At 37.7% G+C, this 71,282-nt stretch overlaps 6 protein-coding genes and 1 pseudogene across 8 annotated transcripts in view; 4 read left to right on the top strand and 3 right to left on the bottom strand.

Annotated features, from left to right (window-relative positions):
• Positions 1-15,271: 15,271 nt before the first annotated feature.
• Positions 15,272-15,739, top strand: LOC122019642 (CST complex subunit STN1-like). The gene has a single exon (XM_042577096.1). It carries the CDS (start codon positions 15,272-15,274, stop codon positions 15,737-15,739), a length of 468 nt encoding a protein of 155 aa, XP_042433030.1.
• A 1,932-nt stretch (positions 15,740-17,671) lies between these two features.
• On the top strand, positions 17,672-29,048 carry LOC122021903. 2 transcript variants are annotated; one of them, XM_042580080.1, is made up of 8 exons: positions 17,672-20,905; positions 21,016-21,320; positions 25,692-26,827; positions 26,903-27,055; positions 27,129-27,447; positions 27,537-27,607; positions 27,693-27,815; positions 28,366-29,048. In XM_042580080.1, the coding sequence occupies exons 1-3, from the start codon at positions 20,008-20,010 to the stop codon at positions 26,313-26,315; spliced, it is 1,827 nt and encodes a 608-aa protein (XP_042436014.1). In that variant the 5' UTR covers positions 17,672-20,007; the 3' UTR covers positions 26,316-26,827; positions 26,903-27,055; positions 27,129-27,447; positions 27,537-27,607; positions 27,693-27,815; positions 28,366-29,048. The 2 variants fall into 2 exon arrangements, with proteins under 2 accessions (XP_042436014.1, XP_042436015.1); XM_042580081.1 differs by lacking the exons at positions 25,692-26,827; positions 26,903-27,055; positions 27,129-27,447; ... (1 more) ...; positions 27,693-27,815; positions 28,366-29,048 and adding an exon at positions 22,691-23,056.
• Positions 26,618-28,728, top strand: LOC122019641. The gene is made up of 6 exons (XM_042577095.1): positions 26,618-26,827; positions 26,903-27,055; positions 27,129-27,447; positions 27,537-27,607; positions 27,693-27,815; positions 28,366-28,728. The coding sequence occupies exons 1-6, from the start codon at positions 26,618-26,620 to the stop codon at positions 28,726-28,728; spliced, it is 1,239 nt and encodes a 412-aa protein (XP_042433029.1).
• Positions 29,049-30,013: 965 nt separating the features above from the next.
• Positions 30,014-32,506, bottom strand: LOC122021705 (pto-interacting protein 1-like). The gene is made up of 8 exons (XM_042579859.1): positions 32,123-32,506; positions 31,857-32,027; positions 31,620-31,697; positions 31,270-31,427; positions 31,126-31,205; positions 30,902-31,049; positions 30,514-30,663; positions 30,014-30,427 (listed from the first exon to the last, which is right to left on the bottom strand). Exons 1-8 carry the CDS (start codon positions 32,268-32,270, stop codon positions 30,191-30,193), a joined length of 1,170 nt encoding a protein of 389 aa, XP_042435793.1. The 5' UTR covers positions 32,271-32,506; the 3' UTR covers positions 30,014-30,190.
• Positions 32,507-46,525: 14,019 nt separating this feature from the next.
• Positions 46,526-47,290, bottom strand: LOC122019640. The gene is made up of 2 exons (XM_042577094.1): positions 47,046-47,290; positions 46,526-46,937 (listed from the first exon to the last, which is right to left on the bottom strand). Exons 1-2 carry the CDS (start codon positions 47,288-47,290, stop codon positions 46,526-46,528), a joined length of 657 nt encoding a protein of 218 aa, XP_042433028.1.
• An 11,921-nt stretch (positions 47,291-59,211) lies between these two features.
• On the top strand, positions 59,212-68,682 carry LOC122019974 (annotated as a pseudogene).
• Positions 68,683-69,705: 1,023 nt separating this feature from the next.
• LOC122020257 (receptor-like cytosolic serine/threonine-protein kinase RBK1) overlaps positions 69,706-71,282 on the bottom strand; it is a 3,770-nt gene continuing 2,193 nt past the window's right edge. For both annotated transcript variants that reach the window (XM_042578106.1, XM_042578105.1), the window contains 5 exons: positions 70,965-71,122; positions 70,821-70,900; positions 70,597-70,744; positions 70,208-70,357; positions 69,706-70,121 (listed from right to left, as the gene is read on the bottom strand). In XM_042578106.1, coding sequence (XP_042434040.1) covers positions 69,885-70,121; positions 70,208-70,357; positions 70,597-70,744; positions 70,821-70,900; positions 70,965-71,122 — 773 coding nt within the window. In that variant the 3' untranslated portion in view covers positions 69,706-69,884. The remainder of the gene's footprint in view (positions 70,122-70,207; positions 70,358-70,596; positions 70,745-70,820; positions 70,901-70,964; positions 71,123-71,282) is intronic.

Raw genomic sequence — 71,282 nt, 5'->3', positions numbered from 1 at the left:
ACTCCATTTTGTTGAGGTGTTCTAGGGGTTGAAAACTCATGTTTGTAGCCTTTTTCCATACAAAATCTTGTGAATCTATCATTTTCAAACTCACCTCCATGATCACTTCTTATTTTGTTTATCTTATGAGCCTTTTCATTTTCTACTCTATTACAAAAAGCAATCAAGGTATCTAGAGTTTGATCCTTATGTTTCAAGAAAAACACCCATGTATATCTAGTGTAATCATCCACAATTACAAAGCAATATCTACTACCGTTTAAAGAACTATATTTGCTACTATCAAATAAATCCATGTGAATGAGCTCTAAAGCATTTGAAGTACTTACAACATTTTTACCTTTATGAGTAGCTTTGGTTTGCTTACCCATTTGACATGCATCACATATTTTGTCCTTTTGAAACTTCAACTTTGGCAATCCGTGCACCAACTCCTTTCTTGAGAGATTTTTGATATTCTTCATGTTGGTGTGAGCGAGTCTTCGGTGCCAAAGCCACGTCTCCTCTTCTTTGGACATGAGACACTTAGCAAACACATTAGTAGCACCAAATAGTTCAACTTGATAAATATTTTCTTTTCTATGGCCTATGAGAACATTGGTGTTTAGTTCACTATGTTTGACTAAGCATTGAGATGAGTTGAACTCAACTCTATACCCCGAGTCACATAGTTGACTAACACTCAAGAGATTAAAAGCCATGCCTCTTACTAGTAACACATTTTTTATTACAAATTTCTCGGAAATTCTAATATCTCCAATTCCTATAACTTTTAGCTCACCACTATTACCAAAAGAAACGGTACCTTTACTTTTGTGTCTAAATGATGAAAATTTTGATGAGTCTCCCGTCATATGCTTAGAGCATCCACTATCTACGAACCATGTTGTTGGATGCTCCCCCTTTGCGCATGCCTGTTTAAACACGATGAACCAAATGTTTTGGTACCCACACTTTGGGTCCGGTAGCATCAATAACAAATTGCTTGGGTACCCAAGCTTGAACAACCTTAACCCTTGAAGCATGGTTTCTACTAATTAGGGACATGAATTTAACTTCCTTATCTTGAGATTTGAAACCTAGTCCCGCTTTATTGTACACGCCTCTTTGAGCTCCTAGAATCATGTCTAAGTATTTTGAGTTTGAAGTAAATTTTACTAGAGCACATCTAAGATCATCAACTTGTGATTTCAATGATACATTTTCTTTTTCAAGATCATCAACATCATTTTTGTCATTTTCATGAAGCATGCAACTTTCACATGGCACAATTTCATTTTTGAGTGATTTCAATTCATTTTGCAATCTTTTGACCTTCCCTTTTGATTTAGATAGTGCATTGGTTAAGCATGCAATGGTGGCATACATCTTATCAAGCTTGGGAGAAATTACCTCATCATCACTAGAAGATGACTCACTTGAAGACTCCACATCTTCTTCATGACTATCTTCATCTTCACTATCTTCTACATGACTTAAGGCCATGAGAGCCATGTGCTTTGAGCTCTTCCTTTCATCTTCTTCCGATGAGCTTGATGATGAGTCATCCCATGTGGCTTTCAACGCCTTCTTCTTTTTCTTGATCTTTTCCTCTTGCTTCTTCAACTTTGGACACTCCGTTTTGTAGTGCCCCTTTTTCTTACATTCATAGCAAATTACATCAGTTTTATTCTTAGAATCCACAAGAGATTTACCTTTTCTTTTCTCATCATTGAAGATTTTTTTAACATCCTTTTTGTCAAACTTCCTTGAATGTCTCATCATTCTTCGAACGAAGTTTGCCATTTCACTTGATGATAGCTCTTCATCACTATCACTATCACTATCTTGTTCGAATTCTGAAGATGACTCCTTCTTCTCCTTTTTCTTTTCCTTGTGCTTCTTTTTGCTCTTTTCACCTGCAACCAATGCTATACCTTTCTCCTTATGGCTTGTGTTAGCTTGCTCATGCAATTCAAGTTCACAAAATAATTCATCCAATTTCACTATTGACAAATCCCTTGAAACCTTATAAGCATCCACCATGGATGACCATAAAGAGTTTCTTGGGAAAGATTTTAAAGCATACCTTATGAGATCTCGGTTCTCCACACTCTCTCCAACTGAATGAAGACCATTTAGGAGTTCCTTGAATCTCCCATGTAGTGAGCTTACCGTTTCTCCATTCTTCATGGTGAAGTTTTGAAGTTGATTTATCAACAAATCCCTCTTTGCAATTCTTGAATCCTTGGTGCCTTCATTTAGTTCAATAAGCTTATCCCACAAATCCTTGACACTCTTAAAGGGTCCAACTTTGTTGAGTTGTTCCGAGCTTAATCCACATTGAAGAGTCACAATCGCCTTTGCATTTGCTTGAACCTTCATTTTTTGTTCAACAGTCCACTTGGATGACTCAAGCATTTTTCCATTTTCAGTTGGCGCCATGAATCCCTCCGTGATTGAGAACCACATATCAATTTCGGTCATGAGATAGTGTTCCATGCGGCTCTTCCAATAAGCAAAATTGCTGCCTTCATAGAATGGTGGTCGTGAAGTACTATGTCCCTCCTTCATTGACATCTTGTAGCTCTTTAACTTGTGCTTTCTTGACGATGAATCCTCAAAAGCAAACCAATGCTCTGATACCACTTGTTAGGATCGGTTGAGCTAGAGGGGGGTGAATGGCTCACTTCTTTTGCTGACCAACTTTGTTTTGCACAGCGGAAATCTGAAGGCAATGCTAACACCGGTATTTACTTGGTATCCACCTCCTCAAGGAGGTGACTAATCCAAGGATCCACACCACTCACACTCTTTCACTATCGAAAACCCTCCTTCTCGGAATCACACCGAAGGTGGAGAAACCTTAACAGAAATACACCTCTCCCTTTTCTTCAAAATAAATATCACAAACGCTACAAAGAAGAAGTAGAGAAGGATTACAAGATTTAACCAGCTTCTTCTTTGCAGGTGAGATTTCAGTACGTAGTAGAGAGGAGCTTGAACCCTTTGCTTTGAATCTTTATCACTTGAGAGCTTTCAAAAGGCTTGGAGAGCAATGGAACAGTATATGTTTCGTTGTGTTTGTTTTCCCGTTTCTTTCCGTGCTTTATACGTTGAGAAAACTAGCCGTTTCTCACGCCGCCGTCGCCGTGGATCGATTGAGGTCATATTCCAATCGATTCACAACTATCCGTTGGAAGCCATCGCGTCAAGATCAACGGTGCAGATTCTCTTATTTGACTTGGATCGATTGGGGCAGCGTTTGAATCGATTCAAGCGCTTGCTCATGAAATTAGCAGCTGCGTGAATCGATCGGCCGATCGATTCAATACCTTGAATCGATCGGCTGATCGATTCAGAGTAATTCTGTGCTTCGCACAGAATGTTCACGGATCGATCGGCCGATCGATTCAATACCTTGAATCGATCGGCTGATCGATCCAGACGCATTCTGTGCTGCGCAGAACTTTACCAATCGATCAGCGAATCGATTGTCTTACCTTCAATCGATCGGCTGATCGATTCAGAGGCAATTTGCCGCACAGCCATGTCTGAATCGATTTTCCAGTCGATCTCTGACAGTGAGCCTATCACACACATAATCTTGTGACTTGCAGGAGGTTCTCTTGCCAAGAATCCGGTCCCCGACCTTCTTGGACTTCTCTTGCCTTGCATCTGGTCTTCTGACCTGCAAGAACTCTTTTTGCCAAGAATCCAGTCCTCGACCTTCTTGGTCTTCTCTTGCATCTGGTCTTTTGACCTGCAAGAAACTCCTCCTGCAAACTCACAATGCATGTTAGTTCCACCGTATTAACCTAAACTTAAATAAATGTCAACACATTGAAACTTCCAGGCATGATTGCACCAACAGTAGGCAGTTAGCAGTAGGCAGCACCAGACAGTTAGCAGTAGGCAGCAGCAGACAGTTAGCAGTAGGCAGCAGGAGGCAGGCAGCAGTAGGAAGCAACAGGCAGTCAGAAGTCAGCAGGAGGCAGCAGTAGGTAGTAGACAACAGTAGGCAGCAGTCGGCAATCAGCAGTAGAGAGTTAGCAGTCAGCAGTAGGGAGTTAGTAGGCATTAGTAGGCAGCGGAACTCATCAGTCATGTCTGTCTCTAATTCATTGGCAAAGAATCTTTCCCGCTCACATCTCTCTATATATTTTTCCCTCATAACATCTCAATCATTGGCAATGATTGTTTACCATTCACACCTCTCCCTCACACTTATCTTCTCAATCATTGGCAATTATTATTTCCCGCTCACATCTCATCTCTCTATATATCTTTCTGTCACACTCTCTCAATACAATAATTGGCAATGATTGTTTCCCGCTCACACCTCTCTCTCACACTCTCTCTCACACTTATCTTCATAATGATTGGCAATCATTATTTCCCGCTCATATCTCTCTAATTCAATCATTGGCAATGATTGTTTCCCGCTCACAACTCTATCTCACACTTCTCTCACTCCCTCTCAATAATTGGCAGTCATTATTTCCCGCTCACATCTCTCTATATATCTTTCTATAAAAAAAAATAATAAATAAATAGATAAATAAATAAAATAAAATAAATTTCCGTAAATTTACATCACTAAATAAAATTTCCCGCTAATTTAAATATGAGATGATATAATTTGGTAGTAGGTTAGGAACGAAACCTCCCTCTTTTTTTTAAGAATGTGAATTACCCCGACGACTTGACATGACATCACATGGGTAACGAATAGCCCTCGGTCTCCTCTACGCGTTGGCGGAGAGGGATCTACGTTATGAGTTCCGGGGCAAAAGTTAGGAAAGTAGAAAGAAAATAAAAGATATATAACTAGATTTAATGTTCAACTATGCGATTTGCCGCTCCTCCTTTTATATTTCATTTTTAAATAATTGTTTCAATCTTTATTTATAATTAGATTATAAAAATATAAATATATATATATATATATATATAGGATTAATCTTCTTATGGCGCTTGGGAAGCAGTCGAGACGACGGAATTTGACGGACACGGGGAAGGGAGAAGTCCAAAATTTATTATGGGGGGTAGTGCCGAACGGTAAATATGGGGTACGAAGTTTGATTGGGGAGAGGAGGATATGACGGGGGGCCTGCATGTAGGAGTTGGGGTCCGATCAGGCTGCGGGCGAAAAACGAGGGCCATATTTCACATCCAGGCAGGCCCTTTTCGGAGGACCAAACGGTTATTTTTGACGTCGAATTTTGGCTGCATAGGATGAAATGTAGGTCTCTAAATTCCGGAACAAACATATCTTGTTGCGTTCGATTCCGACTTCAAACGCCTGAGTTATGGGCGTTTGAAGTTGCACTATTATACGTTACGGCACGCAAGACGGCTGAATAGCTCCGACCCCAGAACGACCGCACTGTGTTAACGCCTCGACCTCCTTCACGCACCGCCGCTGATGGATCCTGATTCCGGTACCCCGTCAAAACTATACGCAATTAAACGTACAACCACTCTCCTCCATTTCTCTCTCCCACTCCCACTCACCCAAAATTAGCTAGGTTAATGATGAGCAATGAAGTAAATGGTGCATAAGTAGGAGGTATAAACAGATGGTAAAAGAACGCCACTCGACAGCATTTTTTCTTTGCAAACATAAGCGACATCATTGCATTGCATTGCATGCTTATTATCTTTAATCGATAAATGAACATCTCCAAACTAAACCCTATATTGTGTAGGCTATGTTATCCCATCCCATCGCATACCATACCATAGGCTTCTTGCCTGGTGCATGGGAAAAATGGGATTATTTACCTCTTTAACCCACCGACAAATGTGATGACAGTGATTGCAACGATTGATGATGTATGTATGTATGTATGCATGTTCAAGAAATTCCATTATGCCATCGAATGTCGAAGTTGAAATCATCGTAATGCCACAAATACGCTGTCAGCAAAGCAAATTGTCAAAAAGTATTTAGTTAGAACTATTCTATGTAACAATATTTAGTAGCATGCAGGGAGAATGCAACATCGAGGAGCAGGTAGATAGGCAGATAAACAGATAGACAGATAAATAGGCAGGCAGATAGGCAGATAGGCAGATAAACAGGCAGTCAGATAAACAGGTAGGCAGATAAACAGATAGGGAGATAAACAGGCAGGCAGATAGGGAGATAAACAGGTAGGCAGATAGGCAGATAAAAATACAGATAGACAGATAAAAATACAGATAGGGAGATAAACAGGCAGGCAGATAGGCAAATAAAACTGCAGATAGGCAGATAAACAGGATGATAGGCAGATAAACAGGCAGGCAGATAGGCAGATAAAAATGCAGATAGTCAGATAAAAATGCAGATAGGCAGATAGGCAGATGAACAGGCTGATAGGCAGATGAACAGGCTGATAGGCAGATAAACAGGCAGGCAGATAGGCAGATAAAAATGCAGATATGCAGATAAACAGGCTGATAGGCAGATAAACAGGCAGGTAGATAGGCAGATAAAAATGCAGATAGGCAGATAAATAGGCAGGCAGGCAGACAGGCAGGCAGGCAGATAGATAGATAGATAGGCAAGGAGGAAGATAGATATATAGGCAGACATGTAGGCAGACAGATAAATAGGCATTAAGCAAGCAGCAGCAGCAGCAAGCGGTGGGAAGTAGCAGTGAGTAACCATTGGGCAGTAGTAAAGAAGTAGCAGCATACAGTAGGCAGCACGAAGCAGTAGGCAATAGGAGGTAGGTAGTACGAAGTAGTAGGGATTAGGATAGTAGTATGCGTTAGGTAGTAGGGAGTAGGAATAAGGCGGCGGTAATTTGAAATCAATGACAAAGATTGTTTGCATAATAAATAAATAAATAAATAAAATTTTCTCTATCTCTCTTAATGAGTTTCTCTCTATTCATCCAATCATCGGCAATAAGGGGTTCCCGCTCACACATACATAAAGTTTTCTCTATCTCAATCATTGACAATAAGTTTTTCCCGCCCACAACAAACCCCACCCCACTCACTCATTCACTATCTCCTTCTCTCTCTCAATAAGAGACAATGATTGCCTGATGAATTAAAGATCCCGCTCAAATCCATCTTTCTCACACATCCTTTTATATATATATATATATCTTTCTAAAAAATTGGGAATAAGTCTTTCCCGCGCACACCTCCTCTCTCTTGATCTCGGCCACTCTTTGGCGTGTACATGTACAGGAATCCCGCTCAAATGTTTTTTAATAGGAGAGAGAGAATGATTGAGAGAGAGAGAATATTGATGTATATATAATAGGAGGATGTTTAATTTATTCAGCTTTGGAGATTGGGAATTTACACGAAAGGGGTTTTGTAGCCCTCCGAAATCCTCTACGCGGTGGCGCAGACGCATATACATTATGAGTTCCGGGTCAAAAGTTATTAGGCGAGTCGAAGAAAGAAAATCAAAGAAAAGGAAAAAAAAAAAATTTCCCGCTTTACTGTACATGCACTGTGCTAGCACTGTGCACTGCGCACAAGGCACTGTGCTAGCACTGTGCACCCTGCGTACGGAGGAGGCCGCGCGTTTTTTTTTCCCGCTCGTTCCCGTTTTTTTTTTTTTTTATAAAACATAATATATATTATATATATATATATATAATATGATATATAAGCTTCCGGGAGTCCGGAAGCGATCGAGACGATGGATTTTGACGGAGACGGTGAAGGGAAAAGTCCGAAAATTGTTACGACGGACCTAATGGTGTAAAAAAAACACGAGTCCGTTTTGCGTGATAGGTGAAAAGATGTCGGAAGGAGACGAAAACAGGACGTGGGGGTAGGGGGCGAAGAGCGGGACCCGACGGTGGGTCTGCATGTCGGAGATGGAGTGCGGTTGAAAATATAAAATTAAATTTACAAATGGGTCCTTTATGTAGTCCCGAACGGTAAATATGGGGTACGAAGTTTGATTGCAACTGATAGCCGTTTGGGGATGAAAAAAGACGTGGGGGATCATCGCGGAGAGAAGGAAATGACGGTGGGCCCGCATGTCGGAGTCGGGGTCCGGTCGGGGCCCGAGCGAAAAACGAGGCCCATATTTTACTTCCAGGCCCTTTTCGGAGGACCAAACGGCGTTTTTTGACGTCGAATTTTGCCTGCATTAGATAACCCCGAGAGTTATGGGATGAAATGTAGGTCTCTAAATTCCGGAACCGACAAATCTTGTTTCGCTCGATTCCGACTTCAAACGGCCGAGTTATGGCCGTTTGAAGGTGCCCTAAAGGCGTTTTTATCCGTTACGGCAACCCAGACGGCTGAATCGCGCCGGACCCCGAACTACCGCACTGTGGCCCTTGGCCCCCTCTACGCGCCGTCGCTGACGGATCCTGATTCCGGCACCCCGGCAAAACTATACGCAATTAAACGTACACCCTCTCTCCTCCCTTTCTCTCTCCCACTCACACCTTTTATATTAATATTTTATTCTTTTTTTTTATTTTTTTTCTTATTCCGTTTTTAAACTTACATCTGTTTTTAATTTATTTTTTCTTTTAAAAAAAACCTAAACCTAAGTAAATATAATTAGGTTTTTAAATTTTTTTAAAAGATAAATAATTATTATTTATTTATTAAATGCTTGCTTAATATAGATACATAGATAGATAAATTATAATCATTTAATTTCATTTAACGTACACGTTTGTTTACGGTTTGTAATATTTTAGTTTGTAGGGTTTTGGTTTAGGGTTTAGTTACATTTCAAACTCATTCATTAAAGTTATCTAAGGTTTTAATGTACTTTTATATTCCTTCTCTAAGGCTAAGGATAAGGCTATTGTTGCCCAAGCATTCAGAGAGTCCGTCCAGCCGATGGCACCCTAAACCCCCAAAAGCTTGCTAGCTTGATTGATTGATTGATCTGTAAAAAAAAAAACATCCAATCCCTAAAAGTAGGTAGGAGCTATATCGAAGCTAAAAAAACGCCTCACGAGCCTGATTATTTCTTTGCAAACAAAAGCCACATCCATCAATCCATCCATCAATTCATCCATCCACTCAGGTTCTCCCTTATTATCGCAAATGGATAAAAGAACATATCCAACTATACTCTACTATACTATAATATACTATACTATATTGTGTAGGTTAGGTTAGGTTAGGTTAGGTTATGGTCTCCCATAAATAAGATTCTTGCCTCGTGCATCGCATAAATGGGCACAACCTCTTTAACCCACTCACAAATGTGACTGTGATTGCAACGCTTGATTGATGATATTCAAGAAATTCCATTCTGCCATCGAATGTCGAAGTTTATTTCAAACAAAAACATCCGACAGACAATGTTCTTAACCGATTGGTGATCATACAATACAATACAATACAATACAAAACTTCTTGACTGATAGGTTAAAAATTTTTGACTCAATGTTGTGCCACCCATAACTGCTTGCTGCTAGGTTAATGATGAGTAAAGAAGTAAATGGTGCAAAAGTAGGTAGGAGCTATATCGAAGCTAAAAGAACGCCACTTGAGCTTATTTCTTTGCAAACAAAAGCTACATCCTTCCACTCAACTTCTTATTAGCTTAAATGGATAAATGAACATCTCCAAATATACTATATTGTGTAGGTTAATTAGGGTAGGGTCTCCCATAGGATTCTTGCCTGGTGCATCGGATCAATGGGCACAACAAACCTCTGTACCCCACAATTGTGGGAGTGATTGTTATGCTTGATGATGTTCAAGAAATTCTTAATATATATATATATTAACAACGTTTGAATATATACCCCTCTTAATATATATATATATATAATTTAATTTAACGTTTGACACATTCACAATTGTGGTAGTAGCAGAAGCCGGTCAAATTTATTTACAACGGGACTATAATCCGTGACCAAACTTTGCAACGGAAACATTAATTAATTAATTAATGTATGAATTAATAATTTAGAATTCGTAAATAACGTATTGTTGATTTAGGGTAACTCATTATAAACTATGACACATTCATTCATTAAGGTTGCATTCAACGTAGGTAGTTAGGTTACAATTTATACTCATTTTCTCTTAATTAATTAAATAATTAATTAATGTACTTTCATATTCCTTCTCCCTCGCTTTTGTGAGTGATACAAGTAGGAGATAATGTACCCAATTAAGCATTATATTCCGATGGCACCCTCTCCTTATTTTTCTCACTCCCACTCCCACTCCCACTCCCACTATTATATTTTTTTTCTCTCCCACTGCCAATGTCATGAATTGAAATTTTAAACCTTAGTATTATGGTCAATTCGTAGGATATGAAAGTTTGCTGAGATAAGGGTTAATATCCTAAGACAAAGTCACATTGTGGAGCAATGCTCCAAAATGCGACTATCCATCTGAATTTAACTAACTCTAAATGAATGCCGTATCTTTTGACAATCCATCCAATCTAATAACTTTGTTATTTTCTTATCTTGAAAAATTAGTTATCATTTGACAATCGATTTTGTATGTCAACCTCTTTGGGTTGGTTTTTTTTGGTTTGGTTTTGTTTGGTTTAGGGTAAAAAAGTAATGAATATTGGTTATAAATGTTTTTCCCGAAACCCTATCTTCACTCTTCCTTTGTAAGTTTTTTACCAGAGCTGAACTGTGCTTGTTGTAATACAAACTATAGTTCCGTCTATAATAACCGTTATTAAAGAATTTTACTAAGTCTGAAAGAATGTCGTATCTTCTGACAATACATCCAATCTAATAACTTCTTTCTTATCTTATCTGTTTTTATCTTATATTATCCTATCTTATCTTATATTGAAAACATATTTCTCGTTTGACAATCCATATTGTTAAACATATATTGTTAAATAGTGCTAAATATCTTTTGACTACGTTTCCTTCCTTTGTTGATAGAGTATTGCTATGCTGGCATATTGTTGGATGAATTCAACTTCGGCATTCGATGCTAGAATGAAATTTCTTCAACATCATCAACTTCGGCATATGCTTCAACGTAGCTGGAGATGTTCATTTATCCATTAATTTCAGCTAGATAATAAGAAGCTGAGTCGAAGGATGTGTGGCTCTAATTTTAATGTTTGCAAAGAAGCTCTAGTGGTGTTTAATGGATGGATGGATGGATGGATGGATGTTTTTTTGGACAGACATATCGACCGATCGACCGACCGATCGACCAACCGACCGACTCTCAAGGAAGCAAGCTTTTGGGTAGGATGCCATCAGCTGGACGGACTCTAAGAATGCGGTGAAGTATCTACTACTTGTATCGCATATGCAAAAGTGAGAAGGAATCTGAAAGAACATGCATTAAGAGAAAATGAGTGAGTGTATTTATTGTCACTTTATTGAATTAATTGTTACCTAAATATCTCGATTGGAACGGTAGCAAACTGTTCCCTATCTTGATTGCAACTTTGGCAAGATTGTAATACAGCATCTATCTATCGTCTGCTCATGAGGTTAAGATTTGATATTCTGCTTGTAGCAATAACACACGTCGAACAAGGACTCTACTAAATCTTTGCTTGTTCCAGTGATTCGAACCCGACCAAATGATACTCATTTATTAAATAATTTTTAAATATATATTTGTTTAATAAAATAATAATATAGATAATAAATATAGTCATTAAACTTAATTTAACCTAAATATCTGTTTGCATTATTATAGTAGGTGAAGGGGTGGAAATTTGCAACGGGAATATAATTCGTGAAATTTATAACTGACATATTAAAAAATTTGAATTCGTACAAAATGTATTGTTAAATGTTGTGATACAATTTAATAATCATTGAATATTTGTGAAACATGTTGAACTTATCGTAGATAAAAAACAAATTGAATTCGTTGTTAATTTATAAGACCGACCATCGTATATATCTATCTACGTGCATCAAACATCGGGGCATGACAATTTATATTGGAGAATATAGGTCTCGTCTCATATTGTCTTGAATCGTAATGTTATCGTATAGTATCGTCTAGTCTCGTCTCATATTGTATAGTATCGTATCGTATCGTATCGTATAGTATTGTATCGTATCGTCTCGTCTTGTGTCTTATTGTCTCGTCTCTTCTCGTCTCGTCTCGACTTGTCTCGTCTCGTCTCGTCTCGTCTCGACTTGTCTCGTCTCGTCTCGTCTCGTCTAGAATCGTCTCTTCTCGTCTTAAGTCGTATCGTCTTGTGTCGTATATTATCAAATTGTCTTGTTTTGTCTCGTCTAAACTTGTATGTTAGAGTTTCGTATTTTATAGTCTCGTCTAATCTCGTGTCATATCGTATCGTCTCGCCTCATGCAACAGTAAAAGTAAAAGCAATAAACATAAAAGATAAAGCATAAAGGATAAAGAATAAAGCATAAAGGAAAAAAAACAAAATAAAAAAGCAGCACCAAAAGCAAATGCCCTAAAGTGTTTCCCGCCCACACCTCACTCACTCTCTCCCTCTGTTTATCTCTTTCTCTCAATAATTGACAAAGACTGCTTCATTTATTTTCCCCCTCATCTCACTCCATCTCTCTCACACTCTCCCAAATAATAAATGCAAGGATTGTTGCTCTATATATTTCTCTCTATCTCGTCTCGTCACTTTGCTCTCATTCAATGATAATTTGTCGTTAATTACGCGTAGGTTGATTACAAGTCACCTATCCCCTCTTCGCGTGCTTGTCCTGTCGACTGCCACCTGTCCCATGCCGACAGGTTGCGTCAAGCTGTGTGCTCGTGGTGTCCCGTCATATGTATTGTGTTGACAGGTAGCGTCACGTCATGTTCCCTCGCTTAATTGTGCAGTCGCGTAAGATTTTGACGCCTTCTTGTGCCGTCGCGTCAAATTATGACGCATGCTTGTGCTGTCACGTCAGCTTTCGGCGCCTGAATGACCAGTCGCGTTGTGTCCACATGCGCTCTTCTGCCTGTTGTGTCACGTCTGCCGGAAGAGGGTTGAATAATTTTTTTTTTAATTTTGTGCGCTTTACTCACTTCGACCCCAATCATGATATAAGGATCACTTCATTCGCATTGCGACCCTCACCAAGGTCACCCTCACCAAGGTCTCTCTTGCTCTTCTGCTTCATCTTCCTCTTCCTCTTCTTCATCTTCTTATACTCCACCCTAGTCTCCCATTTCTTCTCCAATCTCTACGTACGCCTCCTCTCTCCATTCGACTTCGACATCGACTTCTTCTTCTGCTCTTCTCCTGCCTCTTATTCTCCTTCATCAGGTTGCCTGATCAAGTGATATCTATCAATATGACCACCTCCACCCGATGCACATATTGGAGCATGCGGGCATCTGATTTCCTGTCCATATCTATCCACACCGAACCCAACTATCCTACGTCGTTCACCACCCAGCGAGGTACGCCGGTGAGTCTGATTGAGACTTTGGGGAGAGTTGTACGTCTGCAACGCACGCCATTGACTTTGACAATACGTATCTACGATGGAAGCGGCCAAATACCTTGCATCCAAACCCTCGAACCAGCTCATGGAACATATGTGTCTCCAGACGTCGCTCGCAGGCAGGCCGAACCAGTTGAGTTGGGGAAGTTAGTCCGAGTCCTAGGGAAGCTTGATTTGGGTCCGGATGGGGCATTACAGCTTATCGATTGTTATTTTATGGTCGAACATCGTCCGGACGCCGATACACCGCACATCTACAATTGCATGTTACTGCATTGGAAAGAAGATAATAAGTGTGTTAAGTAATGCTAAGTATGCTAAGTAATGCTTGTGTTGTGTCTTGTTTTATGTTGCAGGTCATCTGGTCTTGTGTTGTGTCTTGTATTAGGTTGGAGGTATTATGGTATGGTGTGTTGTGGTGTGTAATGTTGCGATGTTTATGAGATATGTGTTGTATTGTACTGTACTGTGATGATATGTAATAATATGTGTTTTTATGAAATCTGATGTTATATTAGATTGTGTGATGATATGATAACTGTCTTATGATATTATGTGTATATATAACTCAAAACAGTAAGTAATAAACTAGAACGGTATAATGAAAAAAATATATAACACTTAACGATTAACGCCTAATACATAACGCAAAACCCTTAATGACTACCGGCAAACCCATAATAAGAAGATCAGTTAACGATTAAACAATAACGATTAAACCTTAACAATAAAAGCAAAAACTTTAACTAATAACGGCTAACCGTTAACGCTAAATCCCTAATGATTAACCCTTAAAGCAAACCACTTAACCCTAATCGCTTAACACTTAACCCATAACGATTAACGATTAACACATAAATCATATAGGATAACGATTAATGCTTAACACTTAATGATAACGCATAACTCTAAATGATTAACGCTTAACCTATAAAGAATAACGCCTAACGATTAACGTTGATAGTTTAACACTAAACGCTTAACGCTTAACGCTTAACGCTTAAACATTAACGATTAACCCTTAATGAATAACGTGAAACGCATAACGATTAACGCTTAACCCATAATGATTAACGATTAACCCATAACGCTTAACGAATAACGATTAACGATTAACGCTTAAAGATTAACGCTTAACCTACAACTATTAACGCTTAACGATTAACGCTTAACGATTAACGATTAACGATTAACGATTAACGCTAAACGATTAACGCTTAACGAATAACGAATAACGATTAACGCTTAACGATTAACGCTTAACCTATAAAGATTAACGCATAACGCATAACGCTTATCGCTTAACGCATAACGATTAACGCTTAACGCTTAACGATTAACGCCTAACACACAAACATTTGGTTTTATTTCCTAAAAAAATTTATATTTAAAATATTTCTATATTAAAATTTTAATAAATATAAAAATAAAATTTAAATGCAATATAGTCGTGTGCAGTGTCGTCTCGTCTCGTCTTGTTAGTGCGTTATGTTAGCTGGCGTGCTTCTCCTTGTAGTGTCGTGTCACGTCGTCTGTTGTGGCGTGCATTGTCCTGTCATGTCGCACGCAGTGCCCCTTGTGGCTTGTCGGGTGCAGTGTCCCGTCACGTTGACAGTAGTGTCGCGTAGTGTTGTGTTGTGTCGCGTACAGTGTCCTGTCGGTCTTGTATTGTAATGTCGTGTCACATGCATCGTCGTCTTGTCCCGTCCCGTCTCGTCTTGTCCCTTCCCGTCTCGTATTGTCCCGTCCAGTCTTGTCTCTTCAGGTCTCGGCCTGTTGGGCCGTGATGCAGGTGGAGGTGGAGGTTGCCAGATTAATAAGACCTCTCCCAAATCCCTTCCTCACCAAATCACCTCACCCTCAACCTGCCTGCGCCACACAAAAATTTCCCCTCATCCGCTGTCAATCTCATCTTCACCAAGATGAACTGGTTTCAAGCCATCCATGTCAAGCTTCTAGCAAGCGACTTCCTCTCCCTCACTGTCCACAACTCCCCAAACTATGCTCCTACCTTTTTCAGGAGAGGTATGCAAGTTTGGCGACTAGAGACGGTTGGTGTCGTGGTGAGCAAGGAGCGCATTGGCGACTTTCTCAAGTTCGTTGTCGACGATGGGACCGGATGTATTCCTTGCATCATCGACCTCACTGACCGTTCGCATTTGGGGCTCGCTGCAGAAGTGGAGACAGAGAGAGCTCTCAGGGAGGCTGCGACTGTGGAGCTGGGAAAGTTAGTGCGAGTCCGAGGCATGATCACGCTGGGGGAGGAGGATGGACTGCAGCTTAAGGTGAGGGATGTTGTGGTAGAACGTGATCCCAATATGGAGCCTCTGCACTGGATGGATTGCATCCGCTTGGCTAGGAGTTGTTATGATCGTGCAGCACACCCCTAAACGCCGGCTCATGCTCTTCCATCGTATGATATGGTTAGATTAAATCATAGTCAGATTGTACCGTGGTAGGTTATTATGTGTTATCGGGTGTTTGGGTTCGTGTGAAGTCGGGTGGTTGCAGGTTTTATGGTATGGTGTGGTTTGGTGTGTAATGTTGGCATGTTTATGAGATATGTGTTGTATTGTATTGTCTGTGATGATATGTAAGAATATGTGTTATTATGAAATATGATGTTATATTAGATTATGTGATGTTATGAATTGTGTATTATGATAATATGTGCATATATAAATCTTAATCCTTAACGATGAACGCATAATTCTTAAAGTTTATCCCTTAATGAATAATTATTAACGATTAACCATTCATGATACACGCTTAACGCATAATCCATAACGATTAACCCATAACGATTTACAATTATCGAATAACCCTTAATGATTAACCTTTAAAGAATAACGCTTACCCATTAACGATGAACGGTTAACCCATAACGAATAACGGCTAAACATTAACGAGTAACGCTTAACCCATAAAGATATAATTTTAACCATGATCGATTAACCCTTAACGAATAGCGCATAACCCTTAACGCTTAACACTTAACGATTACTGCATAGATCTTAACGTTTAACCATTAACGATTAACGCTTAACGACTAACACTTAACGATTAACGCTTAATGAATAATGCTTAACGAATAACGCTTATCGATCAACGAATAAAGTTTTAGCCTTAACGCCTAACAAATAACCATTAACGAAAAACCCTAAACCCTAAACCCTAGGCTTGAGCTCGAGCTTAAGTCGAGCCAGTATAAATCGAGTCTAGCCGAGCTAAAGCCTAGGTTGGCTTGAGCTCAATTCGACTCGTTTACAACCCCAATTCCCTATATCAATAAAGAAGGCTTTCTAGGCCAGAAATAATAACATGACTTAAAGGTAGATGAAGGGTGCCAAAGATAAGAAAGTTTTTTAGGCCCAAAACAACAACATGGCTCAGAGGTAGGTGAAGGGTGTATGATAGATGCACATGAGAGAGGGTGAATCATGTATATTTAAAACTTTCTTTTTCTTTTTAAAACAAGTGTACAACAGAAAACAATTAAGTAAGAAAAAGAAGAAAGAAAACAACATATAGATATTTATTTGATTCCTAGCCTTCGATGGCTTCTACTCTAAGACCCAAGCCCTTTGGACCTTTCTTGATGTGTAATCCACTAACACTCTTTACAGGTAAGCTTCCAATAGAGTAATCGAATATAGAAAGGAAAGGAAGTATGTAACAAGCCTACACTTTCTTAGTAATAATTAACTTAACTTAAGCAACGTTACCCAACACGAAGACAGAGAAATAATTGAGCTTGGGTGTCGGTGTTGGTCCATTTGCAGTAGTCAGGCGTAGCAGCATTACAACACAGTAGTAGCACGAAGGCGGAGTAGCAGGAAGATCAAGGAAGAGCGTAGAAAACTTGTATGTCAGGTGCTGGCCGAAACTGCCTTATATAGGTCATTGGGGGCACATCCCAATGCCTTGAGGTCCCTCCAATGATGTTGATCCTATTCGAAATCTTCGACCTCTATCCACTTGAAGGTACCTCCATCAGCTCTGAGGCGCCTCCAATCCACTTCGAGGCACCTCCATTCAGTGAAACTTCATTCTCGAATTCTATTTGTCCGAGGGCGCCTCCGACATGCTCAGGGCGCCTCTATTTCACCAAGTCTTCCTGTCAGATGCTCCATCTGGATTTCAGCTATTGTCAGACTTACAAACCCAACTTGACTTTTTGCCAGATATTAACCTATTTGAACTTCCTATCAATTATTATATCTTTAAGATTTAACTGAACTTCAGCTCGATGTCAGGTTTTCTAGATATATTAAGTCTGTTAATCTGTACACTTAGTAAATATATTAGATTATATATAATTTGTTGGTGCGGGAAGCACCAGACGATCGAACCTATGTTTTGATTATGTCAAAGGGTCCAAAGTTAAGTTGTCTTATGATCTAACAAGGTTAATTGAGCTTGCAAGAAAAGTCCTAAGTGTTCTTAGGCAAAAGTTCTATTGGATTCTAGGTAGATGGGAAATCCTAGGGGGTGAGAACTCAAGGTCCCAAGGGGTGGTAACACTAGGTGATGAAAAGTCCTAGTTATGGTTAGACAAGTGGAAAAATCCTAGGGGGTGGTAACCCTAGGTCCTAGAGGCAATAAACCTAGGTGGAAAGTCTTGACGAGTCGAGGTTCTTTGGGCGAAATCCTAGAGTCGGGAACTCTACGTGAAAATCCTAATGGTCGCAGACCAGGTGGAAGGCTGGACGGGTTGAGATCGGACGCCCAATGGAGAAGACCTGAAGATTCGGATGCTGAGCACAAGTCCAGTTGATCTGGAGGACTGGTCTGACAAAAGATAAACTTTTCTGAGAGGAGTAAGTGAGGACACGTTCCCTGAAAAGAGAACAGTAGACATCGGTTCGACCTAGAGTTTCGACGAAACTCAAAGTCAGAACCGGACAATCAGAGGCTGTCAAATTTCATATTATATATGCTATTTTTTTCTACCTGGACTAACTTTATTTTGCAGAAAATAAAGGGCTGGAAAAAACTAGTCCGAGCGCTTGGAGCTAGGGGTGCAAATGAGTCGAGGCGCTCACGAGCGGCTCGGTCAAAGCTCGACTCGAGCTCGAGCCGAGCTCGAGCCGGCTCATTTAACATTCGAGCCGAGCTCGAGCTCATTTAACAGTGGCTCGAAGGCTCGTCGAGCCAGGTTAATTTAATATTTTAGTAATTAAAATTATTATTACTTTTAAAATAAACAATAAGTTAAGGAGGAGTTTGTGGCTAGAGCATATCATTTGGTGTATTTGAGGTCTACGGTTCAAATCTCCATTGGAACAAGTTTTTAATTTATTTTTCCAAGCCAAGCTCGAGCCGGCTCGAGCTCGACTTGAGCTTGACTCAAGCTCGAGCTCGAGCTTAAACTCACAAGCTCGATCAAGCTTGAGCCGAGCTCGAGCCTATGCAGTTTTCTCGAGCTCGAGCTCGAGCTGGCATGAGCTCGATTACAACCTTACTTGGAGCTGGTCCGGGCACCCGGAGTCGGTCTGAGCGCCCAGAACCCAAAAATTATCTGTAAGCTGATGTGATGCGTCGGTTGGCCGAACTACATGGTCCAAGTGTCTGGAGTGGTTCCAGGCGCCTAGAGCAACCTATAAAGCAGCATTTGACCAGGAGCTTCACAACAACATTACGAACGACTTTCGCTTTTTAGAGCTGTTCAAAAAACGCCTCTTCGACACCCGAAAGTTCCGGCGACGATTCTACTAAAGATCTCATCATACAAAATTGTCGGTAGTCTTTAGTTTTCAAATTACTTGTAATCATTTAAAATTTTATTTCTACTCTTTACGATTGATTAGTCTTTGCCTATCGAAAGCAGTCTCATGTGCGGACCTTGGAGCAGGAGTCATCACATACTCCGAACAAAATAAAAAAAACGTATTAGTGATTGCTTGATTTTCTTTCTGTCTTTCTGCTTTTACTCCGATTTGAGTTTAATTATTAGTAGAAACTGTATCACTTAGAGATAAATGAAAAGTGTCAAAGATGAAAAAAGTTTTCTAGGTCAGAAACAATAACATGACTCAAAGGTCGATGAAAGGTTCCAAAGATGAAGAAAGCTTTTCAGGCCCGAAACAATAAAATGGCCCAGAGGTAGATGAACGGTGCCAAAGATGAAGAAGGTTTTCTAGGTCAGGAACAATAAAATGGCTCAGAGGTAGATGAAGGGTGCCATTTACTTATGAACAAGGCTGTCTAAGCCAAAAACAAGAGCATGACTGAAGGGCCGGGCATCTCTTCTTTCGTGTCTTTCAGGCAAAAACGTTTTTCAGATGATTTCACACACACAAGGAACTTGATTTGAATAGGACTCACTGCATCCGACCCGATCCGATTCCGGACCCCAAACCCCTCAATCAAATCGCGTCTAATGGCTATCCTCCGAATCTGCGAAGCGGGCGGGAGAAGAGAGGAGGCGGGAGGGGAGGAGAGGAGAGGAGAGGAGAGGACGACGCGTTGATAGGCGCGGCGGGGCGGCGTAATCTTCTTCCTGCCGTCGCGATCTTACAACGCCCTTGCGGTGAAAGCGAACAAGGAAATTTCTAACGCCAGATCTCCCCTTCTCCCCCAGAAAGATTCGATCTTTCTGTGTCGTTCCTCTTCCGAGGCAATCATTCGATCGGGAACTGAGCACGCGCTCCGGCCCATGAAGGGGCGGTCTCAGCTGCCCCAGGCGGAGCCTCCGGTCGACTGGGGCGACGGTTCCTGGACCGTGGACTGCTCCTGCGGTATCACGTTCAATGATGGAGAAGAGATGGTGAGCTGCGACGAGTGCGGAGTCTGGGTGCACACCCGCTGCTCCCGATACGTCGGCGGCGAAGCCTCCTTCGCTTGCCACAACTGCAAGGCGGCCTTCCGTTTGCTCCGCTCCGCTCGTAACCTGGAAGCCGCCGACGAGGAGGAGGAGACCGAGGTCGCTCGTCTCCTCGTCGAGCTCCCTACCAAGACGGACGCCTGCCCTCCTCCCCCACCCGCGCTCCCGCCTCAGTCCCACGCCTCCGGAGCCGCCACCCACCGGCCACGCTTTTGTGGGCAAATCCCCCTCGAGGAGCGCGTCTATGTGCACGGAGTTCCTGTCGGGAAGCCCAGTTTGTTTGGGGATTTTTCGACGCTTTTCACGTCTCAGCTCTGGAAGTGCACCAGCTACTTGCCCAAAAGCTTCAATTTCAGATACAAGGAGTTCCCTTGCTGGGAGGAGGATGAGAAAGAGGAGAAAAAAGAGGAGGCAACTCATAAATATGGAGAGGAGGTTGAGAACCCAGCCAACAGAGGCGCCGATGTGCTGTTCTCCCTCTCCAAGGAAATTTTTCCTTACGTCCCAGTGAAGAAATTTGATTCGGCTATGAAACTTGAAGAAAGAAAAATCCCCACAGGCAGCCGCTCTCTTAGCTGCAGAAATAAAGATAGGAGCAAGGTTAGGACATTTGGGCAGGTGAAACTTGCTAAGAAGAGGAGGGAGGAGCCAAGAGAAGCAAAGAATTGGAGCGGGAAGAAGAAAGCACGAAGTATTGCTGACAAAATCGCTGGTGAAAATAAGAGGCGAGGTTGGTAATATATTTGTTCCTTACCTTTTGTTGCAGGCCGGCTTATGTTAGTATGATGCCAATGCTTTTCTTCTTGTTTCTTTTTCTGCTTTTTGTGATTGCATTTTTAGGTTCTATTCATTTCCCTGGGACAAAGATATACGAATTTTATGAGGACAAGGATCTCCAAGTTGAAGAGGCATGCAATCCTGATCCTAAAAGTGTGGATGAAAATGTAGAAATATCCTTGGAACCCAGTAGTTCTGGTGAGCCTAAGCACCTACAAACTAATAGTAATACAGGGATATCATGCGAAGGTAACATGTTTGGAGCACAAGCTAAGGTTGAGAATCTTGATCAGCTGGAAAATTCTTCTAAAATATATCTCACCTCCCCATGTGCTGTAACTGACGTCACAACATTTAGTATTGATGAGGTACCATTCCAATTCTGGTCATTGGAAATTATTAGCTATTGGAAGTTATAAATGTTTTTATATTTAAACACCAATTTCCTTTAACTGTATGCCTGTCATAAAATAAATAATAATCTTATAACTTTTTTATACCTATATAACTCACTGTTAGTAACAATATGCACATTAATAGAAGAAGAGGGAGACAAAAAAATCTTGCTTAACGGCGATATCATTTATTTAAATATAGATGAGGATTAGTCGATACCAATGATGTAGGAGGATTTATATAGCGATCCCACTTATTGGGATATATAACTCACTATTAGCAAGATATTGAATGCAACTAAGATAATTTATATTTTCCAAAGAACCTTGAAAGATGAAAAAAAAACCCCACTGAAATTAGGTAAGGGCCCAAGAGAATAGGCAAGATATACGATGTACCATCTGGTAATGTACAACAAAAGCCTTGAGCCTTAGCTTCAATTGCCAAAAAAGGCTAATTTTAGTCAATTTGTTTACCCTTTTTGTTCTACAGAAACTTTTTAAAGGGATTTGGTACAGTAGATATGGTATCATGATGAAAAATTTCTTCAAGAATGAAACTTTAAAGTAGCATGGTAAGAATGCATGCAACTGTTTCCTCATATGCATCGATCTAATAATCTTTCAAGGTCATAAATTAAACTATCAATTTTGAAGATATATTTACAGAGTTAAAAATTGATAAGTTGAAGGAATGAATGTGGAGTGGTTTCAAAGACATTTTTTTTTATTGTTTGACACTTTAACTGATGTGGAAATTAAAGCATATTGAAGGTTGATTGCAGTTTAGAGAAATATGCTATGCTAGGGTTGCAAGTTAGAGCAATTCTAGTTGCTGCAATTACAAGCACAATACTCTATCTATTGCAAATGGAACAATGAAATTATAGGAGTATTATTTTCTCTAAACTAATCTTTCAATTGAGGCTTATAATTAACCTGATATTTTTATTGGTAAAAATGCATTTTAGGACACGACCTCAAACAGAATTGGCTAGATTATTGTGTGGTGACCCATATTGTGCGTCAATATAGTAGGATACATGTTGCATGCATGCATGGGTCAATATGGATAGTAGAGCAAAATTTTAAACCATGAAATGGTCTTTGGTTAGGATTAATTAGACAAGGATTTTGAGGCATGATAAGCCAACTGATACTATGAGTTCTTGTTACAGTGATATAAAATCTTGTTGTGGAAAAAGGAGTTCTTTGAGAATTTGGAACTACTAGAGTTTGAATCACATTATAAATATTTTTTGCGGAAAATGTATATTTGTGAATTGTATGGATATTATTTGAAAATGAGTTTCTTATGAAAAATTGCTGTTAATTTATTGCAGAGCTTTGGATCCTATGGATGAAGATATTTTGATAGAGGTCATATTGGTTCTGTAGAAGAAGAAATAGATTCTAAAACATGGGTTCTTTCGAGGAAGATCTGGATTTGATTCTTGTATAGATCGTAGCAGTTTTTATATGTTTAACTGAAGCTCTTCAAATAGAGATACAGAATGGAGAAAAAGACAGACAATTGTTAGAAAGTGACTTTTTTTGATGGAGTGGAAAAATGAGGAATAATACCCTCCCTAGAGAGTCTATCATGGCGTTAGCTAATTTGCATATACTATGTGATATTAATTGGAGCGTAGTTCTAGAATTAGTTTCACTTGTATAAATTATAGACATTGAAAAATCTGATCTGCTTATGCCGGAGGATCACAACTTGCAAATCTACACCTTTGAATTTATGGAAAATTGCATCTTAGGGGAAATTCATATAGAAAATAAAGCTACATTAGATACTTAAAACCCTCATGACATGTCTTTATGGCAAGTTACTGGGACATATTGATGCAAGTGATCTTATATTAATTCACACTGACCTACTAGAGATTATTTCCTTGGCATGTGTATAGTGATCATCAAGTTGCATTTATCCCAACTATTCGTTGTTTGTCATGTGAATATTTATCATCCATTATATTCAGTGTAAGGTTATACACTAGTAATGTATAAATCATTATTTGCAATCTCGTGCCGTATTGGATGACACAATCAAAAAGGATTATTCTGATATATTAACATTACTGAATACTGATCAAAATAGAGAATCTCTGTATGTTTCCTGTGTCGATGAGTATCCTATTGTGCAAACACTCAACATGTTTTGACATGTGTTTAGATGAATTCAATTAATGTTGGCTATTTCTTTAACTTATTTAAAATTTTTATTCAATTTATTATTTAGTTTTTGGCTTTATTTTTTGAAAATTATAGGAGGAAAACTTATGTAAATTCTTTGCTAGCAAAAGGACTAGTATTAGCCTTTAATTTGCAAAAACTTGAAATAACTTTACCCAACTTTTGAACATTATCAAGCAACAAAAGAACTTTAAGCTTTAAAATGACTTTATAATTTTACAAGGACTCCTTTCTTATCTTTGAAATGTTATATATTATTTTTTCTTAAAATTTCACCATTTCATTCCTCTAAAATATGAAATAATTTGTCTCTCTCTCATTTTCTAAGGCCTATATTCAGCATTATTAGTTGGTATTGATTAGTTAATTGTCACTTGCATATTTTTTCTCATAATTTGATCTACCTGTTTAGTTCGACAAATTTATTTAACATCTATTGTTATACGTGAAGGTAATTAATAATTCTTCTTTCATCTCAAAATAATTTTAACAATCCTAAGGTCATAATATACTGTAAAATATAAAATTGTAGTATCCTCTTCTTATCTTTCTTGAATATCAAATTCTTCATGTGTGTCTTTATATTCTCCATAATCTCTCTCTACTTGTCCATTTAAATCTCCTCCAAGTATAAGTTTTTGAGTCATACGTATATCATGAACTATTTCATCGAGGTTCTTCTTAAATTCCTTTTTTAAATTTGATCACTAGCTCTACTTGAGAATTAAAAGCACTTGTCACATTTAGTATCTCATTTACTAGAATCAACTTTAGTACAAAGTTATGTTTCCAATTATCATAAATTTAACATCCTTATTCTTAATGCCTATTCCATTTAACCTTATTTGCATACTAATTCAAAGCACACCTAACTCTTTCTCTAGCCTATTATTTTTATGTTATATATTTTTTCTCCTAATCTTTGCATCTACCAATTCTAGTTCTTTCCACTGTAGTGCTCTTATGTTCCAAGTTGCTAATCTAATTTTATAATCATAGTCACAAAAATGCAAGAACCCTTTTCCCTTTCAACTCACATTTGCACATTAAAGGGATGGATCACATTTGAGCAGCCTCTTAGTCCGCCCTTTACATATCAAGATACTGAAGTGACAACCTAGCATTATAATAAATGCGGTTAAGATGGAAACTCAGCAATTTAGACATTTTTAATGCTAGCTAGCCATTAAGGTTTAATGCCTCTCAATTTTGTCTGAGTTTCAGACTGACATTATTGGTAATTTTATCTTAATCTTGATAGAAGATATTAATTTTTACAAGTGGGGGATTTTGTAAATGTATTTTCTGAATGCCTTTTCAGAAATAGTAAGAGATTTCCTGACCTATACAGCTGGAGTGATGCTAATGAGAATCCTCCCATTGTCAAATAAGCAGTTGCAGGAGAATTCCTTGTCACCTTTTAAAATTGATGGTTATGCTGTTATGATAGTCCGCGAGAGATTTTACTCCTGTTGATAGCATATATATATCTACAGAAACATTGTACAAGATTAGAAGGCTTGCATGTCTGTGACACGAGTTTATTGACAATTTGCTCAATCTGAGGTGTGGAGATGAGGTGTGAGTGATCACAGTTGGGTATCTGTGTTATTTGCTTATGGAAGAAAATTTTGTTATGATGGCCAGCAACATTCCCTGCTGCCATTACTAATCTACTTCCCATTGAGACATTTTCCGCTTTATTCTCTGTTCGATCATTTCCCTCCACATTTGAAAATATATGAAATTCTTGTTTGACGCTATAACAAATTCAAGTTCTGGTAATAGATTATTGTTGGTAGGCTAAGATTGTTCCTCCTATATAGTTGTTACTTGATATGCCTAAGGTTGTGCCTACTTTTCCATAATGGGGTTTTAGAACTGGTAGCATGGTTACTACCATTGCCCTTCTGTCAAATGGATAATGCAGAAGTGTAAATGGCAGACAGGCAGTTATTTGATGCTTGATTTTTTTCTTATATATATATATATATATATATATATATATATATATATATATATATATATATATATATTCTTGAAAATTTATTATTTATTAATTTATCCTCCTTATCATTTTTAGTGAAGTATGCTTAGATTTTGCTGCTTGTTTAAAATTTTTTGACTGAATTTACTTAGGTTGGCAGCAGTGCTGTGTATTGTTTGAAACAGCCCAAAGACGAGAATCCTCTAGGACATTTTTCTAAAGCTTCTTTGCATGTTGTAATGGGCTTAGGAGCTCCAAAGCTTGCCATTACTGATCTTGCAAGTGGTTGTAAAGACTTTTTGGATGAGCCATTACTATTAGGCTCAAAGCCTGCAGTTACACCAATTACAAAAGTGGAGTTAAATAAAGGAATTAACGAGGCTGATGGCCTATCAACAGTGAATTTGAATGTTCCTGCTCGTCACACCCCTGGAAAGTTGTGTGATTTAGCTGACCAACCACCACAACTAATTAATCACTTATCTGAAAACATTCAGAACCTAGAGAATAGATCCAGCTTTGCATCTTTTGGACAAAGGCTCCAGGGTGTTAGAAGAGAGACTGAAGAATTGAAAGAAGCAATGCTTCCAAGAAATGGTGAGACTAAGAAAAGACGATTGAAGGATTCAGTAGAACATAAACATTCCCCAGAGATAGGACATGGTTCAAATACTAGAGGTGCTGGAGACTCACAATCATCTTTGAGCAAATTGGTACCTGTTGAGTTGAATTCCGCAGTCAGCGTCCTTAAGGATTCTTCAACTTCATCAAATTAACTATTTCAGGTGTTAACTTGTCCACCACGACATCTAAATCCTCAGCTGGTAAGGCTAGTAGATTAACCAAACAAAAACGAGTAAAGGTGAACTCAAGTATTGTTCACAAGGAAAAAAATACACCAATTCCAGTTAAAATTCTGGAAGAAGTTTCTGAAAATCCAGCAAAGTGCAAGTCAAAAATTTCTATATTTTCTGGATTTAATCCACCACAAGGTACTAACACCTCTAAGCACTTGGTATCTAGTACAAAAGAAGAATCACCTTTCCGGTCTTCAAAAGTCTCTGCCAAACACACTGCAATGGGAACTCTAAGGTCTGACAATGTGGTTGGTTCATGGCAGTCTCAAGTGGCTTCTGGTCAAACTAAGCCAGTTTCTTCAAACCTGTCTCAGAGAACTGTAAAGAGCCATCAAACAGGTTCATACACTTCAGAAAAAGCTTCAAATGCCTCCATGTTTATGCATGCATCTGCCTCATCTAATGCTACCTTGAGATTAAGTGATGAAGAGGTAATGTAAGGACTGCAATCGAATATAATCTCTTATCAAGGCTATTTATTCACACTTTTTTTTTTCTCTTCATAGCTGGCACTTCTATTGCATCAAGAATTAAACAGCTCCCCTAGGGTTCCAAGGATACCACGTGTGCGGCAAGCTACAGTTATGCAATCAGCCACCAACAGTGGTATGAGTGTTTTCTCTAGACGTCCTGTCTATGAAGGGAAGGATCAAATCTCGGTAACAGTCTAGCATACCTCTATCTTGATTAATCTCCTTGGGATTCATCTGATGTGGATTTTGTTCTACTTAGGTATTTAGAAGGAAAAACAAAGAAGATGGATATAGAAATCTTAACTGCAATTCTCAGGAGTTACATGGTGACAGCAGGAAGAAGGCTAGGATGGCATCATTTGCATACCACAAACGTCAGCAATTAGACAAGAAAAAAGAGTCACATATGAGAACCTCTGACATGACAATCAAAACTGTTCCTCTAGCCCCTAGGGAAGGTAATAGAAATGATCCTTTTTCCTCTCCAGAGATTAGTGAACAGAATACCCCAGCAGCATGCAGCTCAGTTGGCGATGTTCAGAGAGATGATGGTAGTGTTATTTGTCGCACTTTGCCTGGTAAATTCTTTATTTTATTTTATGTTTTTAAGAAAAAAAATGTATTACATTTTCTAAAAGGCAATTCATTTTATAATAACAATTTGCAGGATTAATAGATGATATATTGAGCAAAACAAAGCACATAACATATGAAGAGCTGTGTGGTGCTGTTCACCCTGTATGATTTTTAACTCTTGTCACTTTGGACATATATGTATATTGTACTTATTCTCACTATCTTGATTGTATGTTTTATTCTGCAGCATTGGTATGAACTGAGAAAACCCAACGGAGAGCGCTATGCGTATCCTACTTATTTACATGCTGTCCATGACTGTTTACGGAATAGGAGTGAATGGTCTCATTTGGTTGAACAAGGCCCCAAGGTAAATTGAATAATAAAATATATATCATGGTATATTCTATTTCACTTTTCTTAGTGTATTTTTAGATGACATATTTCTGTTTTCTATTCTCTGCCAGTTCACTAGTTTATCAACTTTGCTCTTTTATGTATTTATTTTTAATTTTCTTAATCTTAGTTATTGCCAATTCTGAACATTTGCCTGCTTGTGAGTCCCTCGATCCTGATGATACACAGAAGACAGCAAACACTTGATCTATCTGACCATTGTAAAGAATTTTCTGCTTATTCTTTTTGTGTGACCATCTCCAAATTACCCTTAATTTCATTCACAGCATACTTTATAAAGCCTATAAAATCATAGATATTCAAATAGCTTGTAGGGGGATTGCAGAGGATTTTATTTATGTTCTGCTATTCTTTTTATGGATTCTAGCAACTCATTTGTTGAGAAACCCTCCAGTTGAGCATGAACAATACCAGCATATACCTCTCTTATTTGTGTTCTTTTGATGCGTGTGTATGCTGTCTCTACTTCAAGAATTGAAGGTTGACTAGAACTCTTGTTTCAGACAAATTCAAGCAAGAGGAGAAATGTTGAATTTGATTCTGATGCACCAACAATTGAATCTGAAAGTGAGAAGGCAAGTAGCAGAGCTTCAAAGGATGAAGATAATGGAGTTGAATCACACCGAGATGTCCCAAAAGGCAAGCGCAATGCACGGAAGCATAGGCGGCTTGATCTACGTGGCACAGGTTCAGAAGAGAGTAGGAAGAGGGACAACAGAGCTGCCATTTCGGATTGTCACACTCCTTTCTCACATTCAAACAATGAGGGCACTGAATTGGCTTTTAGTGAGGATGAAAATCAAGGAGCTGGACCACATAATATTGGGAACGAAACATCAAGTTCCAGTTCAGATGATTCCGGCTGATGCTCTTAGCTAATCACATTCTTGATTTCTTCCTGAAATAATAGTGTCAGTCTGATCATTGAGATTCAGCCTGTCGTGAAGGTTTCTTTGAGACCTAACTTTGCTTTCTGTGACTAGGAACTTTGTGTATTGGTGTTTAGAGTGCTTTGAAGAGTGTCCATTTCCTTTGACGCTGTTAACAAATCCAAAATGATTGCCTGAAAGGCTCGCGTCATTGTATATATATTTAGGTTTCAAGTTGTAAATCTGAAATGATGCTTAGCATTGCATTTCTATTGTCCTTCTTTTATTTTGTTGATTATCATTATGTGATGTTAAAATGTTTCTGCTGTACTGTCATAATTTGCGTGTTCGATTCAACATTCCACCATGACTGCATACGTTTCGGAAAAAATTTTCTACCAAGAAAATGTATATAATCGGAAAACAAAAAGGCATGTTTGAGTTGCAGGGAGGGTTTATACCTGTTTACCGTGCCAAGCAACTGCTCATATCTCACTCTACCTCTCTTACACGAGTGATGCATTAGGGATTTGTATGATCGCTTAAAGAAAGGTGTTGGGGAGACTCGTCTTTTTCTAGGACGCTTTAGAAAATGTGTGCACACATTGAAATGTATGCACAAACACTATAAAAAGGGATTTCCATCAACAATCCATATGCTCTTTGCTATAACATTCTTACTATTCTCTATTGTGCCGAAAATTGACTTGAGTGTTGGAGGGCCAATGCCAGAAGCCCCTTCCGGGCCTTGCACTAACACCTTGTGTGTTGCAGGACCACATGGAACCTTCACCCCGTCAACTTCCGAGCCATATCCTTAGTTTGTTATTTTCTCCGCTTTTAGACAGGATTAATAATCATAAGAATTTATGAATTTCTACATGATACACCTTAGATTTCTCAGGATAGTAGCAAGAGAGAAAACCGATACCCTCTCTTCTCTTTCTAGGCCTGATGTGCAAGGTTTGTAAATACCTTTCCATTAAGCTTTCTTTTGTTTTTTTAACATTGACTAATATCCCTTCTCCAATTGTTATCATCAAGGTAAAAAATCTTGGGATCAAGTTGCAAAGAGATGCAGCACCTTCATCAATAGCTCTACTTTGTAGGCGTCTCAAATTCTCTTCTTTGCAAAGTCAGCTAAAGCAGGCTTTATTATGTGCATTGAACAACCTTGTTATAAGCTGAATTTTGAGCAAAGATCAACACATCCTGCATTTCATTTAAAAGTTGAATATGAAGAAATAACTTAGACTTGCAAATTTGGACACATTGATAATAATTGAGGGAAACCCATCGAAAATGTTTGCTTGCTCATGTTTCTCTTATTCTCTACTTCATACAATCATGACCCGGTTTTTGGTCGGAAAGTTATCCTGACTCAAAACCAGGCTTTATTATGTACAAGGGATTTCTATTCAGAAGAACACAAACAATGGATGGGTAAGATTGTGAAGAGCTAATAAAAACTGGAACGACTCCATCTACCTCTGAGATATTCTTGCCAGAAACCACGCTTGTCACTGCTGGTCAATGATGCATTGTGATCCACATCGATAGATGCATGCTCTAGTGATCCAATGTTAGAAGTTGGATAGGCCTCGTCATCTGGACAATCTACCAGATCTGACATGGAATCTGCCTGGCTGCATATCCATTTCTCGATGTCGTCTTCTCCTTGTAAAAGACTGCATATCTGTGAATGTGGAAGAACCAAAATGTTGTCATCATTACTCCAAGCTTCAGCCTTCAGAAATCAAGCTTGTTAGCATATTTACTTACCTTGTTGATTGCGGGTCGGAATTGAGCTATTCTTGTTATGCAAAGAGATGCAGCTAAGATCATTCTTCTCATCTGGTCTTTGTCATAGTCGGCGTCAAGTTTGGGATCCACTAGATCCATTAGATTTCCATTCTCAATAACTTGTGTCGCCTATAAACATTTTAAACTTGTTAGGTGTCTCCCTGATAAATGGAGCATGTCCCTCAAGATGTTGCAATTTCTATAGTTGTTTATACTAATTAGTATAGCAATTGAAGCAATGCTTTCACCAGTTACTTCATATTTTAGTTTCTGAAGTTGTGCTCAAGTATTTAACTTTCATCATTTTTGATAGCAGAGTTAACAGGAGTTGCAGAAATTGTGAATCTAAGTTGGGGAAGTTACTCACCCACATCACCAAACTTTTTTGACCTTTAGGACTATTGTCATTGATGGGCATTCTTCCAGTTAACAATTCCAGTAGAACGACGCCAAAAGCATAGACATCAATCTTATTGCTAGCTTTTCCATACATGAAGTACTCAGGTGCAAGGTATCTGAGTAAAATGTGTATTAGTACTTGATCCATGTATCATTTTGATTGATCACAAATTAGGTTGAAAGGAAACTTACCCGAAAGTTCCGACGATGTCATTCTGCGTTAGGTAGTTTGAGGTTTTTGGAACCCAGAAAGCTAAGCCAAAATCAGATAACTGTTGTGACACATTATCAGATTTAGTATTTAAATCTACTTGAGGTTATAATTATGCAAACTACCTGAGGTTCAAATTCGCTGTCAAGAAGAATGTTTGAAGATTTCACATCTCGGTGGATCACTGTTTGAGAACCATGATGAAGATAGTTAAGAGCCTTAGCAATCCCCATTGCTACTTTTGTTCTTGTATCCCAAGGTAATGGCTCTTTGGCATTCTTTCCTATGTTCCATTCGTTGCACATTGAAGAAAGACTTGAATTTAATACAAGGAAAGAAAATCTTGTCAAATATGAAATAACAATGAAATGTATGGTTGCTTTATATGTTGACCTCGAGTGTGAAACGAAATTCATTATAACTGCAGTATGAGTGAACTTTTAAAGAAGATGATGACCTTGGAAGAATGACTTACCATGCAAAATTTCCTCCAAACTTCCATTAACGAAATATTTGTATATAGAAATAAGATTGTTCTTCTCTACGCAAATGCCTAATAATGCTGCAAAAGGTTGGAACCGCCAACCCAGCGGCCCCCTCACCCCGGCCCCACAAGTATGAGAGGGAGTAAATCACGGTGAATACGGGCCCAGCTATGACATGGCGGTCTCAGGTGTTTAGCACTGACAGATATTGATGTTATCGCAAATGCCTAATAATGAGACTACATGTGGGTGATCAAGTTTTGTAACTATATCAACCTCCTGAAGGAAATCTCTTGATGATTTTGTAGACAGCTGAGATAATTTTATAGCAATCTGTCGACCGTTCTGAAGGTTGCCTTTGTATACTTGGCCAGTTCCTCCTTTGCCTATCAAGTTTTCTGTTGAGAATTGAAATCTTCTTTAGGATCGTGAATCTCATGTTAGCTTTTAGAGCACAATTTGTAGAGGGATGTGCACGGTTTAGAAAATGAACCTGGAGCGAACTGATTAGTCGAACTCAGTAGTTCCTCATATTGAAACCATTTGCAGCTCGAGTTATTGTCGTTGAGGGTCGTCCGCAACTCCTTGGAAAGCTGAAACAATGGTTGAGCTGATGAGAAATTCCTATCGGGTAAAGCCATGGCCCATTGGACGACTGATAATCTTCGAGCACCTTCAGCCTTCTTCACAGCTTTGCTTTCTTTCACTGCTTTTCGCAGTAGAGGCCAACCTATCCCAGGCTGTGGCAGCTGTCTAACCAATACTGTGACCGAGGTTTGAGTAGCTGCTCTTGCCCCCTCGCAGACATGATTTTTGGCATTTGAGATTGCCTTCTTTCCATTGTTTTCAAATCCAGAATTGGATCCTTTCAGGGATTCTTTACTGGCCGGTCCTAAGCCCGGATAAAAGAGGAGGGTTGCATTAGGTTGCTAGCCAACGTTAAACTATGACAAATGTTTAATGAATGAATTCATTAAACTATTGTGCTAATGTTAGTTTGTTCCCCGGAAGGAACGTGTTGCAGGGTCCGACTGTAACGTCTTGGCAATGACCGCTACATCTTTAGAACTTGGGTGTTGTGATAAATATGCAAGAGTTCGCGTTACAGGGTCCGACTGTAACGTCTCAGCAAGGACCGCTACATCTCTATGAGAACTTGGGTGTAGTGTTAAATAGGCAAGAGTTCTCACACCATAAGTTAGATAAGAACAAATATGATAAGAAAACTAATAATCTAAGATTTGGAACATGGAACATAGGAATTCTCACTGGTAAATCAATGGAGGTAGTAGATATGATGATTAGGAGAAAAATTAGTATTTTGTGTGTACAAGAGACAAAATGGACAGGTGAGAAGGCAAAGATGATAGAGAACTCGGGTTTTAAGTTATGATATACTGGAAAGAGTAAAGCAAGAAATGGAGTAGGTATTATTGTAGATAGTTTGTTAAAAGATAAAGTTGTAGAAGTAGTTAAAAAAGGAGATAGAATTATATCCCTTAAAATAATAGTGGCAAAATAAACTATGAACATAATTAGCATATATGCACTACAAGTAGGATTAGATGAAGCTACCAAATTAAGATTTTAGGAGGACTTAGATAAAATATTACAAAATATTCCATCAAATGAAATGATTTTAATAGGAGGTGATCTAAATGGACATGTCGGAGTGAAAAATGAGGAATATGAGAGAATACATGGGAGTTATGGATTTGGAACGAAGAATAAGGAAGGGAATAATGTGAAACCAGATTGTGTTGCCACTCTGTTCACTTCAATAGCTTACCTTTATTTTCATAGGAGGTGATCTTTATTTTCATAATCTGTTCAACCAGATTGTGTTGCCACTCTGTTCACTTCAATAGTTGACTTGCGAACTCCAGACAACATTATCTCTATAGCAAATTAAAACACTTCATTGTGTTTACTTGAAGTGTGTGAGAGGCTACTTTGCCTCCTCACACTGTGTGAAAGGTTGTTTTACCCACCAACTTCCTGAGATCAACAGAAGAATAATGTGAAATTTACTTTAAAACTGTCTTTTAGCCTGAGAATGCTAAAGTATCTTAGGAATCTTGTCAAGGAGGTTCCATGGCATGCTTGTGATATGAAGTTGTTGCATGATGTCATAAGCTATGTTCACAGATTACCATCCTTGTTTAAATTGAAGTTTGATTTTCTTGATGCAATATGGACTTTGAAGAGAGCACTCATGGGTGACATCCTTCTTTTTTTTAAAAAAAAATATTAGCTTAACTTTATGTATGCATTGGCATGACATGGGATGACATTTTTTTTTAAAAAAAACCCAACTTTATCATTATGTGAGATTTGAGTTTTTTAAACTAACTTTTTAAATCTGAGATTTCAAATCATCATAGTTATTTAATTATTTAATTGTCAGTATCTAAGGCTCTTTTATCATTATGTGATTGTAAATTTTCTTTGAATTATATTTTCTTATGAATATGATTAACTTTATCTATTTAACTTTTTGTTAATGACCCTTGTTCTCAGTTGTAGTTATAACTCATTTATTCATTGAGTATATCAATTTTTTTATAAAAAAACTACAATTCTTTTGATATTCTTGCAGATTCCCATCAACACCAAGTACTCGTCTGCCATCTACTAGACCCTGGATGCAAAATATCCTACAAGGAATATTAGAAGCTATGCTACACTGCACTTCTTTCAAGTAAATTGTAATGTTCCAACCCCGAAAATCATATACATCTAATGGATCTCGTCGTAACCCAAAAAATCTATTTCCATCATCTGTTGATTTATTCTTATAGACTAGTCTAGTCTTTGATTTTTTACTTTGTTTTCTCTTGCATCGTATGATTATATACGAATATCTACTTTGTAACTGAATTCTATCATTTTTGTATGAATTTAGCTTAGCTGATTAACTATTATTATGTCAAATTTGAATATAGACATATCAATTATCTTCGATTTTTTTAATCATGTTGACAGTAGTACCATCCTTTTAGGAATTATGTAAATAGAAAATAATAGTAGTTTAGGTTGATCATAATTTTGTTTCTATAGCAAGGTCAAATAAAAATAATGATTTTGTAAATATAAAAAGAATGATTTTGTAAATAGGAAATTAAATATGATTTTTTTATTTAAAAAAAATAACGCTTTCAAAATATTACAAAAGTATTGTCTTTATCAAAAATAACAATATTTTTAAAGTGTTACAAAAATATTATCTTTACAAAAAAACGACAATACTTTTAAAGTATTATCTTTGAGTGAACTTTTAATAACAGTATTTTGAAACAAACAAATTTACTGGAGTTTCATTTAGAAACCCAATGGAAGACCAAAGCTAACAATTTCCATGAGGACCAGCATGGCTCGAGCAAACTAGTCCTAAATACGAAACATGAAAAAAAATCGTTTGGGATGGAGTTTTAGGGTACTTCTGGATTCAAATTGATGTCGAGCAGCTCAAAATGTAGATACAGAAACTCGAAAATGACATGAAGGAAATGAGGCATGAGAATGTTTATAAAGGAAGAGAACTGATGTAGATATTAAGAAGACTCACTGAACAACTTGATGATATAAGATCCCATGTTACCAAAGCAGATGCAAATTTTGAGTGTTATCGAGAAGATGATTATTGTGCACTAACCTACCTTCAAGAGGTATGTTCAAAAACTATCGCTACCATTAATGCAACTTCCTAAGAAAAATATTCTTTTAGATTTTGACATTGTGCTCTTATTTGGGAAAATTTACATGCAGCCCTTAATCAGAAACAAAATTTTGCATGCAGTCCCCATTGATAAAAATTTTTATTTTCACTCCCCAGTCAAATATAGTGGATACTAATTTACCTAACTACCCCTGATATTTTTAGGTATAAAAAGTAAAAAATAAGTATATTTATTCTTAAATTTGGTACATTAAACTAGAATTTAATATATTTTCTATAAAAATGAGCATGAGTTTTTTTCCACCTCAATTGGATGTAAAATATACTAGATTTTTTTTTTAAATGATGCTCAATTGGATAAAAAATATACTAGATCTTATTTAAATGATACTGAATTTAGGAAAAATTATAGTAAGTAGGAAAAAAGTCGAACTCAATTTGATAGAAAATATACTAGATTCTAGTTTAAAGTGTTGAATTTAATAGGAATTATACTCATTTTTAGACTCTTTGTACTTAAAAAATATGAGGGGCAATTTTGATATACTCGATTCTAATTTAAAGTGTTAAATTTAAGAGTTATTATACTCATTTTTATATTTTTTATACCTAAAAAATCTGAGGGGCAATTAGAAAGTCGTGCTCAATTTGATTGAAAATATACTCGACTCTAATTTAAAGTGCTGAATTTAATCGAAATTATATCAATTTTTAAACTTTTTGAATCTAAAAAATATGAGGGCAAATTTTGATAGAAAATATACTCGATTCTAATTTAAAATGCTGAATTTGAGAGAAAATATACTTATTTTTAGACTTCTTGTACCTAAAAAAAATCTGAGGGATAATTAGGTAATGATATTTGCATGAAGGAGTTGAAGCAAATAAGTGGAACCAAAGTGTTGTGAACATGAGGATTAACATTGTAATTAAGAATTTTTCTTTCATCTAAATTATTTCATAGAGCAATAATGAAAAATAAGAAAATAATAAAAAAAATCCATAACAAAAAAAATTCATAAAAAAATCCATTTAACCACGAAAAAAATTCATTATAAATCTATAATAAAATTAGTAAATAATCAAAAATCAATAACAAAATTAGATAAATTCATCACAAAATTAATAATAAAATTGTTAAGTTCACGAATTTTCGTTGCTAAATGTATCCGTTGCAATGTTGCCACGAATTCTGCGACGACCGCGAATAATCCTATGTTTAGGGTTGCCGTGTGCGAAGGTAGGCTGGGTGGCAAGGGTTTTGTTGCCGTGTCCGAAGGAAGGCCGGTGCGAAGGGTCTCTCTCCGGTGGTTGAAGATCCGGCGGCTCGGGTGCGAAGGAAGGTTGGGTGCCAAGGGTATTTCTCTTTCTCTCTCTCTCCGGTGGTTGTAGATCCGGCGGCTCGGGTGCGAAGGAAGGTTGGGTGCCAAGGGTATTTCTCTTTCTCTCTCTCTCCGGTGGTTGTAGATCCGGCGGCTCGGGTGCGAAGGAAGGTTGGGTGGCAGATCCAGTGGCCGCCGGATCTGCCCTCTAGCACGCCGGATCTGCCCTCTAGCAGACACCGGAGCGAGAGATCTGGCCTCTAGGTCATAGATCCGGCGGCCCAGCCGCCGGATCTGTAGCCTGCACAGCTCCGGCGTGCTAGAGGGCAGATCCGGCGGTCTACCTTTCGCAGCTTGGTCCAGCCGAGCAGATCCAGCGGCCCAGCCGCCGGATGTGTGGCCTGCGCAGCCCTATGTGGTCGTGCAGATCCGGCGGGCCACTGGATCTGCCGTGTGCAGCCTGGTGCAGCCGGGGAGATCTGGCGGCCTGGTCTTCGTAGCCCTATGGGGTGCGGTCCTTGCCCGTTCCTTTGTGCGATGGGCCGTTACCCTGCACGTTCTGGTGTGCAATGGGCCGCACGTGGCCCTGCACGGCCTGGCCCTGCTATTTTGTTGCGAGTATGCTGATTTTTTTTTTTTTTTGTTTTGATTTTGACAGTTCATTGTTTTTACAGGTTCCTTATGTAGAGGATCCAAATACTCCGGAAGAAACGTTTTTGTAAGTTTTTCAGGTTTTCTTCTATCTATTTATAAATGACTTTCCTTCTTTTCAAGGCAACGACTGGACTCCTCATGCTGATTTGGTGCAGTAGATTTTGATAAAAGTAGGGCTGCAGTCATTAATTAGTGATTAACTTATATAATTGTCATAATTAACTAATTAATTAATTAGTTGAGAAAATTTGGTGTGTACTTACATTGGGGAAAGATAAACCAAGAAAGAGGTGATGTTGCCCGTAATAATAGGGAGCATTTAAAAGAAATCCATGATAAAAGAAATAAAGAAAATATTGAAAACCAAGATTAAGTGGATGATTCGTATTTAATTAATTACCTAGTATTCCAAATAGAATGAGTAAAATACGTCCTATATCAGGGTCCATCTTGATGCTTGCGAGCTATCGAATTAGAAGAGCAATTAAGGGGGAAAATAATGCAAAAAGATTGTCTAAAAGGAAGTAGAAAAGCAAAACTTATGAATTTGTGTTTTCTTGTGTTTCCATCAATGGTCTTTTCCATTGAGTATAGAGGCATTTTGTTATGAGTTATTTGTTAAATTTAAGAATTTTGTTAACTCTTTAACAAACTAAAGTAAAAGAGTGATTTAATTAGGATGCGTTTGGTTTGCTAGATTAATTAATTTATTAAACTGTTAATTACAACAGATTATAAGCCTCAAAGGATTACTTGTATATATATGGCAGTTGGAAAAAAGTTGACTGTGAATTTAGAAAGTGAGTGGATATAATGGATTAAGAAAGTAATTAGAAATATGAAAAAGAAAATGTTCATATAAAGATCTTAAATTGTTTTGTGAAAATTCTTTATGAATTTACTTTGGCTCAAAATTTAGATGACATAATATAAGGGGTTGGTTATCAATAGTATTAACTCTCCCAGAAACATGGGAATTTGTAACTAATCAAATTTTAATTAACGATTGAATGAAGTTATTAGATAATGATGGGTTGTTATTAGATAATGCTCGAACATGGGAATTTTGTTTTATTTTTAATTTTCTACTATATTATTAGTGACTGAGTTTTAAAATTGGTCCCTAATATGATGATGTTATTCACACTAAATTGTATTGATAAAATATTATGAAGCAATCATAATGCTTTCAATGAACCAAAATATCATGATTTTCATAGACATATAACCCCAATATTTTGTTAAGTTTCTAGACAAACTATCAAGGAATAGATATCATCTACATCCTAAACAACTCATGATCTTTAAAAAGTTTTAATACGCTTGGAAATGGATAATCCTAGATTGGTTCATCATCATCTTCAGTAAGCTGTATGTGTCCCAACTATTTTGGATTGGCTATATATTTTGCATGCCTTCATTAAACTCTGTGCGCTGAGAATGTATAAATAATACCTTAAGAATGAAAATAACAACAATTTGATACTTTTTCATATTAAAGCATCACAAACCATTAGTATTTATCAAAATTGTGTTACAGTCAAAACAACAAATATTTTTCCTTGCACTATGCAAGCAAATTGAAAGGAGCATCTCTTGGATTCTTTAGTTAATAATTATATCTTACTCTAAATAAAATTGTATAGTAATACTTCTATCCTAAATATTCTCCTTCCTGGCCCTTATGGCATGGTTCCAACAATGACAATGTGACAATCTCTTAGGCAACTGCTAAGCAAAAAACAACAATAAAAGAATGATAAAGCAGGGGAGTCAACAAGGGTGAGATAAAAAAAATGATAAAGTGCAACTTTAACATGAAAAAAATTTAGACGGATGCATGCAAAATCTATACCCACTAGACTGAACATCTATTTAAATGTTAAAATCAAATAGCAATTTGGTTGCAACATATTGAAATAAATAATTTGCATAAACTATTGATAATAAATGTTGGAAAAAATCATTAAATATTAGAAATAATAATTAATTCAGCATGAAGAGCATTTGAATTGGTTTAATCTTTAATGTTTATTGTTTAGGTGAATTAAAAATTTAAAAAATGATGAAGTATTTGATTTTGCATTTAAATATTTTTGCATGGCATAATTTTTAATGAGATAATTAAGAGCAAATATAGATATGACACCTATATACATATATATCTTAAAAACTTCTAAAGATTTTCATATTTTGAAATTTTAACTAATAGTAGTTTCAGATGCCAACTTCCATCTAACTATTTTAAAATATTATTTTAATATATAGAGTTGTTTACATATCACATGGGTTAAAATCTACTGTGTAAGAACCTGAAAATTTTAATTAAAAATTGCACAATGGTTTGAATTCTAGTTCTAAACTATATATACATCTCACATAATAATAAATATAACACTGCAATATCACATACAAATGCTAACAATTATAACTATCATCGAATGAGCATGGATTGACATGCAATGTCCAACACAAATACAGTTGTGAATGACATCACGTGCACACATTGATCCAATGTGTGGTTAAGGAGAGAAATTGATATAACTACTAATTGCCCTGAAACCATCTACAATTGCTAACAACTATAACTATCATCGAATGAGGATGGTTTGACATGCAATGTCCCACACAAATACAATAGCGAATGACATCACGTGCACACATGTAGCCAATGTGTGGTCAAGGAGAGAAATTGATATAACTACTAATTGTCCTGGAACCATCTCATAGGTTTAAGGTCTTATTGCCATAGTCATTATCTAGAAGTGACTCATCGTTCACAAGTAAAATATTCAATGTTATGTACGTTATGGCCCATGTTCATCATATCCTAATCTGAGAATGAGTTTAACTTTCTATCATAGTAAAAGTGTGCCAACATTAATGATAATAAAAAGACTTAATCATTTCATATGTCAAAAACAATTGGATCATACTGTATTATTGTCTATCAATCCAATGAAATGATATCTACTTATAAAATTGTGCATCTGTGTTTCAGGAATCAGCTTTTATGTAATACATAAAGCATAAGAAAAATTTAAAATCTATCCTAGTAAACTAGAGTGGTCAAATTAACAATGAGCGCCACTTGTAAGAATGAATTTGCATAGAGAATCCACATTCCCCGCCTCACCTAGCCATGTGACAATCCCGCATCGCATAGATGAGATCATGAGAAGTAGAAACTAAATTACTCTAAAGAAGCATTGGTACTCTTAAAACAAAATAAGAAAACTTCTATTGATAAAAATATTATAACATGGAAAAAGAAAAACTTGGATAACTTGACTCTCTTTTAGTTTTTATTTTTCCTTGTTTTAATATTTTTACCAATGCTTCTTTAGTGTAATATAGTTCAATAGTTTCAATAACTAATGCAGGTTGCTAGTTTTTTTTAATCTAATATTTGTTTTGACAATCAATAATTGATCACGATTTGGTTTTGACAATTATTTGTTTTGTTTATTCATTATGATAATAATTAGTTGGTTTATAAAGAAGAGCACCATTGATTGAAATTGCCTTTTCTAACCAGCGAGTACAAACACTTAGTTTGGTCTTTTCTTTTTGAGTTGTTGTGGATATATTTATCTATTAAAAAATGAGAAAGTTTATGGTGGTCTCAAATTTTTACTAATCTTTATGATAAGTCAATTAACACGATGAGGGGAGCTCATTATGTATGCACTGTGGCTATATCTGTTGAATCTTTGATTGCTTGAATTGATCAGATAACCACTTGTTTGCTGTACTCTCTTCTCTTTTCTAGGTTTTTACTGCAAATTGTGCCACTTTTTGTCCTCCTTGATTGTATGGTTTTTATTTTGTGTTGCAAGTGACTAGAAATTGAGTCATGGAAATACATTAATGATAAGACATAACCATCATTATTTTCCACTTATCCAGGATTCAATATTAATTCAATGGAGCCCCCACGGGTTGGCGTAGTTACTCCAATAGGTCTTGATGTCAATGCTCAACGGGTGCAAAATGCCTCGCAGCGTGCTTGACCTCCTCCATGCAAAGGGGTCGCTGTGCTAGGGCAAATGTCCACTGTGATTTTTCCCTTTCCAGAAAGTGTGGGTGCGCCCTGTAGGGGCCCCTAAGGTGGCGGTTACGCCTTTGCTCCAATATTAATTTAATGGAAATTCTCATCTTGCTTATCCATCTTTCTTGAAGAAGTAAAGGCTCTCTGATTCATTTTGTGTAGCTTATTGATACAGACATGCCTGGACAATCATTTTCTAATCTTCCAACCGAATTTTAGTATTGCTATGCTATATAGACTATTGGGTGCATTTATTAATTATGTTATTTACTATTCATCTTTTCCCCTTCTTATCTGTGTATGACATTTGCACTTTGAGTGGACATCCTACATTCTTGTATTGGCCATGTAAAAATTCTAGAAACAGCTTTGTTGGGTACTTGGATCCACACCCATATTGTATATTTGTTGGCAAGTGTTAAATAATAATTTATAAGCATACTCTGCTGATACTCCACTATTAAGGTACACTAAACTTAATTACTTAGGTGTTGAGTTTTTTTTTTTGAGGTCAGAATTAGTGGTTATAGAACTGTAGATATGTACTTTGTAGTTTTACACCATACTCTGATTCAAATTGTACACTTTGCGGTGAACACTTTTTTAGGTTAATGATCTGTATGCCACATTGTAACCTTAACTAATGAAGTAGTTCCTTGTCTTAATCTTATTTCTCTAATAGTGTCAGGCTTTGTTTTTTTTTTAAAAATTTTTGTTCTCATATATCAACCATCAATTGCAGAAAATTGAACCAAATTTCAAATCTACACAAAACCCACCTCTAAAGTTTCATTCAGTCGATAATTACAATATAACTTTTCTTATTTTTTTTCATAACCATTTTGCTATTGTTTAGTGATGATTTTCTTATTTCTCACAAGGACTCTGATAAGATAATATTTGAGCGTTTGCAAAAGGAATTTGATGCTGCATGCTGCTCAAACTGGAGGTATTCTTCTGATGACTTTGCACAATGGTTCAGTGTTTGGTTTCTTACATGTCTGCTTGTTTCAAGTCTTTACAGGTATATGTGATTCTAATATTTGATAAAAAAGATTCATATTCTTATTTTGATAACTGGACTGTGTAAGTTAAGGAGCCTTTGCACTTGCATTCGCCTATTTGAAGCAACTACAAATGTGGTAACGATTGCAATAATATGCAAATATTCTTGCAGTTGCATTAATATCAATTTTCTTGGCATTTACACATAGGATAGATAAATTTCAGTAAAAAGTGTCAATGGTGTTTGCTTTATCTCGGTGTTCAAATATTGAATCTTTTCTATGTGCATCCGTATACTCAGAATCCTTGATTTCCTTTTTGTTCTTCCATGTTAATGCACGTGTTGGATACTTGTACATTAACAAAGAATCACATATGCTTTGAGATTCCATGGATAGACTCGAAGATCTAGAGAATCAATTACATCTTCTTACTGATATATATGTCATCTTTGTTTTTATTCACAAATCTGTACATAATAACTTCCTAACCAGAAAATCTACGCATCTCAACCATATTTTATTGGCAGAGATTTCTTTAGATGAAGAGCAGTGGAATGACTAACTACTACTAACTACAATGTGTGAAAAAGTCTTGATATATTTTTTCATTTATTTTATTTTATTTTTCATCACACTAAAGCATATAGTCATATCTGATTGAAATGGATGACGCCTTTTGTGGAAGTGGTATATTATTTAAACTTGTCACTAGAAGTAGTAATTGGTTATTCAATTTCTATTGTATTACATTATGATTTCATTTTCTTGTATTTGACTTTAGCATATAGTGTCCTAAATTTATAGTTATAATAATAAAATAAAAGAATTAATAATAATAATAATAATAATAATAATAAGATGGTGCAGACCACCTCTCTCCCCTTGTCTGCGCATCTTCATGCTCCTCATCAACAGAGAAGGAGAGAGAGAGGTTGTGAGAGATAATAATAAAATAATAAAATTAATAATAATAATATAATAGAATTAATAATAATAATAATAAGTAAATGATGATAATAATAATAAGTTAATAAAGGCAGGTCGTATTCTCTTTCTTATTTTCGTTGACATTCTCTTTCCTCGTGAAGACAGAAGGGGATATAAACATCCAACTTCTCTCGCAATTATTATTTCATTTAATTTTCTATTCATATTCTTAATGAGAGAAAATGTCTGAGATAATAATAATATTATTATTATTATAAATAATAATAATAAAATAATAAAATAGTAATAAAATTAATAATTTAATAATAATAAGGTCTATCATCCTCTTTATTTCTGACATATATTCTCGTTCCTAGGTAGAGAGAGAAGGGAAGAGAATATAATAAAATAATAAAACTAATAAAAATAATATAATAAATAATTTTAATAATAATAATAATAATAACGTTTAAGATGAGTCAGACCACCTCTCTCTCTTGGCCCGTATCTTCTTTCTCTCTCCTCGGTAAGAGGGAAGGAGAGAGAGTTGAAAGAGATAATAATAAAAAAAATATATTTATTAATAAATAAAAAATGGAAAAAATATTTTTCCGCTCACACACACATTTACTATCTACAAGTCTTTTCCAATTGAACAACTTTTCAATACAAAGGAGGAGGACTCAGATCGCGATGTGATGGCCACTCCGGTCAAACGGCATCTCCAATAGAGCTTTTGAGAGTTTAGCTCCTTCGGTTTCTCGTTACTGACGTGTCAATGGAAATTAAAGAGCTGGGTTTGAAATTTCGAACCTAGTTTTTAATCTCTCTCTTTTTTAAAAAAAAAAATTTATAGGGCAAAAAAAAAAAACCCCAGAAAAAACTCCATTCAGGCAGTGGCACTTAGGTAGGAATACAATGTCCAATAAATCCTCAATCCTTTAATTAGTAATAAAAAAAGGCACACACATAACAACTTTGGATTAAATTCGAACCTCACCAATAAGAATTATATATATATATATATAATATAATATAAAGTAAAGAATTTTGTATTGTCATTATATTATTAACGTTAAAAATTTAGTGTCGATTTATCCAATATTAAATTTAGCAATGAATCTATTAAATAAAAAACTTAACCCGGTAACAAAAATATAAAAATAAATCTCAAAGTGGTCCCTGCGGATAACACGATACTGTTTTCCATCCAAAACCCTGGCTTTTGCCCTTTGCCTTGTTCCTCAAGAAAAGGCTTCGTCGTTGTCGCTGATATAAATTTAGGCCGATCCGGGAAATCTTGCTTTTTGTTTGTTCCTTGTTCTCTTCGCAGGCTCATCATCATCATCATCTGCGTTGGACCATCTTTTAGGTGCATTTCTGCTCTCCATCTACTTTCGAGATTTGTAAGTCGTTCCTTCCTTAATTTTAAGCAATAATACTCTACTTTATAAGATGACAGAACAAAGTTGTGTGTGTGTCTGTGTTTTTAATTTCTTTGAGCTCCATTGATCGACACCACACTTTATAAGATTTTCTGCACTTAATTTTACACACACCATCATCAAATGCAATCATAAATCCTTTTTACCTTGTCCTCTCTCAGGACGATGCGAATAATTAAAATATGAGGTGTTATCATATAAATTCTTGAAATCAAAATTTCACGTATCAAATATGTTTGGGATCAAAACTTGACATATTCAATCATACCTCCCTTCATGTCTTTCATCTGTATTAATATTAATCTAGAAACATATTAATAGAAATACTGGAGGAAACGAATTACCTTTTAGCCACATAAATCCTATTTTAACTTCTTCGTGCTAAGCCAACTATAGACAAAGTTATCTATATGCACATCACTTGATTTTTCGACACCTGACTTGGTTTTCCCATACGCTTGTTGCTATGTCAGTGGAGGAATTTTATTCTAAAAAAAGTATTTAGTTGTAATTTTTGAAAGTTGTTGGACTTTTTCGCAAAAGCGCGTCTAAAAGGCAGCAACCCTCTTCCACGACGTGTTCGGCTGTTTTCTTCGTCTTTCTCTTATTCAACCCAACCCAAACCCTAAAATCTTTCAAAATATTACCTTTTCTCACCTTCAAATCATTCGTCGTCGCCGCCCTTCCACCTCTTCATATCGTGATTTCCAGCGCCGTCGCCGTCGCGCCACCGAGGCTACACGGTAGTGCACGCGCTTAGAACCTTCGATTTAGGTGGAGTTTTCTTGCTTTATCCTGTTGATTTACCTTCATGCATGATTAAATAGAAAATGATTTAGATTACTCAATTAGTTTGCTTGATCCCTTTTATTCGAACTTAATTTCTACTTAAATACCTATTTAAGTTTTCTTATTTGCTTCCCTTATCAGTATAACATAATGTTCCAGTATTCAATTTTATTATTCAGATGATTTTTTATTTCATTACGTATGCTTTGTAAAACTACAATCAGAGCTGAGTTATGTTGATTGCATCCATCTTTTTTTAGATTTATACATTTTATCCATTCTTTTTTCTCTTTTATTCTAAGCAGTAGAGAAGATGAAATCTTATCAAGTTGATAAAACTATTTGATCAATAATTTCCTTTTGATTGTTGTAAAACAGTAATATTATACCCTATCAAAATTTATTGATGAAACTTACAAGGGATAACTTGAATTATTATGAGAAAAAAATTAAGTGAACCTATATCATAAATAATTTCATCAATATAATTCCTATAACTGAAAAATTCGAGAGGGCTTGGCCCAATGCTTGTAAAAAGCATGCAACTTCTCAAGTAAATTAATAAAGAACAAGTATAACCTTTATTTCATGGAATTTCGGTTCTAGAGATATGAGATTATTTATGCTAAACTGTGTTGTTAGAGGCGTGAGGCGCACCGAGACGCAAAGGGCTCCTAGAGCCCGAGGCGCGAGGTGCGCTCGTGGCGCGAGGTGCCCCCGAGGTGTGTGCCTCTTGAACATGAGGTTACTTACTAAACTACTGACACACTCATATAATATGTCAAATATCATAACTATTAATATTCCACACACACAAATATCAAATCACTAGCCATAAAACACAGAATATGACAAGCAAAACAACACCATGATACAATTAATAAAAGTTTCAAACTTTTAAGTTTTAACTTTCTAATCTAAACTAACAAAGTTCATCAAAACAAGAGTAATAAGTCAAATTAATCATCAAGTTCAAGATCATCCTCATTATTTTATTCTTCTTCTTCTCTATCTTCATCTTCTTAAAATTCAATTTCTTCTTCGTCTTCATCTCTAAGTCTTAGAGATGAGTGTCTCATAGAGGAAGATGTATTTCCCTTCTCGACTTGTGTAGGCCTAGCATGTGAACTAGAGGTCATGGATGCAATGTTTTTTCCTCTAGTACAATATGCTGGCTCTTCATCTCCACTAGCCTTAGCAACGACATCGCATGTCAAGTCATCACCTTCAAAAACCAACTCATCTTCTTCATTATCACTTTCTCCATCCATTTTATCCATTAACCATTCATTACTATCATTAATATCTGTCAAATAGATGAGGTCAATCTTATCACGTGCATCATACCGAAGTTTTAAGGCACGATTGTATTTCTCAAATACCAAATCATTTAAAGACTGCTGAGCTAGCCTATTCCTTTTTTTTGCTGTGAATCTACAAAATGTCAAAAATCACAATATGTATAATAAAATAGCAAAGAATATTTTCTACTTATAAAAGTAACATACTAATAGTATTATACATTTATATTTATTACATAACTGCTCAAATACACTCCAATTGCGCTCACAGCCGGAAGCACTATAAGTGAGGCTAAGCACTTTAATAGTAAATTTTTGTAATTCTGGGGTATTTGCTTTGTAGCATTCCCACCATTCTGTTGGAGATAATGCTCTTCTATGTCTAATTGTCACATTCCTCTCAAATAGTCCTTTTGCATTTCGATATATAGAGAGCTGAGTAGTGATTTTATCTTGCTCAATAGCGCTTGAAACCAATCTCTCCATAGTTTCAAACAAACCATTCACCGCTTCTCCATAGATATTTGAATCTGTGTATGATTAAAGATATTCTGGATTCAAATAATGTCCTGCAGCAAGCAGAGGCCGATGAAGTTGACATTTCCATCTTTTATCAATGATCTCAAACACTTCTTTGTATTTCTCTTCTTTCTCTTTAAAGACCTTCATAAATGTTTCTTTTGTCCTATCCATAGCCTCATAAATATAACCCATTGTAGGTTTTCTTTCACCATCAACTAGTCTCAGAACACGGACTAAAGGGCCATATATCTTTAAAATATGTACAACACTGCTCCAAAATCTAAATGTTATGATGATTTTAGTTACCTTCTTCCCCGCCGCTTCTTTTGCCCATTTACTCTCTGTCCAATCCTTTGAAATGAATGTTTTTCTTAAATTTTACTTGTGTAGGTGCATCCTTTCAAGAGTGAGAAAAGAAATAGCAAATCTTGTGACACCCGCCTGACAAAGCTCTTTTTGTCTTGTGTATTGCCTCAACATATTTACCATGCCTAGGCAAACATAAATGTAAGCATTCAGTTTAACATAAATAAGAAAAAATATATTGATAAAAAAGAATTAAATAGATTCTTACTAGCAAGTACATTGTTACTTGCACCATCCATAACAACTTGAACAATATTTGCTTCTCCTACACGCTCCACAAATCGATCAAGCAACTGAAATATTTTCTCTCCAGTCTTTGCATAATTAGAAGCATCAACCGATTCGATGAAAACAGAACATTTAGGAGAATTCGCTAAAAAATTAATCAATGTCCTCTGCCTTTTGTTTGTCCACCATCTGCCATCAAATTACAACCATACTTGGCGCATTCTGTTTTGCACGACTTAATGTAATCATTTGTCACACTATCAACAGTTTTTTTTAGAAAAGGAACCCGCACCTTATGATAACTAGGTCTTTTTTATTCCTACACCATATAAGCCAACCAAGTCTAACATCCTTTTCAAGTTTGAATAGTTAATGACATTAAAAGGAATTGCCGTATCATACATCCACTTAGTTATGACCATACAAGATTTTTCCCTCAATTCTTTTTGTATGCCTCATTTATTGTAGTTTGCCTCTACTTTCAACATTAGGAGCAAAATACATATCAGACCTATTTGTCTTGGCCTTTTTTTGCATATTCACTGATCTAGAACTTGTACTTGTACTTATAGGCAACATAACTTTAGCTCAAATATCATCCATATTAATATCATCACCAAGAGGGTCTACATCCTCAAAGTCCAATGTCCCAAGTTTAGAAAGATTACGTTTCTTCGTCTTTTACTCCATGAAATTTTTTATTTCTTCATTTATGAAGAAGCGGTGAATGGTTTGTTTGAAACTATGGAGAGATTGGTTTCAAGCGCTATTGAGCAAGATAAAATCACTACTCAGTTCTCTATATATCGAAATGCAAAAGGGCTATTTGAGAGGAATGTGACAATTAGACATAGAAGAGCATTATCTCCAACAGAATTGTGGGAATGCTACAAAGCAAATACCCCAGAATTGCAAAAGTTTGCTATTAAAGTGCTTAGCCTCACTTGTAGTGCTTCCGGCTGTGAGCGCAATTGGAGTGTATTTGAGCAGGTATGTAATAAATATAAATGTATCATACTATTAGTATGTTACTTTTATAAGTAGAAAATATTCTTTGCTATTTTATTATACATATTGTGATTTTTGACATTTTGTAGATTCACAGCAAAAAAAAGGAATAGGCTAGCTCAGCAGTGTTTAAATGATTTGGTATTTGAGAAATACAATCGTGCCTTAAAACTTCGGTATGATGCACGTGATAAGATTGACCTCATCTATTTGACAGATATTAATGATAGTAATGAATGGTTAATGGATAAAATGGATGGAGAAAGTGATAATGAAGAAGATGAGTTGGTTTTTGAAGGTGATTACTTGACATGGGATGTCGTTGCTAGGGCTAGTGGAGATGAAGAGCCTGCATATTGTACTAGAGGAAAAAACATTGCATCCATGACCTCTAGTTCACATGCTAGGCCTACACAAGTCGAGAAGGGAAATACATCTTCCTCTATGAGACACTCATCTCTAAGACTTAGAGATGAAGACGAAGAAGAAATTGAATTTGAAGAAGATGAAGATAGAGAAGAAGAAAAAGAAAAATAATGAGGATGATCTTGAGCTTGATGATTAATTTGACTTATTACTCTTGTTTTGATGAATTTTGTTAGTTTAGATTAGAAAGTTGAAACTTAAAAGTTTGAAACTTTTATTAATTGTATCATGGTGTTGTTTTGCTTGTCATATTATGTGTTTTATGGCTAGTGATTTGATATTTGTGTGTGTGGAATATTAATAGTTATGATATTTGACATATTATATGAGTGTGTCAGTAGTTTAGTAAGTAACCTCATGTTCAAGAGGCGCACACCTCGGGGGCACCTCGCGCCACGAGCGCACCTCGCGCCTCGGGCTCTAGGAGCCCTTTGTGTCTCGGTGCGCCTCACGCCTCTAACAACACAGTCTAGCATAAATAATCTCATATCTCTAGAACTAAAATTTCACGAAATAAAGGTTATACTTGTTCTTTATTAATTTACTTGAGAAGTTGCATGCTTTTTACAAGCATTGGGCCAAGCCCTTTCGAATTTTTCAGTTATAGGAATTATATTGATGAAATTATTTATAATATCGGTCCATTTAATTTTTTTCTCATAATAATTCAAGTTATCCCTTGTAAGTTTCGTCAATAAATTTTGATAGGGTATAATATTAGTGTTTTACAACAATCAAAAGGAAATTATTGATCAAATAATTTTATCAACTTGATAAGATTTCATCTTGTCTACTGCTTAGAACAAAAGAGAAAAAGAATGGATAAAATGTATAAATCTAAAAAAAGATGGATGCAATCAACATAACTCAGCTCTGATTGTAGTTTTACAAAGCATACGTAATGAAATAAAAAATCATATGAATAATAAAATTGAATACTGGAACATTATGTTATACTGATAAGGGAAGCAAATAAGAAAACTTAAATAGGTATTTAAGTAGAAATTAAGTTCGAATAAAAGGGATCAAGCAAACTAATTGAGTAATCTAAATCAGTTTCCATTTAATCATGCATGAAGGTAAATCAACAGGATAAAGCAAGAAAACTCCACCTAAATCGAAGGTTCTAAGCGCGTGCACTACCGTGTAGCCTCGGGGGCGCAACGGCGGCGAGGCAGTGGCAACTACAACAGTGGGCGGCGACGACGAAGGATTTGAAGGTGAGAAAAGGTAATATTTTGGAAGATTTTAGGGTTTGGGTTGGGTTGAATAAGAGAAAGACGAAGAAAACAGCCGAACATGTCGTGGAAGAGGGTTGCTGCCTTTTAGACGCGCTTTTGCGAAAAAGTCTAGCAACTTTCAAAAATTGCAACCAAACACTTTTTTTAGAATAAAATTCCTCCACTGACATAGCAACAAGCGTATGGGAAAACCAAGTCAGGTGTCGAAAAATCAAGTGATGTGCATATAGATAACTTTGTCTATAGTTGGCTTAGCACGAAGAAGTTAAAATAAGATTTATGTGGCTAAAAGGTAATTCGTTTCCTCCAGTATTTCTATTAATATGTTTCTAGATTAATATTAATACAGATGAAAGGCATGAAGGGAGGTATGATTGAATACGTCAAGTTTTGATTCCAAACATATTTGATACGTGGAATTTTGATTTCAAGAATTTATATGATAACACCTCATATTTTAATTATTCGCATCGTCTTGAGAGAGGACAAGGTAAAAAGGATTTATGATTGCATTTGATGATGGTGTGTGTAAAATTAAGTGCAGAAAATCTTATAAAGTGTGGTGTCGATCAATGGAGCTCAAAGAAATTAAAAACACAGACACACACACAACTTTGTTTTGTCATCTTATAAAGTAGAGTATTATTGCTTAAAATTAAGGAACGACGACTTACAAATCTCGAAAGTAGATGGAGAGTAGAAATGCACATAAAAGATGGTCCAACGCAGATGATGATGATGAGCCTGCGAAGAGAACAAGGAACAAACAAAAAGCAAGATTTCCCGGATCGGCCTAAATTTATATCAGCGGCAACGACGAAGTCTTTTCTCGAGGAACAAGGCAAAGGGCAAAAGCCAGGGTTTTGGATGGAAAACAGTATCGTGTTATCCGCAGGGACCACTATGAGATTTATTTTTATATTTTTGTTACCGGGTTAAGTTTTTTATTCAATAGATTCATTGCTAAATTTAATATTGGATAAATCGACACTAAATTTTTAACGTTAATAATATAATGACAATATAAAATTCTTTACTTTATATTATATATATATATTATTCTTATTGGTGAGGTTCGAATTTAATCCAAAGTTATTATGTGTGTGCCTTTTTTTATTACTAATTAAAGGATTGAGGATTTATTGGACATTGTATTCCTACCCAAGTACCACTGCCTGAATGGAGTTTTTTCTGGGGTTTTTTTTTTGCCCTATAATTTTTTTTTTAAAAAAAGGAGAGAGATTAAAAACTAGGTTCGAAATTTCAAACCCAGCTCTTTAATTTCCATTGACACGTCTGTAAAGAGAAAACGAAGGAGCTAAACCCTCAAAAGCTCTATTGGAGATGCCGTTTGACCGGAGTGGCCATCACATCGCGATCTGAGTCCTCCTCCTTTGTATTGTTGATCCCCTCGTGTCTTCCTTCATCTACGGTAACGACAGCAGGGAACGGAGGAACAAGGAGGCTTCTGATTTTCGCTCCAGGTACGTTTTCCCTCTCTTCGTGCTGTTATGTGAGGTTGGATTTTCTGATATGGCTGGATTTTATCGCGCAAAGCTCTGGGTTATCTGATTTAAGGGGTTTTGGACCTTCATTATGGTTTCTTACTCTTTTTTTTTCAACTTCCTTGATTGTTAATTTGTTTTCCTTCTCGTGTTATTTTTCCTATCTCGCTTATAGAGATGTAAATATACCATGTCTCAAGGTGCTTCATGCTATTCTCTGCCTGTAATTTTGAGATGATTTGGTGTTTTCGTTCATTCGAAGGAAATTTTAACTTGTTCTTTGCAGGATTATGATAAGATTTCTTGATTGTTTTAGCAGTTTTTTTCTCATTTGAAAAAAAAAAGATTTTTAGTATATGTTATTCCCCTTTATTTGAAAAAAAAAATTATTCGGATGGACCTTGTTGTCTACTAGATATAATTTGTTTGGATTGTGGCGTTTTTATCTGCACTGAAATCTTAATTGTTTTTCAAGAAGGAAAAAAGATCTGGAAGTTGATCGACAACACTACCATCTTGTTCTAATTGATGCGATCGGATGTTTTGATTTGGTCTTTAAGGTTCCTATTTGTACCCGTGGATAGGCATTGCAAGGTTGAGGGATCCCCCGACGACGGTCGCCATGTTGAGGCAGGTATCCAGTAGGAACCAGAGGGGAAAAGGGAGTCTAAGATGAAGACTGATCTTCACATGTGTCTTTTGATTGCCATCTGCGTCTGGTTGCTCTGTCGAATGAATCACTCTCATGACAAGAAGGAAACATTTGAAGAGAAGAGGGAGAAGGGTGACGAGAGGTCTTAGGGTTTAAGGGTTAGGGTTTAGGGTTAGGGTTTGGGGTTGGGGGTTGGGTTGAGGGTTGAGGGTTGAGGGTTGAGGGTTGAGGGTTGAGGGTTGAGGGTTGAGGGTTGAGGGGTTAGGGGTTTAGGGGGTTAGGGGGTTTAGGGTTTAGGGTTTAGGGTTTTTTTTTTTTTTTTTTTTTGTTTGGTAAAAAGAGACCTTTATTCCACCAAGGAAAACCTAGGCTATCAGGGGGGCCAAACCTGACCTGCTAGCCTAGGGGAACAAAGGGGTTTCTCTCTTGCAAGAGAGTACATATAATTTTGCAACACATCAAAGATAAAGTAAAGCTTTACATGTGATATCCAATGGCCTCCAAGCTCCTACCGATCCACATAGGTTCAAACAACCATCATCTCTCCCCTGCCGCCCACCATAGCTGTCCTCTGCGCTCCATGATAGTAGTGCCAACATAGTCCTAGAGCAGCACCCCAGCAAGGCCAGCCCAAGCTCCATGAATCGCCATCAACGGCATCAGTGAGGTAAACCGATGTCCTTTCCTGCTCCGCTATCAAAGACATCAGTGAGGTAAAACCGTTGTCCTTTCCTGCTCCTTCCTGCTCCGCTCCCAAACAGACCTCCAACACACCCGATGTTCACTTTTGGCAAGTGACCAGCCCTCAACGGATTTAGTGTGTCCTTACCGCAGCCGTCTGCTACGGACTAGGCAGGCCAATGGTGGGCCTACTCACCCTCTTTGGCTTTTAGGCAAAGCCACAGCCCTCAACGGATTTGAACCCCTTTACCGCAGCCGTTTGCTACGGGCTAGCTAGACCGTAGGTGGATCCAGTCACCCTATTTGGCTTTTTAGCAAAGCCACAGCTATCAACGGATTTAGTATGTCCTTACCGCAGCCGTTTGCTACGGACTAGGTAGGCCAATGGTGGGCCTACACACCCTCTTTGGCTTTTTGGCAAAGCCACAGCCCTCAACGGATTTGGCATGCCTTTACCGCAGCCGTTTGCTACGGGCTAGCTAGACCATAGGTGGATCTAGTCACCCTATTTGGCTTTTTAGCAAAGCCACAGCTGTCAACGGATTTAGGGTGCCTTTACCGCAGCCGTTTGCTGCGGGCTAGATAGCTCTAAGGTGGAGCTATTCACCCTGCATCGAGTGTGCTATCCTGGCTTGCAAGAGCTCCTGATATACGGCAAGCCCAATCTATCCATCCTGCAGATACCGAGTAACAACCCATCAATCTCCTGCCCCTCCATCACCTTCTCCCCCTCCACCTGATATGCCTGGTTGGCGAGGAAGTCTGCAGCCGCGTTCCCCTCTCTATATATGTGTGTACATCTGACCCCATGCTGTCGTACAAGCCTTCTGATCCGTAAGATCTCCTCCCGAAACTCCCAGGAAATACCAGAAGACCTGATGATATGCAGTGCCACCAGAGAATCAGACTCCAGCCAAATCGGGGAAAGCTGCCTATCCACGCACAACTCCAACCCTCTCAGGATCGCCATAAGCTCCGCTCTAATATTGGAGCCCTCTCCAAGGACTCCCTGCCTGGCCACCACCACCTGTCCACTGTGATCTCGAACAATAGCACCGTAAGCAGACTCACCTGGGTTCCCTCTAGAACTACCATCTGTGTTGAGCTTGAACCATCCATCATCAGGCCTCCTCCAGTGTACTACTGAGATCGTGTGCAATGTCCGTATCCTCACCTGAATCACCATAGCCTGGGCTGCCGAGATAGCTCCCCTCCAGTGCCTGGGCTTGATGGTACCAGATGCCATCCCGACCCTCAAATATTGTGTGATCTGTCTGATAATCTTCTGTCCCTCTGGCCTCAGCCCCCGGTGCTTGGAGTCATTCCTGGCCGTCCACAGGAACCAGCAAATCAAAAGGGGGATGATCTCCCTCACCAAACCAGTGCTGCTCCAAGCTGTGCCTGCCCTCCAGCTCTCCATCGCCCTCCAGCTGCCAACCCCGAATAAATGTCCAAAGTACCCCCAGACATCTCCTGCCACCAGGCTCCCATAGAACAGATGCTCCCATGACTCCACTGCCGCACAGCACTGGCATCTGGACACCAAGCATACACCACGCTGCTGTAAGATCTCGTCCACTGGCAGTCGTCTCCGAAAGAACCTCCAAATGAACACAGAAATGGTGGGGAGGAGAAGTCTGCTCCAGGTCACTATCGCTACGTCCTCTCTCTGGTGCGTGGTCCTGTAGGCCTCCCAAGCAGACCTCGTAGTAAATCGCCCATCTCTGGTAGGTCGCCACAGCATAACATCCTCCTCCTCGGGCCTCAGCTGAACCTCTGTCACCTCCTCCGCCACTGATGAGGGCAGCACCCTCTGAAGTACCTCCTGACTCCAGCTGCCATCTGCTAAAAACCGGCCCACTCTGACATCCGGAGGCCCCTGCACTGTACACCACTCCGACAACGGTCCCCTCTCCATCCACCTGTCGTGCCAAAAGCTGAGGTGACCCTGCCCAATAATCCACCCAATCTGTCTCTCTGCCACAGCTCTGGTCTGAATCATCCTGCGCCAACTGGGGGAAGCATTGCTCCTCAGAGTCACCACACCTGGGTCCACCGCCCCACAATAAGATCTCCTCAAGAATCTGGCCCACTGTGTGCTCTGCTCTCTGAATCTGAACCACAGCTTCATAGATAAGGCCGCCCCCACCTCTGACAGCCGTCTAATCCCCAGCCCTCCCTCCTGCTTCGGCCTGCAAATGTCCTTCCAGGCTACCCAATGCACCTTCCTATCATGCCCCACTGAGCTCCAGAAAAAAGATGCAAACACCCCCTCCAGCTTCTTCAGGACCTCCAAAGGAGGCTGGGTCACCTGGAGGAGATAGACAGGCAGAGAACTCAAAACACTCTGGATCAGCATCAGGCGACCCCCATGTGAAAGGCGTGAGAGGTTCCAACCCTGAAACTTCCTCTGAATCTTTGCCAGCAGTGGCGCAAAGTGGACTGTCCTCTTGTTCCCTGAGATGATTGGAACCCTTAACGAATAGCGCATGAGAGTGGGTGAATTAACCATGATCGATTAACCCTTAACGAATAGCGCATAACCCTTAACGCTTAACACTTAACGATTACTGCATAGATCTTAACGTTTAACCATTAACGATTAACGCTTAACGACTAACACTTAACGATTAACGCTTAATGAATAATGCTTAACGAATAACGCTTATCGATCAACGAATAAAGTTTTAGCCTTAACGCCTAACAAATAACCATTAACGAAAAACCCTAAACCCTAAACCCTAGGCTTGAGCTCGAGCTTGAGTCGAGCCAGTATAAATCGAGTCCAACTGAGCTAAAGCCTAGGTTGGCTTGAGCTCGGTTCATCCCGTTTACAACCCTAATTTTCCGTATCAATGAAGAAGGCTTTCTAAGCCAGAAATAATAACATGGCTCAAAGGTAGATGAAAAGTGCCAAAGATAAGAAAGTTTTTTAGGACTGAAACAATACCATGGCTCAGAGGTAGATGAAAGGTGTTTGATCGATGCACATGAGAGTGGGTGAATTATGTGTATTTAAAACTTTCTTTTTCTTTTTAAAACAAGTGTACAATATAAAACAATTAAGTAAGAAAAAGCAAAAAGAAAACAACACACAGATATTTTTTTGATTCCTAGCCTTCGATAACTCCTACTCCAAGACCCAGGCCCTTTGGATCTTTCTTGACGGGTAATCAACTCTTTACAGGTAAGCTTCCAATAGAGTAATCGAATATAGAACGGAAAGGAAGTATGTAACAAGCCTACACTTCCTTATGTAATAATTAACTTAACTTAAATAGTGTTACCCAGCACGAAGACGGACAAATGATTGAGCTCGGGTGTCGGTGTTGGTCCTTTTGCAGTAGTCAGGCATAGCAGCGTTACAACACAATAGTAGCACGAAGGCGGAGCAACAGGATGATCAAGGAAGATCGTAGAAAACTTGTATGTCAAGTGCTGGCCGAAACTGCCTTATATAGGTCATTGGGGGCGCATCCAATGTTCTGAGGCCCCTCCAATGATGTTGATCCTATTTGAAATCTTCGACCTCTATCCACTTTAAGGTTCCTCCATCAAGTCTGAGGCGCCTCCAGTCCACTTCTAGGCACCTCTATTCAGTGAAACTTCATTCCCGAATTCTATTTGTCTGAGGGCTCCTCTAATCTGCTCAGGGCGCCTCTATTTCACCAAGTATTCCTGTCAGATGCTCCATCTGGATTTTAGCTAATTGTCAGACTCGTAGACATAACTTGACTTCTTGCCAGATATCAATCTATTTGAACTTCCTATCAATTATTATGTCCTTAAGACTTAACTGAACTTTAGCTTGATGTCAGGTTTTCTAGATACATAAGTCTGTTAATTTGCCCACTTAGTAAATATATTAGATTATATATAATTTGTTGGTGCGGGAAGCACCAGACGATCGAACCTATGTTTTGATTATGTCAAAGGGTCCAAAGTTAAGTTGTCTTATGATCTAACAAGGTTAATTGAGCTTGCAAGAAAAGTCCTAAGTGTTCTTAGGCAAAAGTTCTATTGGATTCTAGGTAGATGGGAAATCCTAGGGGGTGAGAACTCAAGGTCCCAAGGGGTGGTAACACTAGGTGATGAAAAGTCCTAGTTATGGTTAGACAAGTGGAAAAATCCTAGGGGGTGGTAACCCTAGGTCCTAGAGGCAATAAACCTAGGTGGAAAGTCTTGACGAGTCGAGGTTCTTTGGGCGAAATCCTAGAGTCGGGAACTCTACGTGAAAATCCTAATGGTCGCAGACCAGGTGGAAGGCTGGACGGGTTGAGATCGGACGCCCAATGGAGAAGACCTGAAGATTCGGATGCTGAGCACAAGTCCAGTTGATCTGGAGGACTGGTCTGACAAAAGATAAACTTTTCTGAGAGGAGTAAGTGAGGACACGTTCCCTGAAAAGAGAACAGTAGACATCGGTTCGACCTAGAGTTTCGACGAAACTCAAAGTCAGAACCGGACAATCAGAGGCTGTCAAATTTCATATTATATATGCTATTTTTTTCTACCTGGACTAACTTTATTTTGCAGAAAATAAAGGGCTGGAAAAAACTAGTCCGAGCGCTTGGAGCTAGGGGTGCAAATGAGTCGAGGCGCTCACGAGCGGCTCGGTCAAAGCTCGACTCGAGCTCGAGCCGAGCTCGAGCCGGCTCATTTAACATTCGAGCCGAGCTCGAGCTCATTTAACAGTGGCTCGAAGGCTCGTCGAGCCAGGTTAATTTAATATTTTAGTAATTAAAATTATTATTACTTTTAAAATAAACAATAAGTTAAGGAGGAGTTTGTGGCTAGAGCATATCATTTGGTGTATTTGAGGTCTACGGTTCAAATCTCCATTGGAACAAGTTTTTAATTTATTTTTCCAAGCCAAGCTCGAGCCGGCTCGAGCTCGACTTGAGCTTGACTCAAGCTCGAGCTCGAGCTTAAACTCACAAGCTCGATCAAGCTTGAGCCGAGCTCGAGCCTATGCAGTTTTCTCGAGCTCGAGCTCGAGCTCGAGCTGGCATGAGCTCGATTACAACCTTACTTGGAGCTGGTCCGGGCACCCGGAGTCGGTCTGAGCGCCCAGAACCCAAAAATTATCTGTAAGCTGATGTGATGCGTCGGTTGGCCGAACTACATGGTCCAAGTGTCTGGAGTGGTTCCAGGCGCCTAGAGCAACCTATAAAAGCAGCATTTGACCAGGAGCTTCACAACAACATTACGAACGACTTTCGCTTTTTAGAGCTGTTCAAAAAACGCCTCTTCGACACCCGAAAGTTCCGGCGACGATTCTACTAAAGATCTCATCATACAAAATTGTCGGTAGTCTTTAGTTTTCAAATTACTTGTAATCATTTAAAATTTTATTTCTACTCTTTACGATTGATTAGTCTTTGCCTATCGAAAGCAGTCTCATGTGCGGACCTTGGAGCAGGAGTCATCACATACTCCGAACAAAATAAAAAAAACGTATTAGTGATTGCTTGATTTTCTTTCTGTCTTTCTGCTTTTACTCCGATTTGAGTTTAATTATGAGTGTAAACTGTATCATTCAGAGATACATGAAGAGTGTCAAAGATGAAAAAAGTTTTCTAGGTCAAAAACAACCACATGACTCAAAGGTCGACGAAAGGTTCCAAAGATGAAGAAAGCTTTCTAGGCCAGAAACAATAACATGGCCCAGAGATAGATGAAGGGTGCCAAAGACGAAGAAGGTTTTCTAGGTCAGAAACAATAAAATGGCTCAGAGGTATATGAAGGGTACCATTTACCTATGAACAAAGCTGTCCAAACCAAAAACAAGAGCATGATTGAAGGGCCGGGCATCTCTTCTTTCGTGTCTTTCAGGCAAAAACGTTTTTCAGATGATTTCACACCCACAAAGAACTTGATTTGGATAGGACTCACTGCATCCGACCCGATCCGATTCCGGACCCCAAACCCCCTTCATCAAATCGTGTCCAATGGCTACCCTCCTAATCTGCGAAGCGAGCGGGAGAAGAGAGGAGGCGGGAGGAGAGGAGAGGAGAGGAGAGGATGACGCGTTGATAGGCGCGGCGGGGCGGCGTAATCTTCTTCCTGCCGTCGCGATCTTACAACGCCCTTGCGGTGAAAGCGGATCTCCCCTTCTCCCCCAGAAAGATTCGCGATCTTTCTGTCGTTCCTCTTCCGAGGCAATCATTCGATCGGGAACTGAGCACTCGCTCCGGCCCATGAAGGGGCGGTCTCAGCTGCCCCAGGCGGAGCCTCCGGTCGACTGGGGCGACGGTTCCTGGACCGTGGACTGCTCCTGCGGTATCACGTTCGATGATGGAGAAGAGATGGTGAGCTGTGACGAGTGCGGAGTCTGGGTGCACACCCGCTGCTCCCGATACGTCGGCGGCGAAGCCTCCTTCGCTTGCCACAACTGCAAAGCGGCCTTCCGTTTGCTCCGCTCCGCTCGTAACCTGGAAGCCGCCGACGACGAGGAGGAAACCGAGGTCGCTCGTCTCCTCGTCGAGCTCCCCACCAAGACGGACGCCTGCCCTCCTCCCCCACCCGCGCTCCCGCCCCAGTCCCACGCCTCCGGAGCCGCCACCTACCGGCCACGCTTTTGTGGTCAAATCCCCCTCGAGGAGCGCGTCCATGTCAACGGAGTTCCTGTTGGGAAGCCCAGTTTGTTTGGGGATTTTTCGACGTTTTTCACGTCTCAGCTCTGGAAGTGCACCAGCTACTTGCCCCAAAGCTTCAATTTCAGATACAAGGAGTTCCCTTGCTGGAAGGAGGATGAGAAAGAGGAGAAAAAAGAGGAGGCAACTCATAAATATGGAGAGGAGGCTGAGAACCCAGCCAACAGAGGCGCCGATGTGCTGTTCTCCCTCTCCAAGGAAATTTTGCCTTACGTCCCGGTGAAGAAATTTGATTCGGCTATGAAACGTGAAGAAAGAAAGATCCCCACAGGCAGCCGCTCTCTTAGCTGCAGAAATAAAGATAGGAGCAAGGTTAGGACATTTGGGCAGGTGAAACTTGCTAAGAAGAGGAGGGAGGAGCCAAGAGAAGCAAAGGATTGGAGCGGGAAGAAGAAAGCAAGAAGTATTGCTGACAAAATTGCTGGTGAAACTAAGAGGCGAGGTTGGTAATATATTTGTTCCTTACCTTTTGTTGCATGCCAATGCTTTTCTTCTTGTTTCTTTTTCTGCTTTTTGTGATTTCATTTTTAGGTTCCATTCATTTCCCTGGGACAAAGATATACGAATTTTATGAGGACAAGGATCTCCAAGTTGAAGAGGCATGCAATCCTGATCCTAAAAGTGTGGATGAAGATGTAGAAATATCCTTGGAGCCCAGTATTTCTGGTGAGCCAATTTTTTTTATTGTAATGACAAGCCTAAGCACCTACAAACTAATAGTAGTACAGGGATATCATGCGAAGGTAACATGTTTGGAGCACAAGCTAAGGTTGAGAATCTTGATCAGCTGGAAAATTCTTCTAAAATATATCTCACCTCCCCATGTGCTGTAACTGACGTCACAACATTGAGTATTGATGAGGTACCATTCCAATTCTGGTCATTGGAAATTATTAGCTATTGGAAGTTATAAATGTTTTTATATTTAAACACCAATTTCCTTTAACTGTATGCCTGTCATAAAATAAATAATAATCTTATAAATTTTTTATACCTATATAACTCACTGTTAGTAACAATATGCACATTAATAGAGGAAGAGGGAGACCAAAAAGTCTTGCTTAACAACGATAAAATATGATAAAATTTATTTAAATATAAATGAGGATTAGTCGATACTAATGATGTAGGAGGATACATATAGCGATCCTACTTATTGGGATAAAAACTATGACTGTTGTTATATTATAACTCACTATTAGCAAGATATTGAATGCAACTAAGATAATTTATATTTTCCAAAGAACCTTGAAAGATGAAAAAAAACCCCACTGACATGAGGTAAGGGCCCAAGAGGCCAAGAGAATAGGCAAGATATAAGCTGTACCATTTGGTAATGTACAACAAAAACCTTGAGCCTTAGCTTTAATTGCAGAAAAGGCTAATTTTAGTCAATTTTTTTACCCTTTCTGTTCTACAGAAGCTTTTTAAAGGGAGATTTGGTACAATAGATATGGTATCATGATGAAAAATTTCTTCAAGAATGAAACTTTAAAGTAGCATGGTAAGAATGCATGCAACTGTTTCCTCATATGCATCGATCTAATAATCTTTCAAGGTCATAAATTAAACTATCAATTTTGAAGATATATTTACAGAGTTAAAAATTGATAAGTTGAAGGAATGAATGTGGAGTGGTTTCAAAGACATTTTTTTTTATTGTTTGACACTTTAACTGATGTGGAAATTAAAGCATATTGAAGGTTGATTGCAGTTTAGAGAAATATGCTATGCTAGGGTTGCAAGTTAGAGCAATTCTAGTTGCTGCAATTACAAGCACAATACTCTATCTATTGCAAATGGAACAATGAAATTATAGGAGTATTATTTTCTCTAAACTAATCTTTCAATTGAGGCTTATAATTAACCTGATATTTTTATTGGTAAAAATGCATTTTAGGACACGACCTCAAACAGAATTGGCTAGATTATTGTGTGGTGACCCATATTGTGCGTCAATATAGTAGGATACATGTTGCATGCATGCATGGGTCAATATGGATAGTAGAGCAAAATTTTAAACCATGAAATGGTCTTTGGTTAGGATTAATTAGACAAGGATTTTGAGGCATGATAAGCCAACTGATACTATGAGTTCTTGTTACAGTGATATAAAATCTTGTTGTGGAAAAAGGAGTTCTTTGATAATTTGGAACTACTAGAGTTTGAATCACATTATAAATATTTTTTGCGGAAAATGTATATTTGTGAATTGTATGGATATTATTTGAAAATGAGTTTCTTATGAAAAATTGCTGTTAATTTATTGCAGAGCTTTGGATCCTATGGATGAAGATATTTTGATAGAGGTCATATTGGTTCTGTAGAAGAAGAAATAGATTCTAAAACATGGGTTCTTTCGAGGAAGATCTGGATTTGATTCTTGTATAGATCGTAGCAGTTTTTATATGTTTAACTGAAGCTCTTCAAATAGAGATACAGAATGGAGAAAAAGACAGACAATTGTTAGAAAGTGACTTTTTTTGATGGAGTGGAAAAATGAGGAATAATACCCTCCCTAGAGAGTCTATCATGGCGTTAGCTAATTTGCATATACTATGTGATATTAATTGGAGCGTAGTTCTAGAATTAGTTTCACTTGTATAAATTATAGACATTGAAAAATCTGATCTGCTTATGCCGGAGGATCACAACTTGCAAATCTACACCTTTGAATTTATGGAAAATTGCATCTTAGGGGAAATTCATATAGAAAATAAAGCTACATTAGATACTTAAAACCCTCATGACATGTCTTTATGGCAAGTTACTGGGACATATTGATGCAAGTGATCTTATATTAATTCACACTGACCTACTAGAGATTATTTCCTTGGCATGTGTATAGTGATCATCAAGTTGCATTTATCCCAACTATTCGTTGTTTGTCATGTGAATATTTATCATCCATTATATTCAGTGTAAGGTTATACACTAGTAATGTATAAATCATTATTTGCAATCTCGTGCCGTATTGGATGACACAATCAAAAAGGATTATTCTGATATATTAACATTACTGAATACTGATCAAAATAGAGAATCTCTGTATGTTTCCTGTGTCGATGAGTATCCTATTGTGCAAACACTCAACATGTTTTGACATGTGTTTAGATGAATTCAATTAATGTTGGCTATTTCTTTAACTTATTTAAAATTTTTATTCAATTTATTATTTAGTTTTTGGCTTTATTTTTTGAAAATTATAGGAGGAAAACTTATGTAAATTCTTTGCTAGCAAAAGGACTAGTATTAGCCTTTAATTTGCAAAAACTTGAAATAACTTTACCCAACTTTTGAACATTATCAAGCAACAAAAGAACTTTAAGCTTTAAAATGACTTTATAATTTTACAAGGACTCCTTTCTTATCTTTGAAATGTTATATATTATTTTTTCTTAAAATTTCACCATTTCATTCCTCTAAAATATGAAATAATTTGTCTCTCTCTCATTTTCTAAGGCCTATATTCAGCATTATTAGTTGGTATTGATTAGTTAATTGTCACTTGCATATTTTTTCTCATAATTTGATCTACCTGTTTAGTTCGACAAATTTATTTAACATCTATTGTTATACGTGAAGGTAATTAATAATTCTTCTTTCATCTCAAAATAATTTTAACAATCCTAAGGTCATAATATACTGTAAAATATAAAATTGTAGTATCCTCTTCTTATCTTTCTTGAATATCAAATTCTTCATGTGTGTCTTTATATTCTCCATAATCTCTCTCTACTTGTCCATTTAAATCTCCTCCAAGTATAAGTTTTTGAGTCATACGTATATCATGAACTATTTCATCGAGGTTCTTCTTAAATTCCTTTTTTAAATTTGATCACTAGCTCTACTTGAGAATTAAAAGCACTTGTCACATTTAGTATCTCATTTACTAGAATCAACTTTAGTACAAAGTTATGTTTCCAATTATCATAAATTTAACATCCTTATTCTTAATGCCTATTCCATTTAACCTTATTTGCATACTAATTCAAAGCACACCTAACTCTTTCTCTAGCCTATTATTTTTATGTTATATATTTTTTCTCCTAATCTTTGCATCTACCAATTCTAGTTCTTTCCACTGTAGTGCTCTTATGTTCCAAGTTGCTAATCTAATTTTATAATCATAGTCACAAAAATGCAAGAACCCTTTTCCCTTTCAACTCACATTTGCACATTAAAGGGATGGATCACATTTGAGCAGCCTCTTAGTCCGCCCTTTACATATCAAGATACTGAAGTGACAACCTAGCATTATAATAAATGCGGTTAAGATGGAAACTCAGCAATTTAGACATTTTTAATGCTAGCTAGCCATTAAGGTTTAATGCCTCTCAATTTTGTCTGAGTTTCAGACTGACATTATTGGTAATTTTATCTTAATCTTGATAGAAGATATTAATTTTTACAAGTGGGGGATTTTGTAAATGTATTTTCTGAATGCCTTTTCAGAAATAGTAAGAGATTTCCTGACCTATACAGCTGGAGTGATGCTAATGAGAATCCTCCCATTGTCAAATAAGCAGTTGCAGGAGAATTCCTTGTCACCTTTTAAAATTGATGGTTATGCTGTTATGATAGTCCGTGAGAGATTTTACTCCTGTTGATAGCATATATATATCTACAGAAACATTGTACAAGATTAGAAGGCTTGCATGTCTGTGACACGAGTTTATTGACAATTTGCTCAATCTGAGGTGTGGAGATGAGGTGTGAGTGATCACAGTTGGGTATCTGTGTTATTTGCTTATGGAAGAAAATTTTGTTATGATGGCCAGCAACATTCCCTGCTGCCATTACTAATCTACTTCCCATTGAGACATTTTCCGCTTTATTCTCTGTTCGATCATTTCCCTCCACATTTGAAAATATATGAAATTCTTGTTTGACGCTATAACAAATTCAAGTTCTGGTAATAGATTATTGTTGGTAGGCTAAGATTGTTCCTCCTATATAGTTGTTACTTGATATGCCTAAGGTTGTGCCTACTTTTCCATAATGGGGTTTTAGAACTGGTAGCATGGTTACTACCATTGCCCTTCTGTCAAATGGATAATGCAGAAGTGTAAATGGCAGACAGGCAGTTATTTGATGCTTGATTTTTTTCTTATATATATATATATATATATATATATATATATATATATATTCTTGAAAATTTATTATTTATTAATTTATCCTCCTTATCATTTTTAGTGAAGTATGCTTAGATTTTGCTGCTTGTTTAAAATTTTTTGACTGAATTTACTTAGGTTGGCAGCAGTGCTGTGTATTGTTTGAAACAGCCCAAAGACGAGAATCCTCTAGGACATTTTTCTAAAGCTTCTTTGCATGTTGTAATGGGCTTAGGAGCTCCAAAGCTTGCCATTACTGATCTTGCAAGTGGTTGTAAAGACTTTTTGGATGAGCCATTACTATTAGGCTCAAAGCCTGCAGTTACACCAATTACAAAAGTGGAGTTAAATAAAGGAATTAACGAGGCTGATGGCCTATCAACAGTGAATTTGAATGTTCCTGCTCGTCACACCCCTGGAAAGTTGTGTGATTTAGCTGACCAACCACCACAACTAATTAATCACTTATCTGAAAACATTCAGAACCTAGAGAATAGATCCAGTTTTGCATCTTTTGGACAAAGGCTCCAGGGTGTTAGAAGAGAGACTAAAGAATTGAAAGAAGCAATGCTTCCAAGAAATGGTGAGACTAAGAAAAGACGATTGAAGGATTCAGTAGAACATAAACATTCCCTGGAGATAGGACATGGTTCAAATACTAGAGGTGCTGGAGACTCACAATCATCTTTGAGCAAATTGGTTCCTGTTGAGTTGAATTCCGCAGTCAGCGTCCTTAAGGATTCTTCAACTTCATCATCACCTCTTATCCCCAAATTAACTATTTCAGGTGTTAACTTGTCCACCACGACATCTAAATCCTCAGCTGGTAAGGCTAGTAGATTAACCAAACAAAAACGAGTAAAGGTGAACTCAAGTATTGTTCACAAGGAAAAAAATGCACCAATTCCAGTTAAAATTCTGGAAGAAGTTTCTGAAAATCCAACAAAGTGCCAGTCAAAAATTTCTATATTTTCTGGATTTAATCCACCACAAGGTACTAACACCTCTAAGCACTTGGTATCTAGTTCAAAAGAAGAATCACCTTTCTGATCTTCTAAAGTCTCTGCCAAACACACTGCAATGGGAACTCTAAGGTCTGACAATGTGGTTGGTTCACGGCAGTCTCAAGTGGCTTCTGGTCAAACTAAGCCAGTTTCTTCAAACCTGTCTCAGAGAACTGTAAAGAGCCATCAAACAGGTTCATACACTTCAGAAAAAGCTTCAAATGCCTCCATGTTTATGCATGCATCTGCCTTGTCTAACGCTACCTTGAGATTAAGTGATGAAGAGGTAATGTAAGGACTGCAATCGAATATAATCTCTTATCAAGTGTATTTATTCAGACTTTTTTTTTCTCTTCATAGCTGGCACTTCTATTGCATCAAGAATTAAACAGCTCCCTTAGGGTTCCAAGGATACCACATGTGCGGCAAGCTACTGGTATGCAATCAGTCACCAATAGTGGTATGAATGTTTTCTCTAGACATCCTGTCTATGAAGGAAAGGATCAAATCTCGGTAAGAGTCTAGCATACCTCTATCTTGATTAATCTCCTTGGGATTCATCTGATGTGGATTTTGTTCTACTTAGGTATTTAGAAGGAAAAACAAAGAAGATGGATATAGAAATCTTAACTGCAATTCTCAGGAGTTACATGGTGAGAGCAGGAAGAAGGCTAGGATGCCATCATTTGCATACCACAAACGTCAGCAATTAGACAAGAAAAAAGAGTCACATATGAGAACCTCTGACATGACAATCAAAACTGTTCCTCTAGCCCCTAGGGAAGGTGAAAGAAATGATCCTTTTTCCTCTCCAGAGATTAGTGAACAGAATACCCCAGCAGCATGCAGCTCAGTTGGCGATCTTCAGAGAAATGATGGTAGTGTTATTTGTCGCACTTTGCCTGGTAAATTCTTTATTTTATTTTATGTTTTTAAGAAAAAAATATATTACATTGTCTGAAAGGCAATTCATTTTATAATAACAATTTGCAGGATTAATAGATGATATATTGAGCAAAACAAAGCACATAACATATGAAAAGCTGTGTGGTGCTGTTCGCCCTGTATGATTTTTAACTCTTGTCACTTTGGACATATATGTACATTGTACTTATTTTCACTATCTTGATTGTGTGTTTTATTCTGCAGCATTGGTATGAACTGAGAAAACCCAACGGAGAGCGATATGCGTATCCTACTTATTTACATGCTGTCCATGACTGTTTACGGAATAGGAGTGAATGGTCTCATTTGGTTGAACAAGGCCCCAAGGTAAATTGAATAATAAAATACATATCATGGTATATTCTATTTCACTTGTCTTAAGAGTATTTTTAGATGACAGAATGCTGTTTTCTATTCTCTGTCAGTTGACTAATTTATCAACTTTGCTCTTTTATGTATTTCTTTTTAATTTTCTTAATTTTAGTTACTGCCAATTTTGAACATTTGCATGCTTGTGAGTCTCTCGATCCTGATGATACGCAGAAGACAGCAAACACTTGATCTATCTGACCATTGTAAAGAATTTTCTACTTATTCTTTTTGTGTGACCATCACCAAATTACCCTTAATTTCATTCACAGCATACTTTATAAAGCCTATAAAATCCTAGATATTCAAATAGCTTGTAGGGGGATGGCAGAGGATTTTATTTATGTTCTGCTATTCTTTTTATGGATTCTAGCAACTCATTTGTTGAGAAACCCTCCAGTTGAGCATGAACAATACCAGCATATACTTCTCTTATTTGTGTTCTTTTGATGCGCGTGTATGCTGTCTCTACTTCAAGAATTGAAGGTTGACTAGAACTCTTGTTTCAGACAAATTCAAGCAAGAGGAGAAAGGTTGAATTTGATTCTGATGCACCAACAATTGAATCTGAAAGTGAGAAGGCAAGTAGCAGAGTTTCAAAGGATGAAGATAATGGAGTTGAATCACACCGAGAAGATGTCCCAAAAGGCAAGCGCAATGCACGGAAGCATAGGCGGCTTGATCTACATGGCACAGGTTCAGAAGAGAGTAGGAAGAGGGGTAGCAGAGCTGCCACTTCGGATTGTCACACTCCTTTCTCACATTCAAACAATGAGGGCACTGAATTGGCTTTTAGTGAGATTGAAAATCAAGGAGCTGGACCACATAATATTGGGAACGAAACATCAAGTTCCAGTTCAGATGATTCCAGTTGATGCTCTTAGCTAATCACATTCTTGATTTCTTCCTGAAATAATAGTGTCAGCCTGATCATTGAGATTCAGTCTGTCGTGAAGGTTTCTTTGAGACCTAACTTTGCTTTCTGTGACTAGGAACTTTGTGTATTGGTGTTTAGGGTGCTTTGAAGAGTGTCCATTTCCTTTGACACTGTTAACAAATCCAAAATGATTGCCTGAAAGGCTCGCGTCATTGTATATATATTTAGGTTTCAAGTTGTAAATCTGAAATTATGCTTAGCATTGCATTTCTATTGTCCTACTTTTATTTTGTTGATTATCATTATGTGATGTTAAAATTTTTCTGCTGTACTGTCATAATTTGCGTGTTCGATTCAACATTCCACCATGACTGCATACGTTCGGAAAAAATTTTCTACCAAGAAAATGCATATAATCGAATTGGGTTGACAAAAAGGTATGTTTAGGTTGCAGGGAGAGTTTATACCTGTTTATCATGCCCAGCAACTGAAGAAGCAGTTTCCTCTAATATCTCACTCTACCTCTCTTACAGGAGTGATATATTAGGGATTTGCATGTTCGTTTAAGGAAATGTGTCAGGGAGACTCGTCTTTATCTAGGACACTTTGAAAAATGTGCGCACACATTGAAATGTATGCACAAACACTATAAAAAGGGATTTCCATCAACAATCCATATGCTCTTTGCTATAACATTCTTACTATTCTCTATTGTGCCGAAAATTGACTTGAGTGTTGGAGGGCCAATGCCAGAAGCCCCTTCCGGGCCTTGCACTAACACCTTGTGTGTTGCAGGACCACATGGAACCTTCACCCCGTCAACTTCCGAGCCATATCCTTAGTTTGTTATTTTCTCCGCTTTTAGACAGGATTAATAATCATAAGAATTTATGAATTTCTACATGATACACCTTAGATTTCTCAGGATAGTAGCAAGAGAGAAAACCGATACCCTCTCTTCTCTTTCTAGGCCTGATGTGCAAGGTTTGTAAATACCTTTCCATTAAGCTTTCTTTTGTTTTTTTAACATTGACTAATATCCCTTCTCCAATTGTTATCATCAAGGTAAAAAATCTTGGGATCAAGTTGCAAAGAGATGCAGCACCTTCATCAATAGCTCTACTTTGTAGGCATCTCAAATTCTCTTCTTTGCAAAGTCAGTTAAAGCAGGCTTTATTATGTGCATTGAACAACCATGTTATAAGCTGAATTTTGAGCAAAGATCAACACATCCTGCATTTCATTTAAAAGTTGAATATGAAGAAATAACTTAGACTTGCAAATTTGGACACATTGATAAATAGTTGAGGGAAACCCATCGAAAATGTTTGTGTTGCTCATGTTTCTCTTATTCTCTACTTCATACAATCATGACCCCGGTTTTTGGTCGGAAAGTTATCCTGACTCAAAACCAGGCTTTATTATGTACAAGGGATTTCTATTCAGAAGAACACAAACAATGGATGGGTAAGATTGTGAAGAGCTAATAAAAACTGGAACGACTCCATCTACCTCTGAGATATTCTTGCCAGTAACCACGCTTGTCACTGCTGGTCAATGATGCATTGTGATCCACATCGATAGATGCATGCTCTAGTGATCCAATGTTAGAAGTTGGATAGGCCTCGTCATCTGGACAATCTACCAGATCTGACATGGAATCTGCCTGGCAGCATATCCATTTCTCGATGTCGTCTTCTCCTTGTAAAAGACTGCATATCTGTGAATGTGGAAGAACCAAAATGTTGCCATCGTTACTCCAAGCTTCAGCCTTCAGAAATCAAGCTTGTTAGCATATTCACTTACCTTGTTGATTGCGGGTCGGAATTGAGCTATTCTTGTTATGCAAAGAGATGCAGCTAAGATCATTCTTCTCATCTGGTCTTTGTCATAGTCGGCATCAAGTTTGGGATCCACTAGATCCATTAGATTTCCATTCTCAATAACTTGTGTCGCCTATAAACATTTTGAACTTATTAGGTGTCTCCCTGATAAATGGAGCATGCCCCTCAAGATGTTGCAATTTTCTATAGTTGTTTATACTAATTAGTATAGCAATTGAAGCAATGCTTTCACCAGTTACTTCATATTTTAGTTTCTGAAGTTGTGCTCAAGTATTTAACTTTCATCATTTTTGATAGCGGAGTTAACAGGAGTTGCAGAAATTGTGAATCTAAGTTGGAGTAGTTACTCACCCACATCACCAAACTTTTTTGACCTTTAGGACTATTGTCATTGATGGGCATTCTTCCAGTTAACAATTCCAGTAGAACGACGCCAAAAGCGTAGACATCAATCTTATTGCTAGCTTTTCCATACATGAAGTACTCAGGTGCAAGGTATCTGAGTAAAATGTGTATTAGTACTTGATCCATGTATCATTTTGATTGATCACAAATTAGGTTGAAAGGAAAGTTACCCGAAAGTTCCGACAATGTCATTCTGTGTTAGGTAGTTTGAGGTTTTTGGAACCCAGATAGCTAAGCCAAAATCAGATAACTGTTGTGACACATTATCAGATTTAGCATTTAAATCTACTTGAGGTTATAATTATGCAAACTACCTGAGGTTCAAATTCGCTGTCAAGAAGAATGTTTGAAGATTTCACATCTCGGTGGATCACTGTTTGAGAACCATGATGAAGATAGTTAAGAGCCTTAGCAATCCCCATTGCTACTTTTGTTCTTGTCTCCCAAGGTAATGGCTCTTTGGCATTCTTTCCTATGTTCCATTCGTTGCACATTGAAGAAAGACTTGAATTTAATACAAGGAAAGAAAATCTTGTCAAATATGAAATAACAATGAAATGTATGGTTGCTTTATATGTTGACCTCAAGTGTGAAACGAAATTCATTATAACTGCAGTATGAGTGAACTTTTA

Source organism: Zingiber officinale, chromosome 9A (assembly GCF_018446385.1).
Source record: "Zingiber officinale cultivar Zhangliang chromosome 9A, Zo_v1.1, whole genome shotgun sequence".
Classification (NCBI taxonomy): Eukaryota; Viridiplantae; Streptophyta; class Magnoliopsida; order Zingiberales; family Zingiberaceae; genus Zingiber; species Zingiber officinale.
The sequence above is the reverse complement of the archived record's forward strand: the minus strand, read 5'-3'. Positions and strand labels throughout refer to the sequence as shown.

What these genes read in the sequence shown, in the direction of transcription:
- LOC122019641 (XM_042577095.1), top strand. Translation starts at nt 26,618, where the DNA reads ATGGGAACTCTAAGGTCTGACAATGTGGTTGGTTCATGGCAGTCTCAA. An exon ending in TGAGATTAAGTGATGAAGAG is followed by an intron (nt 26,828 to 26,902) that starts GTAATGTAAGGA and finishes TTCTCTTCATAG; the next exon opens with CTGGCACTTCTATTGCATCA. An exon ending in TGTGTGGTGCTGTTCACCCT is followed by an intron (nt 27,608 to 27,692) that starts GTATGATTTTTA and finishes TTTATTCTGCAG; the next exon opens with CATTGGTATGAACTGAGAAA.
- LOC122021705 (XM_042579859.1), bottom strand. Translation starts at nt 32,270, where the DNA reads ATGGCTTTACCCGATAGGAATTTCTCATCAGCTCAACCATTGTTTCAG. An exon ending in ACATGTAGTCTCATTATTAG is followed by an intron (nt 31,698 to 31,856) that starts GCATTTGCGATA and finishes CAGCATTATTAG; the next exon opens with GCATTTGCGTAGAGAAGAAC. An exon ending in ACAGCGAATTTGAACCTCAG is followed by an intron (nt 31,206 to 31,269) that starts GTAGTTTGCATA and finishes GTGTCACAACAG; the next exon opens with TTATCTGATTTTGGCTTAGC.
- LOC122019640 (XM_042577094.1), bottom strand. Translation starts at nt 47,290, where the DNA reads ATGGAGAGATTGGTTTCAAGCGCTATTGAGCAAGATAAAATCACTACT. An exon ending in AATTGGAGTGTATTTGAGCA is followed by an intron (nt 46,938 to 47,045) that starts GTTATGTAATAA and finishes GACATTTTGTAG; the next exon opens with ATTCACAGCAAAAAAAAGGA.
- LOC122021903 (XM_042580080.1), top strand. Translation starts at nt 20,008, where the DNA reads ATGAAGGGGCGGTCTCAGCTGCCCCAGGCGGAGCCTCCGGTCGACTGG. An exon ending in TGGTGAAAATAAGAGGCGAG is followed by an intron (nt 20,906 to 21,015) that starts GTTGGTAATATA and finishes TTGCATTTTTAG; the next exon opens with GTTCTATTCATTTCCCTGGG. An exon ending in CAACATTTAGTATTGATGAG is followed by an intron (nt 21,321 to 25,691) that starts GTACCATTCCAA and finishes GAATTTACTTAG; the next exon opens with GTTGGCAGCAGTGCTGTGTA.
- LOC122019642 (XM_042577096.1), top strand. Translation starts at nt 15,272, where the DNA reads ATGAACTGGTTTCAAGCCATCCATGTCAAGCTTCTAGCAAGCGACTTC.